The 72,089-nt window shown below is 35.0% G+C and overlaps 3 protein-coding genes and 2 pseudogenes across 4 annotated transcripts; 4 read left to right on the top strand and 1 right to left on the bottom strand.

Moving 5' to 3' along the window:
* The first annotated feature begins 21,506 nt into the window (after nt 1-21,506).
* LOC143573025 (uncharacterized) lies at nt 21,507-25,054 on the top strand (annotated as a pseudogene). The gene is made up of 4 exons (XR_013142355.1): nt 21,507-21,585; nt 22,451-22,589; nt 23,064-23,177; nt 24,783-25,054. The product of XR_013142355.1 is annotated as an uncharacterized LOC143573025 (transcript).
* Nucleotides 25,055-26,381: 1,327 nt separating this feature from the next.
* On the bottom strand, nt 26,382-28,433 carry LOC143573746 (10 kDa chaperonin, mitochondrial-like). The gene is made up of 3 exons (XM_077058546.1): nt 28,329-28,433; nt 28,094-28,233; nt 26,382-26,579 (listed from the first exon to the last, which is right to left on the bottom strand). The coding sequence occupies exons 1-3, from the start codon at nt 28,431-28,433 to the stop codon at nt 26,531-26,533; spliced, it is 294 nt and encodes a 97-aa protein (XP_076914661.1). The 3' UTR covers nt 26,382-26,530.
* Nucleotides 28,434-29,955: 1,522 nt separating this feature from the next.
* Nucleotides 29,956-31,366, top strand: LOC143573740 (uncharacterized). Its single transcript, XM_077058540.1, has 4 exons — nt 29,956-30,128; nt 30,733-30,814; nt 30,899-31,015; nt 31,124-31,366. The coding sequence occupies exons 1-4, from the start codon at nt 30,004-30,006 to the stop codon at nt 31,172-31,174; spliced, it is 375 nt and encodes a 124-aa protein (XP_076914655.1). The 5' UTR covers nt 29,956-30,003; the 3' UTR covers nt 31,175-31,366.
* A 17,073-nt stretch (nt 31,367-48,439) lies between these two features.
* On the top strand, nt 48,440-51,902 carry LOC143574157 (auxin efflux carrier component 4-like). The gene is made up of 5 exons (XM_077058851.1): nt 48,440-50,125; nt 50,869-50,954; nt 51,054-51,211; nt 51,409-51,485; nt 51,572-51,902. Exons 1-5 carry the CDS (start codon nt 48,594-48,596, stop codon nt 51,636-51,638), a joined length of 1,920 nt encoding a protein of 639 aa, XP_076914966.1. The 5' UTR covers nt 48,440-48,593; the 3' UTR covers nt 51,639-51,902.
* Nucleotides 51,903-69,514: 17,612 nt separating this feature from the next.
* Nucleotides 69,515-70,233, top strand: LOC143573014 (ethylene-responsive transcription factor 3-like; annotated as a pseudogene).
* The last annotated feature ends 1,856 nt before the right edge of the window (nt 70,234-72,089 follow it).

The raw sequence follows: 72,089 nt of genomic DNA, 5'->3' as shown, positions 1-72,089 counted from the left end.
GGAGGACGAATAACTGGAAGAGGAACAGTGTCAAATGGGAGGATGACACTAGAGAATGTGAATTTTGTGGAGGAGTTAAAGCACAATCTGCTAAGCGTGTCGCAGATTTGTGATAAAGATTATACTGTCCATTTCACGAAAGATGAAGCGATTGTGTTAAAGCCTGGTTTTCAAATACCCGAAGAATGGATTGTGATGAAAGCTCCACGTGAGACAAACACTTATGTGATGGATATGAGGTCAACTGTAATGTTAACTGGAGAATCATGTTTACTGACAAAAGCTAGCGAATCTGAATCGGAGCTGTGGCACAGGAGGATGGGACATATTCATCTTCGGAAGATGAACTACCTTGTCAGAAATGGGCTTGTGATTGGTGTTCCTTTAAAAAATTTCAACTTTGAAGATAAATGTATTGCATGCAAGAAAGGAAAACAACATAAGAAAAGCCATCTCACCAAGAAGATTAATTCAATAGGTGGTACTCTAGAGTTACTTCATATGGATCTCTTCGGTCCAGTGAATGTACAAAGTCTTGGCGGGTACTTCCTACTGCTTGGTGATAACTGATGATTACTCGCGATACTCGTGGGTATACTTTCTGAAAACTAAAGATGAGACTGCTCAGATGGTAAAGAATCTAATTACAAAAGTTGAGAATATCATGAGCAAATCAGTTAAGTACATCAGAAGTGACAATGGGACGGAGTTCAAAAATTTTGAAATGGAAATCTTCTGTCTTCAGAAGGGCATTGAGCATCAATTCAGCGCTCCGTATACTCCACAACAGAATGGAGTAGCTGAAAGGAAGAACCGAACGTTGATAGAAGGAGCCAGAACTATGCTGGCTGACTCAAAACTTCCTGTGATGTTCTGGGCTGAAGCGGTGGCTACTGCCTGCTATGTTCTGAATCGGGTGTTAACGGTTAAGAAGCTTGGAAAAACGTGTTATGAGCTTATGCAAGGAAGGAAGCCCAACTTGTGCGGTCTTGAGCCATTTGGGTCTCCTTGTTCGATTTTGAAGCCTAACTCGAAATTTGGGGAAGTAGCTGATGAGGGAATCCTCGTTGGTTACGTTGTTGGGACCCCCAACAGACGGATCTTCAATACTTCCACTTGCAAGGTGGAGGTGGTCTGTAACACTGACATTACTAGTTACCAACCGCCAAAACCAAGCAATGGACCGGCGGAGCTCTTTGATTATGTTAAACTTTTTAAGTCGTTTAACGTGCCTGATCTGGAGATTTCTGAAGTGGAAGAAACTACTGCGACGAAGATGATTTTTGATGACGAAGAGAATTTACTGCACCATCAGATGACTGAAACATCTCAACCTTCCACATCAAACCCTTTCAATACCCCTGCGGCCTCAACTGAAGACGAATTCATTAATCCGTTTCACTCTCAGCCTGAAACAACCATAGATGAGCTCTCTTCAAACTTAGAAGACAATCTGCATGTCGGTGCTGTACCGACCACGAGAATTCACAAGAATCACCCACTGGAGAATGTTATAGGTGATGTGTCCTCCGGTGTACAAACCAGAAGTAGTTTGACCGAGAACACCTGTGTCTATACCAGCATAAGAGACACAGGTATACTGAATGAATGTTTGTACTCCTGCTTTATAAGCCAAATTGAACCAAAAAATTATCAAATGGCTTTAAAGGACAGCTCGTGGGTCGATGCCATGCAGGAAGAGTTGGCTCAGTTCAAGAAGATGGAAGTGTGGACTTTGGTTGAAAAACCAAAGCATGTGCATGCTATAGGCACAAAATGGGTGTTCAAATGCAAGAGAGATGATAAGGGAATAGTCGTGCGTAATAAGGCGAGGCTGGTGGTTAAAGGTTTCAATCAACAAGAGGGTATTGATTACAATGAAGTTTTCGCTCCTGTTGCCCGGTTAGAAGCAATTCGACTGTTTTTGGCATTTGCTGCTTTTAAGAAGATGAAGGTTTTTCAGTTGGATGTTAAGAGTGCGTTCCTTAACGGGAAAGTTGATGAGGTTGTGTATGTTGAGCAACCTCCGGGTTTTCCAGACCCGGACTTTCCTGATCACGTATACAGGTTGAGCAAGGCATTATATGGGTTACATCAGGCTCCTCGGGCCTGGTATTCAACTTTATCTGATTACTTGCTGGAAAATGGTTTCGAGAGGGGGTTGATAGACAGCACGCTTTTTGTAAAGAGAGATGGATGTGACTTCCTGCTGGTTCAAGTCTACGTGGATGACATAATTTTTGCAGCCACAAGAGTATCCATGTGTCAGGATTTTGAGGACGTCATGAAGAAACGATTCGAGATGAGTGCAATGGGTGAACTAACTTTCTTTTTAGGTTTGCAGGTGGATCAAAGGAAGGATGGTATGTTCATTCATCAAACGAAATATGTTCATGATGTGCTGGAAAGATTCAAGATGGGGGACAGTTCTCCATTTGACACACCAATCTGCGTCAATCACAAACTGGGAACTGAATCAGACGGTGACGCGGATGTGGACCCTACTCAATATCGGGCGATAATAGGTTCTTTGATGTATTTAACTGCTTCTAGACCTGATATTATGTTTGCTGTTTGTCTTTGCGCTCGTTTCCAGGCAAACCCAAAGGAATCTCACATGAAAGGTGTGAAGAGGATCTTGCGGTACCTCAAAGGCAAGCCGAAACTAGGGTTGTGGTACCCGAAAGGTGGAGACTTTGAACTGATAGCATACTCGGATTCTGACTATGGTGGTTGTAATCAGAGTCGGAAGTCAACAACGGGAGGCTGCCAATTTCTTGGAGGAAGATTAGTTTCATGGCAGTGCAAGAAACAAACATCGGTTGCAATTTCAACATGTGAAGCTGAATACATGGCAGCATCCAACTGCTGCTCCCAGGTTTTATGGATTCAGCAACAATTGCGCGACTACGGTTTGAATTTTCTACTCTCTCCCATTTTAATTGATAACACTGCCGCAATCTCAGTCATTAACAATCCTGTGAAGCATAGTAAAACAAAGCATATTGACATTCGTCATCACTTCATACGGGATTGTGCTGAGAAGAGACTCATTAAGATCGAAAAAGTTGATACTCTTGAAAATCTTGCTGACTTGTTCACAAAAGCTTTTGATAAATCAAGATTTCTTAACCTGATTGAGCTTAACGGGATGGTCAATCCCGAGTAACCTTGTTTACCTTAAAAAAAAAAAAAAAAAAAAAAAAAAAAAAAAAAAAAAAAAAAAAAAAAATGTCTTTATTGCTTAAAATTAGTCGGTTATCTCAGTTTGATGGACATCTCCTCGGATATGTTTTGGTCCTTGTTTTCGATTTAGGAGATGAGGATAGCCATTAACCGGAAGACTGAAAGTAACTGGGGCAGTCTTGACATGTTTTCTTTCAGTTGCTGAAAATTAGTCGGTCATTCTTAGTAAGAAGGACACATACGTGTATGTGGTCGGTCCAGTTGATCCAAGGATCTTCAGGATAGCCGTTTACCTGATGACTTTGACATGATTGGGGCAATTGAAGTCAAAATTTTTTTTGGGAAATGAAATTACTTTTCAAGTCTATTACTTCGTAAGAAGTTCTTTGCTATGTTTAACAGAAAATTGATCCAACCTTGGAAAATGATAGATATACTGATTGTGTGTGCTTAGCTAGTGAAGTTATTAGGCTTAAAAGGCTTTAGAACAGTCATTGTATGTCATGGTGATTTTAATGGTGCGTAAAAGTGTATGTGATACTAACTTAAATTTACTCGAATTTATGTGGAAACTCCTTAAGAGTTTTGCATGGCTTCATACATATCTTTTCGAATGATAGGCAGAAAGGCGACTACCCAGTCATACACGAGCCCGTGAGTGTTCTGAATCCCGTAAAGAAAGCATCTCAAGACACTGCAGTGATCCAGATTCGGGACTTGCAGTAGTTTAGTACTCCGATGTAAATACTGATGTTGATTCAAAAAAAAAAAAAAAAAAAAAAAAAAAAAAAAAAAAATAAATAAATTTTATTCATGTATCATTTTTGTACTTATGAGAAATAGTGACAATCAAGACGAGAACCGAGACTTCTCAAGATTTCTCAAGTTTGGAGTAAGAAGAAAACGGGAAGCAGACAACAAGTATCTACAAGTTAATCAGACACTATGGGTCGAAGTCAATTCGGGGTGACGTGGGTATAGCCAAATACGCTTTGAGAATAGATAGAAGTCATCATTACCTCTGAGTTGTTGCCATCTTAAATTTTTGAGCTTAACCGAACCTTAATCCGTATCACAGAAACAATGATAACCATTTAAGTTATTACATGCTTACAACCTGTCTCTCTATGTCATAATACAGCCAAACACGGATCCAAGTGACAGTCACATAGCTAGTATGATTCCTGTTCGGATCTTTTCAAAAACGTAGTGGTCCCTGACTAGACTGAAATTTGATCCCTTATTTCGTTAAAATTATATAAGTATTTTCTGTTACGTAGTTATTTTATTTTTATTATTTTATTATTATTGGTTACTTGGACATAATCATTTTAGTTATAACTCTTTTTGGAAGTTTTCAAGGTTAAATGACAGATTTTTCAAACTTAAAGGGCTGATTTTGAAGGTACTGGCGAAGTTGTTGAATTTGGCGAAGTTGTTGAATTTGGCGAAGTTGTGCTTAACTTCGCCATGGCGAAGTTAATCGTAACTTCGCCAGACACAACTCTGCCCTATATATGTTCTGAAACACTGTAGCTCTTTCATAAATCTTCCGGCGAACATATAACCTCAAATCCTTCGGCGATCTTTATACTCAATCGTCTTTTCGATCTTGTGTTTCTTGTTACTATTATTCTTGTGGTATGTGTTATCTCTTGCGTCTTACCTCTCTCGTTCGTAATAGTTTACCCGGTTCGAGACCTCGGATCGTCGGTTTTTCAAAACCAAGTTTTTCCGACCCTTTGTTACGTGCTCATGGACGAGCCTTACGTCTCAAATCCTTTGAAATATGTTGTTCTTCACTTATAAATCATCGATTTTGTCCGAAAACCATCGGACAAAATCGATTGAATCTCAACAGTCGCTGGTTCTGGTTCTGGCGAAGTTAAGGTTTTGGCGAAGTTATCATCAACTTCGCCAGTGGCTGAAGTTCGCCAATGGCGAAGTTGTCCCCAACTTCGCCCTCGGCTTAAGTTCGCCAGTGGCGATGTTAACCGTAACTTCGCCAAGAATTTAACTTCGCCTATTTCCAATGCCTTATCAGTTTTCAGACGAACTTAAGGACGAAGCGAAGTTGTCTCCAACTTCGCCTCATCCTTAACATCGCCTGTACTGGTTACCTCACAACTTCGCACTTGGTAAACCGCGAGCTTGTGATTTCGGTTTTAAACGGTTCTAACTTGATTTGTTTTGTGCAGATATGGCTGCTGTTGGAGGAACTGGTGGTAATGACGGTGATGACCAACGACGACAATTCTTTCCATCCCACAACCAATATATCACCTTAGATCCGGATGCACGAGGCTTAGATGATTTCAGGGAGATTATCACATTTCTCCAGCGATCAAGGATATTTCATGCTATAACGACAACATTGCCCATCTCCCTACCAAACATTGAGGACTTCTGGGAGACAGCTTACCTTGATTGCAGGGCTGAGCCTTCGGTGATTAGAGCAACCGTAAATGGCCAAAACATACAATTCTCTTCTGAGGATATACGGTTGGCTCTGCAATTCGGTGCAGAAACCAGAGATGACCCTACGGAATTCACAGCTCCTTTCCGTGATGGAGCATATTTGAGAATGGGCTATTCGGGTCCACTGGGGGACTCACAAAGGAGGAAAGGCTTTCTGCTGGACCAATGGCGGTTCTTGATGCATGTGTTGATTGTTTGCATGTCCGGCAGGAAGGCGGGGACAGACGGAATGGGGGCGACGATGCAATCGGCTATGCTTGCGCTGACTTATAATCGCAGATACTCATTTAGTCAGATGATATTCTATGAGATTGATCGCCAAATACGGGCTGCGGCGCGCGAGCGATTCACTATGTATCCGCGCTTCTTGCAGATGATTATCAATCACATTGCTCCGTCTCTACCGCAAAGGCGCCCGATACGATTCGTTGAGTGTGTCACTAAGCGTATCTTCGCTCAGTGCAGGACGTCAAGCGCTCGGAGCAACCCTGAGCGTCGTCCCAGGCATACTCCTCTTTTCGGGTATCTAATTAACCCAGAGTATGTCCATGCAGGCGGGGATGAGTTCAGGGATCCACAACAACATCAGGCGGCAGCACCTCCTGCTGTATCTGCTGCGCCTGTTGTCACTTCTGCTGCTGTGCCAGCTACTTCATCGCAGGCTGTGTCTACTGCTGAAAACATTGATCTGGATGCTGCTTTCAGTGGACACGGTCTGTTCGATATGGATCTCTCGGGTAATCAGTATTTGGGTACTACCTCAGCGGCTACTTCGGTAGCTGAAACCGAGCTGGATGAAACATTTGCTGAGGCCAGACGGTTGTTGGTGACTCGGGAGAGGACAACGGGTAAGCGGCCGAGGGCTGTGGATGAGGATGAAAATGATGAAGATGAGGAAGAGGCAGTCCAAGTTGTGCTGAGACGCTCACGTCGAGAACGACAAGGTATGGCCACTGGAGCGGGGGAGACTTCAAGGTACGTACGATTTGCTCCGCCTGCCTTGTCAGGTATGTCTCTATTGCCTACTACTGCACAGGTTACTGCGGTCGAGGCGTCGGCACCAGTAGTTGTGTCGCTACCACCCCAACTGGTTGATCCCCCGGTGGTAGTTGCACGCTTCGTCGAATCAACAATTACAACAACTGCAGGGTTACCTAGGGTACCACCTGCGGTCACTTCTGCTACTGAGGTTCCACCAACTCCATCGCCTGCTTCAGACTCTGAACGGATTGCTTCGCTGGAGCGTATTGTTACTGAACAATCGAAGACCATTGAACGCCTAGTGGAAGCCAATCAAATCCAAGCCGCCCTCCTGGTAGAACACGGACGAGTTATCGATGCCTTCAAGGAATTCTTGGCATCTCAGGGGGAGACGACTTGCAGGGGCGATGAGTTGAGAACAAAGAGACGACAAGATCATGACGATGATCCCAATGCACCTTCGGGTGCAGGTGGTGAGCTGCCAAGAACCTCTCAGGCTCTTGGGGCTTCCACAACTGAGGGGGAGTCAACTGATGCAGCGGGTGATGATGTTGTGGATGTTGATGACGATGCTGATGTTGAAGATGTCATCGATGCTTTGAAGGACTTAGATGAGGAGGAGGATGATGACTGTGTGAATGATGATGACGTGTTGCCCGTGGAGGAGATAGAAAGGATTGGAGAAAAGATTGATGTGGTAAATGTGTTGGAAGAAGGAGAGATCGTGGATGATGCAGTGGAACATGAGATTCCAGCTGTTGAAAGAGCAGATTTTGGGGATAAGAATGTGGTAGATGAGATGGTGTGGGAAGAGCAGCCTAGATGGAAGGAAGAATATGCTCATTGGTTTGTCAAGACCAAGAAGCCTGCTATTCCAACCATGTTCAGAAAGAGCTACAACATTAAAGGGTATGCAGAGGCGAAAAAGGGGATTATTTGTTGGATTTATGATGAACAGCTCAAGTTGTTTGTGGTGAAGCGTTATGATGGCGTTCAATATTTCAAGAGAATGTTGAGATCGTTCAACACATTGCCTGAATGCGAAGTAAAGGACTTGGCCAGGTTGGGCCTGATAAACAGAAGCAACGACAATATGGCTAGAATGATTGAGAAGATAATGTGGAAAGAAGGAGTAAAAGAAAAGAAGTTCGAGTTGCTAAAGCCACAAAAGGGAAAATTAGTGAAGGATACAGAAAGAGGTATGAGAGCAGATGGTAAACCGTGGATGGTGATGAAGTACAAACCAGTCCGATGTATCAAGGAGGTACCCATGAAAACTATGCCTCAAAATGTACTGAAAGATCTGAAATGGTGGTATGTGGATTGCGAGACAGCTGAGGCGGTTATGGAAGATGAGGACGAACAAGAAGTACTTCGGGTTTATGACCCGATGCATCTTGTTAATCTATCGCAGGCTGATCTGGAAGTGCTGAACAACAAGAAGATCTTCTACATTCCTGCTTGGAAGGATCAAGCGAGGAAATATCAAGGAGTTGTGTCGGTTTGTGTGAGAGAAGGGGCGCACGCGTGAAAGTGCAAGATTACAAGACTCAGAGATCAAGATATGAAGCTACTGCCAAGGGGGAGTCTGTTGGTACATGTTTGTCAGTAGTTCATAGTCTAGTATTTGTTATCGAGTCTGTAATATAGTTAATGGTTTGTTTATGGTTTGTTTTGTAAACTAGCGAAGTTATCAGCAAGTTCGCTATGGCGAACTTGCTGATCTAGCGAGGTTACTGACAACTTCGCCAGTGGCGAAGTTGTCGTGTTTAAATAGAACGTTTCAGCAGAGAACGTGGGTTAGGGTTTTGGTGTTACGTTTTGTTTCGGTTTGTTCTCTGTAACAGTGACCTACTGTCACGGGTTTGGTTATTCAATATAACGTGTTTACCTTATAGCTCGTGTTCATTGTTCGTGTATTCAATCTCTACAATATCTACACTCGTACCTATATACGCAGGGATTCCGCACCTGCGTTGTTAGAGATTTCCCGTGTACGATCCGCGTTCAGGAACCTTCAGAAAATGTGACACCCGGTAATTTCCCAATCCTATAAACTAAGTAATCAACCTAATAATTAGGTGAATGTGAATATTATGCGCGCTATATTAGAATCAGCGCGGGCATGTGTTATGTGCGCCGTGCGCGAGCGCGCTATATTAGAATCAGCGCGGGCATGTGTTATGTGCGCCGTGCGCGAGCGCGCTATATTAGAATCAGCGCGGGCATGTGTTATGTGCGCCCTGCGCGAGCGCGCTATGTTAGAGTCAGCGCGGGCACGTTATGTGCGCCCTGCGCGAGCGCGCGATGTAAGAACCAGCGTGGGCATATGTTATATGCGCCATGCGCGAATGTTTTGGCTTTATGTTTTCATGTAACTTAACTTTATGTTGTCTAATGGGTTGATCGTCCCGCATGATGCTAAGGCGGGTGCATCCCAAATCGTTTATGCGCGTGCAGAAGGGGAACTAACCTCCCCGCATGGCGGGAACATTGAGAGTTAGTTTGTCTGAAGCTCCAAGATGGAATTGACTTCAACATAACTGATCACTATGTTGAAATACCAAGACCACCTGGAGAATCTACAAATGAAACTCAATGTCCCTGACTGCGAGAAGGTTACGAACCTACCCGCAGCAAAGAAATGTCCTTCACGCAGAAAGCTATGCGCACAAAGTTATACGCGCAGAACACTTAGTCTATTCTCCAGATGTAAGGAGATTATTCCCGCCCAAAAGGAAACAGTAGCGTGTTTAAGAGATTTCCACTTTTTAACTGTACACTGACAAAAGCATCTGAAAAAGCATACTGTAACATGAAAAGTCAACTGTCAGCCACCCTACTCTCACCAACCACAGACCTGCATGTCCTGTCCAAATCAAATCAGAATCCACTCCTCCACTTTTAAATAAATAATAATAATTTCCATACTTTATCATCATTACACCTAGGTATGAAAAGATTTCAATCCCCTAAAGCAAGGGATTGTGTTCCCTAAATCTTGCCTATAAATATGTAACCCAAATTATCACCCAAACACACTTAAGAACTGCAAACTTGCACTAATCATCTCCCAAGCATCCGTTGTTTTCATTTCCAATCCTGTTACTAGGTAAGCCGAGATTATAACCTTGAGATCTACTTTCCAACCCTTATATTCTCCTATTTCTTGATCTTAATATATATACTTCTTGTTATTTAATCGTATTCTAGACCTTCAACTCCGAGGCCAACACCAAGAAAACCCGAATCTCGATTAATCCCTTAACAAAAACCACAGGTGAGTCTCACAGCCCATATTTTCACTATTTTCACTGTTTTTAAACTGTTTTCGGGGCGAGGGACACGTACTTAAATTACGATTTATCATGGTATACTTACAAGTTATGCGAACGATTGTGTTTAAATTATGTTTCATGTTGAGCAATGCAAACGGTTATTTATGGTTTACGATGTATGTGCGCCAGAATTCGAGTAAGTGATCACTTTACCATTGGAACTCTAAGGGTAGGGACTGCTGGTTTGATCCGCCCACTCGTAGGGGTCGCACCTCTTACACAGACGAGTGCCTAGCATGTCACGGGGCAGTACTATGGGATTGAGCCCGCTCGTAGAGGTCGCTCCTCTTACGCAGACGAGCGCCTTGTTTTCCGGCACAACGTCCGCGCGTAACCCGCGGGACGGTATTATTCGCTCGTAGTGGCAGCGCCACTTACACGGACGAGCACGGTTTTTCAGATGTGTCCGCGCGTAACCCGCGGGACGGTATTACCTATTTCGCTCGTAGTGGCAGCGCCACTTACACAGACGAGCACAGTTCCCAGAAATGTTCGCAGCGTAGCCCGCGGAACAATTTTATCAGATTATGTTATCAGAACTATTTTACTAAGCATGTGTTTCAATGATGCTATCAGAATTATGTTATAGAATGATTTTTATCAAGACTATGATGCAATACGATTTATCAAGTTACTAAAACTTGTGAACTCACTCAGTTTATACTGATTCAAATGTTTTACGTGTCTTTCAGGAGATAACTAGGTAGCGCATGAAGTCACACTTAGAGCACCTCACGCTGAACATCTAAAACTAGCTTTTTGGAAGATTTTAGTTCTATCCCTTCGATGCGCGCGGTTGTTCCCGCCGCGCAAGGGGATATGGCGTGGAAATCTTTAACAGTTTTTATACTTGGATGTTTTTATGTAATTTTTAAACAATGTAATGTATTTGTATTAAACATTTCATGCGCAATGAAAATCTTACTTTGAATGTTTGCAATGACCCGTGCTTAATTATCAATCCCCACTCGCGCGCGCCCGGCTGTTTCCGCCGTTCAGGGCCGGGTGTGACAGTGTATTAGGGTTAGATTAAAGTTTACAGCAGGGAATTATGATGTGTTTATATAGGAATAGGAAAAACGAACCATTATGGACATGTCACCCGTTTAAGCAAGTAAATATGGTTTTAAGAAAAGAATCACCGAAAGATTCCTAAAGATCTGATCTTGGGCAGAGAGAAACTAATTAGGAATGATATTTTACTTGTATGATATTTACTTGGTCCTTACTTCTCTCAAACGTGCCTAAAATAAACGATTTTATACCTTAAACGAACTAGGAAACGAAATCAAATAAACGATCTGTGCAGCTCATCCATGGCACCGTGCGATGGGGTGGAGGAGGTTTCCCGCGCGACGCTCTGGCCATCTATTGGGGGGATTTATTATTTTACAACTTTAGTCCTTGTAGTTTCATAAAAAGTCAATTTTTGAATATTTTAGAGTTAGAACAAGGAATTAACAATATGGAAAATATAAAGGGTAAGAAATGAAAATGTTAATCTCTATTACTTATAAATATGTAATATTTTATTAATAAAGACCTGAAATAAGTTCCCGGATCGGTTATATGTAAACAATTACGGGTTTGAAAAATAATAAATGTTACAATACCCATAAACTTGAGGTAAATCAATGAGAGGCCTTCATTTAAAAATTAAGCAATCTGATGACTTCCATAAAAGGGGGGAGCGACCACATCGCGACACGTAGGATTTTAGAGCTTTCGTTTATATATATGTGTGTGTGTGTGTGTGTGTGTGTGTGTGTGTGTGTTAAAGAAAGTGAGAGAGAGAGAAGGATCAACAGAGAACTCGGGTGAATAATGTTTTGTGTGTATGTTATATATATATATATATATATATATATATATAGGGAGAGGATCAAGAGAAAACTCACCTTTAGAGAGAACTTAAAAACTCCTAAAAACTCTTAAAGAATTATTTTTAATTAAAAATAAAAAAAATATTTTAAAATTCTATTTTAGCCATTATTCTTATATTTTTTCTTATATTTCACTCGAAAAAAAATAAAAAAAAACAAAAAAAAACCGATGTGATGCACATACGTATTACTGTGCGATACTGTTGTATTACACATGTGTATTATTATGTATTTTTGAGTTTAATAGTGTTTTATTGCTTATATTCAATATTTGTGTATTGTATATGTGTAGTAGTGTTTTATTATATGGAAAAAAAATAATAATAAAATAAAAATCGATGTGGTGCCATGTGCGTTAATGTTGTATTACACATACGTACTAATATGTATTCGATGTGTGTATTAATCTTATATTGCATATATACAATAGTGTGTATCAAATATGTGCAATAGTGTTGTATTCTATGCAATACAAACACTTTTGCATATATGAATGCACACTATTACACATGCGCACTATACCGACGAGGTTACCGACAAGGTTTCTTTCTTTCTTTCTTTTTTTGAACCAATAACAACATATAAGAATTATGGAAAAAAAAAAAGAAACTTCAAAAAAAAAAAATTTTAAGAAAGTTAAAAATAGTTTTTTAGGAGTTTTTAAGTTTTCTCTTTTAAAGGAGTTTTCACTATATCCCACCCATATATATATATATATATATATATATATATATATATATATATATATATAAATTGAGCACTTTGATAATCATTTTAGACCACTAAAAAAATCTCTATAAAAATATTAAAAAAATTATAAAAAAAAAAATGAAAATTTTAAAATAGTAAAAAAGACTAAAATTCTTATATTTCATTCCGGTTTCATTAAAAAAAACCCGAAAAAAAAGTTTTTTTTTAATTCGTGTTATACCTATACACATATGTATACTTTCATTTAATCTCTAGTTTATGTAATGTACACATATGTATATTATCATTTACTTTAAATTATACATATGTGTACATATTATACCTATATGTATAAAAAAACCAATTTTTTTTTTCAATTCGTGTTATACCTATACACATATGTATACTTTCATTTAATCTCTAGTTTACGTAATGTATACATATGTACATTATCATTTACCTTAAAGTATACATATGTATATAAAAAAACATATGTGTACATATATGTACATATTATACATATATGTATAATTTAGCTAAATCGAGAATTTTATTTTTTCATTTTTTAGAAACCGGGGTGATAAATAAGAGTTTGGTTTTTTTACTTTTTTATTTTTGTGTTTTTTTTCTTTTTGTTTTATTTATGACTTTTTTTTTATTTTTGGGTTTTTTATGGTCCAAAATGGTTCTCATAGTTCTCAATTTTCAAAAAGTTCTCACATGATTCTGATCACACACACACACACACACACACACACATATATATAGGGTTAGGTTAAAAGGGAAAGTGTAGAATGAAAACCCATTTTGTTGTGAAAACCCTATGTAACATCGTTTTTTTTTATTTATTTTTTATTTTTTGCACATGTAATATATGTTGTTACATTTAATACAAAATATCAAAAAATTAAAAAAAAAATTTTGCGATTTTTTAACAATTTTTTTCTATTTTTTATATATGCTTTTAGGAGAGAGAAAATGTTATATTTATGTTTACATTTTTTATTAATGTTAGTTGTGAATCACAAGATTCAAACTTTAATTAAAAACATGTGGTTGAGAGTTTCAATATGTATATACTAGGTTATTGACCCGTGCACGACACGGGTGGACGTATAGAAATCGTCTAACAAACATATGTAATTTTATATTATATTGTAATTTGTATTTTGTTTTTTGGGACAACAACATGACTTTTAGTTGTAAATAATATTGGTACGAAAAGAAATAATTGTCAAACATAAAGATAAACCAAAATAAGATACAAAGTACAATGTTTAAAATACAATTAAAATTTAAAAATTTAAAATTCATAAACTAATAAGTGTGTAGTTAGCATAAAGCAATGGTATGTGTCTACCATGAGTTCGTATTCATATTTAACAAGGAAATCAAAGAGACAGTTAATAAGAAATATTGACTACGGCCCAATATACTACATATTTAACCAGCATGAATTAAAAACTTGTTATAAACATCACACGTTATAGTTGATAAATAATCCATTTACGTTACTCACGGTTTTTGTGAGTATAAATTTTTTTTGTTTATTAAGAAATAGTAGATAACATGTTGAGTACAAATTATTGAGATAATCACTATATTAACTTCAATAAAATGTTTAATATTATTAATGATTCGGAAAATCATATACCATGGGTAAATGATCTAATTTTTAACACATAAAGAAGACAACAAAATGCAAATGTTATAAAAGTATGTTTTGAAAAGTAAGAGAATTAAAACAATTACGTGTAACAAATTCAAAAAACATTTACTTTCCAAACACCAGGTATGCTAAAGACTTTGTAAGGCCCCGAACCCGGGTGCCCTACTTTAGCGTCGGATTTACTTATATACACAGTTTGTTACAACGGAAGTCTATGCAAATCGCAGCGGAAACTTAAACTTTTTATATAACAACCTTATTCTCTCACTATTCTTCAATATGGATAGCCTCGTATACGTCCCAAGCTTGCCACATCATCAATAATACCTGCATGCATACTAAAAGTCAGCTACACGTTGAGTGAGTTCTAACGTTTCTTTCTTTTAATTAAATTTTGAATTATAATTAAATCACATTCTTTATTTATACGCGACGTAACACTCGTCTATAACTTGTCCCGTACGTACTTGCTCATTATTGAGCCTTCTATTCTTACTCGTAATCGAACCATATCAAATCAAAGGGGTTTGCCATCCTAACTTTCCGCGAGTGCATGAGGCCCGAAGGCTCTACGCATGAAAATGCCATCATTCATTCACATCAATATCCATAATATTATTCTACACATGTATTTGATAGGACTTGTCCCCTACCTTCTTTCTGTTCTATCCACTGACTTTTACCTGTACAAATAGTATCCATAGCTGGACCATACATTCACACAACATGTATCTATGCATTTAAAATTATCATGCCATGCAATCGTACTACATGTGCAAATAATATTTAATAGCTACTGTACTTAGTATCCATAATTGGACCACCTATTCGTTGTATCAATAACTGGACCAGCCATACATTGTATCAATAATTGGACCACCTATTCATTGTATCCATAACTGGACCACCTATTCGTTGTATCCATGACTGGACCACCTATTCGTTGTATCCATGACTGGACCACTGTAAGGCCCCGAACCCGGCGACCCTACTTTAGCGTCGGATTTACTCATAAACACAGTTCTTCAAATCAGAGTTTATTAAAACTTTTCGCGGAATATAAAACATCAATCATTTGTTACAAAACATTAAATCTTTTCTTTGATACCATAACACAAAACTTTATATTTAAAACATCTTTACTTCTTTCTTCAGATGACAGCCGTTCAATCCATGCCGTGTGTCATCCTCATGCTAACTCTATAATCAGCTCACCTGCGTGCATACTAAAAGTCAGCTACGCTGAGTGAGTTCTAGTTAATCGAACGCCATACAATACATACACATACATACATATCTGTAGATACATATCCATACTTCACTAGTTACCCTTCTGTTCTACATACATACTTGCTACCATACATACATACATATCTACAATCACTAACCTCAGTCTACCGAGAGTACGTTCATAGTTCACCGTCTATACCTGTACTCAAGGTCGTGAACACGTACAAGGGTCGCAGTCCTTACCTATGTTCACCATTTATGGTGCGTACAAGGATCGCGGTCCTTCCCTATACCATAGTACATCCACAACACGTACAAGGTTCGCAGTCCTTCCCTATGTTGCAACCTAATTCATAGCACGTACGAGGTTCGCAGTCCTCCCCTATGCTACAAAATCAGCACGTATAAGGTTCACAGTCCTTTCCTATGCTGAAATACATCCACAACACGTACAAGGTTCGCAGTCATTCCCTATGTTGCAACCTAATTCATAGCACGTACGAGGTTCGCAGTCCTCCCCTATGCTACAAATACAGCACGTATAAGGTTCACAGTCCTTTCCTATGCTGACGCCTATCTACATTACGTATAAGGTTCGCAGTCCTTATCTACGTTTACATATATCATCTACTTCACGTATAAGGCTCGCAGTCCTTAACTACGCCATTACTAGCCGAGTCTATGTCCGACAGAAGCTAGAGGGATTTGCCATCCTAACTTACTATGTCGAACGTAGAACTCACATGCCATTCGTGTACCTATATACACATACTTACATTATAACATAAGAACACTCTAGGCATTCTTTACCTCATTCATTTAACAACCATACCCATTGTCGTTACGTGCAATATCCGAAGATCGTTCACGCCCCGACAAGTATTCATTTGAAATATTCATACATCTTCGATATATAATATTCGTACCTTTATTTTTAACCTGACAGTACGCGCAATATCCGAAGATCGTTCGCGTACCGACAAACAATCATTCATATCTATCACACATATCACATATGACATACACTTATCACTTAGGATAAATGTATTAACAACACATCGAGTATGCACACAGCCCCGAAAACATAACAAGGAATGGGGCTAGAAACTCACCTGAACACGGTTACGTTCACCGTTAATCGTAATCCCTTTCTTCAGTTGTGCACGGCTGACTGTATAACAAGTATACGTATCAAACAACTATCACTACTCATATCATCTTTCCAGTCTTAACTACTACCCACAACGAACGGGGGTCCGAAAGCAGCGCCCCTGGCAGCGGGGTCTAGGGGCGGCAGCCCCTAGCAGGGTCCAAGGGGCAGAGCCCCTGGCTGGGGTCGAGCTGCCAGGTCAGCTTGGAAAAATTTTATTTCCATTAACTGTTTTAACACATTTTTCATTAGATTTTTAATTTATTTTTCTAATCGAACTTGACTTTAGGCGAAGTTAACCCTCGGGCGAACTTAGCTCTAGGCGAAGTTAACCTTAGGCGAACTTAGCTTTAGGCGAAGTTACCAGCTAGGCGAACTTAGCTTTACAGCGAAGTTGCCATCAGGCGAACTTGGCTTCAGGCGAAGTTGTCATCAGGCGAACTTAGCCTCAGGCGAAGTTACCAGTTAGGCGAACTTAACTTTACAGCGAAGTTGCCATCAGGCGAACTTAGCTTGCAGGCGAAGTTCATCAGGCGAACTTAGCTTGCAGGCGAAGTTCATCGCTTTGAAGGCGAAGTTGCCCAGTTGCAGGCGAAGTTGTCCAGATCAGCCGCTGTTCGGTTTCTGTCCAGCATTTTGAGCGATTTTAACACCCTTGCTATGGTTCAATATCACCCACTACGCTTCCCGACCATTTTCGGTCGCTTATACACTAAAAAGCTTGGATCTTTAAACTTCAAAGATCAAGAATCATACCTTTTTGAGCTTGTTTGGATCTCGTTTAACTTGTTAACACACTAATCGCTCTCTCTCTCTCTCTCTCTCTCGGATCTGCCCGTTCCTCTCCTCGGCCCGGCGGCGGTGTAGATGGTGTGTGTGTTTTTGGAGTGTGTGTGTAGAAAGTAAGAAAATGAAGATATTTTTGGGTTTAGGGGATATTTATATCCCTGAAATCCCATGGACCTAAGGCCCATTCTCATTTAACCCGTCTCCATTAATCCAACACTAGCCCGACTCATACCAACTCCTACTCTATTATTTATTTCCTGACAACCTGAGTAAACTTTCCCTCTATTAGTAAGTAATATACTTAATATCACTTTGAAATTTCGGGATGTTACAAGTACCTATTCGTTGTATCCTTAACTGGACCACCTATTCATTATATCCATGATTGGACCACCTCACCCTAGTATCCATAACTGGACCATATTATTCGTATTATTCTAATCAATCAATTCGTTGTATCTATAATTAGACCATTTTGCTATCACAACATGTGCCCGAGCACCGTATAGGCTTTTAGTCCTTTATTGTGTTCGTGCATGTGCTTTTCCGTCCATACATCTTACACAGGTATTAGTAGGACTTGCTTCCTAACTCTTTATATTCTATAACTACCATTCAAGCATTTAAATACATATTAATGAATTAATACGTAATCACTTCCTTATAAGATATATATAATTAATTACAATTACATATATCTATTCTTTCACATACGAGTATGCATACAGCCCCAAAAACGGTTTAAAGGAAAAAGAGGGCTAGAACTCACCTGTAGTCGATTCCTTTCCGAATTAATAGTAATTCCTTTCTTCAACTGAGCTCGACTAGCTGTTAATAACTTACACGTATTAATCCTCTATAATTCCTTATTATTCATTTTTAAGTTAATAACTTACGATTTCTGAAACCGGCCATAAGCATTCGTTTGTTTGCTGCCGCAGCCACTGTCTTATTCCTAGGAATTTTTATCGCTCATCCGTCGAGGTATCGAACACGTTCTCTATTTCTATTTCGTATATGTTTTTAATCATAGCCTATTTGTGATCGTTGATCTATTTCCCGCGACGTAAAACCTTGTTTATTTAGAAGAATTTTGTTAAAACCAAAAGTTAATATATACAGAGGTGCTCATGCATGTGTATATATATCATGCATGTTGTATATACAACTTGTTCGTGTGTGTGGGTGTATATATATATATATATAATTGATTTTTAGAGTTAAACGTAATAGCCAAAATAGCCATAATGCAACTAATATAAATTTAATATATTTGGTATGTATAACCAGTAACCAAACTTATGAATTTAAATTAAGAATGATTTAAGTGTATAAAGAGTTTTGTTGGTTTTGATAAGAAGTTGAGTAAAGTTAGTTTTGTTCCTATATAATGAGCTAGTAAAGGTTAGTGATTCATGATATATTTAAAGCTTAAACGTTTTTGGATAATTACTAAAATGATCTTATGACAATGAGTTTTCAACAATAAATTGTGAATTTTAGAAGGCATATGTCGTGGTCGGAAATCAACGAATCAACCCATGTAAATTAAATTCGTGTATCTAAATAATAAAATTGTAAATAAACCGTAGGTTCTCATAATTGTTGAAGACAAGCCAATTTGTTTACTTTTGCTTAATCATTAAGGTACGGATTCTATTTTTGTTTCCTTTTAGTATTAACTATATTCCGTTACTTCGTAGTACGGATTTTAATTTCGCTTACTCACTCTATTCATTCCGTTACTTTGTAGTACGGATTTTCGTTATGCGTCGGTTACATTTTGAGTTTAGTTATTTTATATAATATATTTTGTAGCTTGCAATAGATCATATATTTTGTACTCTTTGTTGCATGTTCCCGTTTGAATATATTTAATTATATGCTTTTAGCTTTAGTACTCTGTTACCCGAGCAATTTCTGACTTGTCGTTGGGGCGTCAACGACATGGCACTTGTCGTGACAGTGCGTAATTAAAGTTCACGGCGTCTCTAACTAGTACTTGTGTATTAGGGCCACTTAGGGGCGTATGGATCGATCCTAGTTCTGTTCTAATTTCTAACTTCTGGTGGGGGATGGAACAATGCGTGTACGTCACACGTACCATCTCATAGGTGCATGGACTAGCTAGCTGTGTACCCCTCTGTTTCTGGCTCTGGGTGCTCCTGTGTGACACGACCTATTTATTATTATTACATCGCGGTCGTGTAGTTTAGTATCTGTATATGCTTCTGTTTCTAATATGTTTTATATATATATATGCATCTGATTACATTATGACCGAGCGTTGGATTATGGTTTTGATTATCTAAAGTATTTGTTTCTGTTTCGGTGTGGATTTCGAGTTTGTGTTCGTATTAGTTTTGGTCTCAATTTAGTCCTTTCTTCAGTTCAGTATATGTGGTGTTTTATGTATGTCCGTCTTTACATTTACTATTGTTCTTTCGTCACTGGGAAATTTTTGGCTCAGCCGTATTTTCTTTGTTGTGTTTTGCTTATTTGTTGACAGGTGATATGGGAAATCAGGGGAGTTAGTGGTGTGAGAGAGTAACAAAGTTCAAGATTTTAGAAGACTGTAAATGTTTTTGGTTATTTGATGGAATTAAATTTGACTTAGGCTTTTATGAGTTATGTTTTGATATCTGTAAAGGTGACACGTCAGCCCGTTCCGGGTTGGGGTGTTACGGGTGGGTTCGCGTGGGGTTTTTTCGCACGAGGATGCGAACCCAACAGTTTCGCATGGGGCTTCTGATCGTTCGGGTGTCCATCGGTGGTAGGCTTGGGTTCGTTTTCATAGGGGTTTGGGCATGAGACTTATCCCCTTTCGTTTATAGTTTAGATCTGGGCTCGAGTTCGAAACTTAGCCAAGCAGCTCGGGTTCTGGTTTTGGTGGGTTTAGATCTGGGTAAGGAGGTTGCACCTCGGGTTTTAGGCGTGTTTTCTGGTCACCAGAGATCTGCCCTTGCCGGAAACTTAGATCCGTTTCGAGTTGGGTTTTCCTCTTCAGTTTATATTTTGACCATGTGTATATGTTTGCTCACATTTGTATGTATTTATGTATATATGTTTTCATGTCATGTTTGTTTAACCAAGATCCCTTTCTTAGTCGGTTCGATCGTTGTTCGTTGATGTCGGTTTGACTCGGTTCATTAATCTTAACAAGAATGAAATGAAAGTGAATATAAATTGTTTACCTTTTTTTTTGGTGTGTTTGGACTAGATCTTGGATGTATGTAAAGACGGATTATGTGTACAGGAGATTATTGTGTGTGTTTGTGTGTGGTGAAGATGATGAGGATAAAGATGAAAATTAGGGTGTAGGGTTTAAATAGGCAAAGCCCAAAGACTTTTAGGCCCAAATCACTCTCAAGTCCATTAATCCTTTTTAACCTTATCCATTCTCTACATATTGTTTAATTAATTTAATGACGTCTCTCGACTCGACAACTATATTAAACCGATATACTTTATTTTTTTATTTATAGAAACGAGGACGTTACAGACTTAGATATTGACATATTACCTTAGAATATAAAATTCCAAATTATAAAACAAACCATAAATTCATACGATACATAAAAATCCAACACAAATCAAACCAAATTGGAAACATGAAGAAATTGTGTTAAAAAACAAAACACACTCAAACTGAAAGGCAAAAAAAAGGGGGAGGTCTTCAAACGTTGCATTTATTTTGAGCCACCAACGTCCATCACATAGCAACCTTTGAGGTGCCAAACATCACTCTTTCATCAACGTTCACCGGATTTGTTATTAGCCTTTAAACGCAATAACTTCAATATATGAACCTTGAGAAAACAATCATTCTTAATCATATCCAACTCACTAAACATGGTTTTTTTTACGCTCCATTGTGTTGTTTGTAATAAAATAATAAGAATACAACAAAGTATTAAATTAATAATAATTAAAATATATGAAAAATATCAATAATATGAACGAATGAAATAATTTGAGTAATATAACCTTATAAAGAAAAGCGAAACTGCAGAAATTCATGGTTGTATGCACGGTATTAACAGTTTGTACAACGATGCATAGACTATAGCGTTTAACGTTTATTTTTTAAAAAATTTTAAAAAATGTGGTAGGTGATAGACATCTTGGTGAGAGAATTGCAAATGTACTTACTTCCATTCCTTTTATTGCGGTTGGTATCCAAGCTCCAAGGTATGTTGAATATGGATAAAGTAGAAAACGGACGGGTCGGCCCGTTTGGGTGACGGGTCAAATGGGTCATGGTCAGACAGTTATTTTGTATGGGTCTTTTATGAACTTTTATGAGGTTTTATTTATCAGAAGTACACTTGGTTGACTTTTGACCCGTTTGACCTCCTTTAGATTTTACTCATTTACCTAAACTCATGAATTATTAGGCCTGTAAACGAATTGAGCGCATGCGAACGATGCATGTTCGTGTTCATTCATTTAAATTTAACCTAACAAAAGAGCGAACACGAACATTTAAGCAAACAGACTGTTCTTGTTCATGATTGTTCGTAAGAAAATGAATGTATTTGTGTTCATTTATGTACGTTCGTTAATAGTACAAACGAATGGTTCACAAACGAGCATGACTAAACATGGATGAGCGAACATAAACGAATATAACTGAGCGAACACCAACAAAAGTAGACATGAACATCACTCCGTTGGGCCCACAAAAATAATGAAACTAGAATAAGTTCTAAAGGATTATTCATATTTTAATGAATATATAAGTTATTATAAACAAAGAAACTTAAATAAGCATAAACTTACGAATGCTCACGAACATAAATGAACTAACGAGGTGTGTGTTCATGTTCGTTCATTTAACTAAATGAACTAAAGTTGTTGTCCTTGTTTGTGGTCCTCTGTTTATTAAATAAACGAACTTCCCACCAAACATATCACAAAGAGTTCACTGAACGTTTGGTTCGTTTACAGACCTATATATGAGTTATGCAAATATAAGAATCATAGCAATAGCCCGAGATGCAAGCAAATTGTTGAATCGCACAAATACTAAACTTTTATTATTTTGAATTCGCAGAAAGAATTTAAATTCTAAGCTTTATGCAAATTCGTTAATCGGAGTTGGTATCACTTCAAGTTTGTACCATTCTTCTAAAGGGAGGTGGAGAAAGAATTTAAGATGGGCCGATTACACGATGATAGCTGCCGCGACAGTGGTTAGTTAGAACACATTTATGTTACTACTAGACCGATATATATTTACTAAAACTTCATTTACTTTGAAATTTATTTGTATTACATAAACATTTATATATCCGGTACCAAGTTTGGAATGAAACTAACTAACCATTTACCATGGTGTCATGAATCACATCGATGGCACTAGAGAGCCGGCTAAAACCGATCCTGCATACGCGTCATGGTTCGAAATTGATGCAGTCGTCCTTTAATGGATTTACGGAACGTTGATAGATAACTTACTGGTACGTGTTTTAGATACAAATTCCACTGCTCTTGATACCAGTAAGTCATCTGTCAACGTTCCGTAGATTCATTAAAGGATGACTGCGTCATTTTGGACCATGACGTGTATGCAGGATCGGTTTTAGCCGGCTCTCTAGTGCCATCGATGTGATTCATGACACCATGCAAGAATAATTGAAAATAATAGTTGTTTTATTTATTTGAAGTGCTTATCAAGGGCTCTTAGTGACGAAAGCCTGAAACTATTAATGGCTGCATCCGCTTTGTGTCTTCCTATTCAACCGCTCGTTGTTTCAGCTGTTCAAACCGGGATGATGGAGGTAGGCTTGTTAACGAACCAAACAGACATTAATGGAGGATGTTCATGCTCTTTCATTTAATTTTGATCAAACAAACAGACAACACAAACATGGTTTTCTTGTTTGTATTGGTCTATTATGTCTGTTCTTTTATGAACAATTCACGAACAAACATAACTGAATATAGATGGACAGGCATAATTACGCTAAAACTAGTTAAAAGTAATGTGAGGAACAACATGGTGGGCCTAAAATGTTATTAAAACCATTCTAAGTTGTAATGCGCCAAAAGATATAAATGAATATATTCACAAGAACATAAACGAATAACTTAAAGGGGATTACTCTATATAATATTAACCAAGTTTTGGAATTGTTCAAATCAAATCACTCATAAAATATTTTGTTCCAATCTGGTCAATAAAGTTTCAATTTTGTTCCAATCCTAGATATTTTACCTGTATAACAAGTAATCTAGGTTTTTTTTAAAAAAATAGTTTTGACATTGCACAGTATAATTTTCAAAATTGAAAAATTAGTAAAAATTGAGAAAATTAACTTTTTAAAATGAAAAAAAAAAACTGAAAAGTTGCGCAAAAATTACAACATAATTAACATGTTCCTTTTTTTGTATCGAAGCAATTCATAATTCTACTATTAAATATTTTAATATCAATTAACTATCTTTTTGACCATTTTTCGCAATTTAAAAATTATTTTTCTCAATTTTTACTAATTTTTTCAAATTTTAAAAAAATATTTTGCAACGTCAACTATTTAAACATTAAAAAAAAACCTAAATAACCTGCTATCCAGATAAAGTATATAGGATTGGAACAAAAAAAACTTTAATGACCTGATTGGAACAAAATATTTTATAAGTATCTAATTGGAACAATTTCAAAACTTGGGTACTATTCTATAGAGTAATCCTTAACTTAAACAAATGTAAACTAACAACTGAGCATAAACGAGCGTTCACGAACATAAATGAACAAATGAGCATAAAAATTTGTATTCATGTTAGTTCGTTTTTTAAATTAGCAAACATAAACGAACTTCCTGCCGAACAGTTCCGTAACACATTTTGGGCAATTTTTTAACTTTTTGTTGAAAACCAAATACTCTAGTTTTCATGTGATTAAAAGATTGTTTTTTTTTTAATAAAGTTTTTATTTGATTTCAGGTTAAGATTACAATTCCTATAACATTGTTGGCAATCAGTCAAGTGTTGAGTGATTGCCATTTGACTTATGGGTCAAAAAAGTCAAGTCAACACAGGAACAACTCTAGAACATGTTCATGGAGTTCATATTATTCAACATTCACCATTTGAGTTACAAGAAGTCTCTCAAAATATGAACTTTGACCGGTCAACGCACGGACGGTTGACCATAGGCGTTACTCAGCTCTTAAGAGTGCATACTGTGCAGTTAGTAAGCTATAAACTTAATATTTTTTCACTAATATTATTAATGATTTTAAAATATTATTAACATTTTTCTTGTTTTGTTAGGAAAGTATGGGAGCAGAGACCATCGTGTTTGAGACCGATTCATGGTTGTATGCAAGGTATTAACACTTTATAGTTTATACAACAATGCATTATTGTATCTGTTTATTCAGTTTTCTATGACATATTTTTTTTATCTGGTTGCGTTTGCCAGAAGAGCGGTTAAGAACCCTTAACTTAAGCTCATGCATAACGTTCACAAAATGTCGGCGCTTTTAGGTGGTGCGTTTTTTGTTGCAGATGATGTGTTTCCTGAAATACCATATCTTAATGCTGGTTGGCATCTAGCTGCTGCTATAGGTGTTGGTGCTTGTAACAAGCTTCTTGAGTAGCAGCATAAATGCATAATATCCTAATTTGTCGAAATGGCCCGTCTTCTTTTATTTTTTTTGCTATGGTTTATCAGTGTGATAATGTTACCTAAATTTAGGTTTAGAAGTGTAATTATGTTGTTTAATGCCAGTTTAATACAGTTGGATCATTTTTGTGCTACACTGCCATGTCAGCATAGTTGCTTTTGAATACTTGAATGCTATTATATGAGGTTTGTTATTCATAGGAAACTGTTATTCATTATATAGTCTTTTACAGTTTACATATTATTGCAATTTATTTTTGTACAAATGGTAACTTAAGAGTAAAGAGGTTCAATTAAGGGCTATCCAAACCGCTCTCCGCTCGAACTTGCTCGTCGCTCGCTCGGAAAATGCTCGCCCGTTTTTTTTGCTCGATTGTAGACGAGCCACTCTGCTCGGTTCGGTTTGTAAACGAGCCAAGCAACGAGCAAAGGTCTGCTCGGTTCGGTCCGACTCGAATATTTTTAATTTATTTTATATATAAGTATTATTATATATGAACAAATATATAAATATACAGACAACACATATAAAATATAAGTATACAATTTATTAAGCCCTTTTAAAACTATTCCGTCAATTTTATAGCTTTATTAGTTTGATTCAAGTTTTCAGAATACTAAAAGTTTGTTTATATGTTCATTATATCTCATTTCAAACTTCTTTCTTCTAAAAATTTACAACTTTTTATACGTTTGTCTAAAAACTACTAATTTGTAAAATTTTATAGTTTTATTAGTTTGATTCAAGTTTTCAGAATACTAAAAGTTTGTTTACATGTTCATTATATCTTACTTCAAACTTCTTTCTTCTAAAAATTTACAACCTTTTATACGTTTATTTAAAAACTACTAATTTGTTTATAAACTATGATATTTACAGCCTTCAAACTTATTTCTTATTGATAATTTTAAAGTGAGTAAGAAATAAATAATGCTCAAAATCGCTCGATTCAATTTTAGCTCATTTCGTTTTTCGCTCGGTTCGAATTTTAGCCGTTCGGTTCGGTTCTAAATGAGCCAAGCAACGAGCAAGCCTTCGCTTGATTCAGCTCGGCTCGTGAACAGCCCTAGGTTCAATGCAGCATGAATATGACAACATTGTATACAACTCCCAGAAAAAAAAATCTCTCTTGAAATTATGTACTTTCTTTCTGTAACCATGAGAACCCGTTACCAGAAGAAGAAGAAAAAAAAACTGGACCTTACCAACACCCTTTTTATAATATCAAAATTTTATAAAATCGAATTATTAGCAAAGCAGTAAGAAAAAATTTAATTTTTTTAGAAATTACAAACAGCATAATATATAAGCAGATGTATGTCAGAAGATGCAAGTAAAAATTAAATGGCACAAAAAACAAGCATGAACTCATGTAAATGTTATTGCATTGCAATTATGAACTTGGAATATAACACCATCTGCCATAAAATCTAGTCTGGTATCTTAAACATAACATCAAAACATCCAGACATCAAGCAAAGGTTTCTGTTTGTGAATAACAATTAGTCATGCAAAGTTCCCAAAATGTCCTCATCCCTAAACAGATGATACCTGCACCAAACATTAAATCTTGTCAAAGTTGATAACAAACACAAAGTAAAGTCAAAGTCAACAACTTTGGTCAAACGATGAATGAAAATGTAATAAAATGTAATGGCGTATGGAGGCGGGAATGTGAAGAAGGGTATGAATCGAAGGTTGAAAAAAAGCGGAACTAAAAGTTCAAACTTTTCTACAAACCGAGATTCAGAAAGCAAACCCGTACTATGAAGCCATTATTTATGTTCAAAATAAACAAGAAAATTGATGTTAAGGGCGGTGAATGATAGGGCACCTTACAGAAAACCTGTAAGTATTTCGGAACCATTGATGCAAAGATTCTCCCCTGTTATAACATTCATGCCCATTGCTCTATTCACGAGTCGAGCCAGGGTGGTTTCGAGCTCGAGCTCGAATATTAATGAGGCAGCTCAGCTAGGCTCGAGCTTGATTTTAAAGTTAATGAGCCTAAGATCGAGCCAACGAGCCAAGCTTGGGTCGATTTTGGCTCGGCTACAAAAATGATACGATCAACAAAACAACAAAATTGTAAAAAGCTAAACGTGCATATTGACTATTCTCAGCTTCATTAAGAACACCGGAGTCCCTATTTAACAACGATGCTTTATTGAATTTCTTTAATTCATGTTTTTCAAATCATATAGTCAAACAAACATAACCAGTAAAATTCCACTAGTAGCAACAAGCTACCGGTTACGTTTAGAGAATCCGGTTTTCTACAATAATCAAGTGAAGCAATTGAACAATACCTATTGACCAAACAAAGAACACGTTGAACGAGTAATCACCCTTATTTTTTCAGGTTTTAACGCGACGAAAACAAGAACACGCGCATAAATTTCTCTCTTTGTTCTTGTGGAATTGTCACAAGGAACGCCTCAAATTACTAATTTGACCACAATTGTATACAGAATACACAAACTAGATTACTTACCTCTTGCTTGCAACTACAAATGGGTTTCTTTATTCACTTTATTTACTATGCAATCGATATCACTGATATATCGATTATCGACTTATCGGTCCCTTGGAAAAATATCAGTCAAAATATCAGTACCAATAATATCGGCATTATTGACCAATATACAGTGGCGAAGCTTGGACGAGTTAGTCGGGGGGGGGACTCAAAATATATTAACAAAATCATAAACGCAGGGGCCGGGGTTCAAATTTTAGGACGAAAACGGGTAAATTTACATTACATACAAAAATTTTCAGGCGAAAACCGGTAAATTTACACCACCGAGCAAAAAAAACAGGAGGCCCGGGCCATAACTACACTTCGGCCCTGCCGATAAATCAATGATATTCCCATTTTAAGTTGTAATTATCAATGTTTAATGTTAACGTTTTAAGTCTTAATCTGTTCCTACTTGCTAGGATTATTAGTATAATTTTGCTATATATATGAATTTTATATACCTCATCACGCTGACCCGTTATTTTTCAGCATTAACTGCTTAGCTTATTTCTAGCAAAGTAAAGAATAATATAAAAGCACATACTCTTTTTCACCGAGCTTAACTTGAGTACCACCATACTCCGGCAACAACACCGTATCTCCTTCCTTAACTCCCACCGGTACCGTGTTACCTTTTATATCCCGACTTCCGGGACCCACCGCAATCACTTTAGCTGAGTTCAACTACACACCACAATAATCAAATCACTCAAAACCCAGATCCAAAACCACACAACAAGACTAATAATAATTAATATTAGCATATTAATTATAATTACCTTTGATGATGTTTCTGGGAGAAGAATACCGGCGGTGGTTTTAGACGGAGCAACGAGCTTCTCCACCAGTACTCTGTTGAGGGTTGGGATTAGACGCTTAGCCATTGTGGTGGGTTTTGGAATATTAATATTAAGACGGTGGTGTGTGCCGGAGATTTAAATATGGTGGTGGTGGTGGAAGGTTTTAGGCCTCTTTTGAGGGTTTAGGGTTTTTCCATGGCTCGGCCCATTCTTGATTTTCTGTACCACTAGGCCCATAATTGTTAAGCCTGAGTAAAAAACATCTTGTCGGATGCATCAACCGGGTATTTTCATGAACCAAAACCGGGTAAGAACAGCTTTTGGATATTGTCAACGGTCAAAAACGGGTTTTAAAGTTTTAAATCTAGACCCGAAACCCAAGCCGTATCTCTCATGGTTTATTTGGGTTTGGGTAATTCGGGTTTGGTTTTTTCGTTTAATCGGTTTCGAGTATTTTAGGGAAAAAACCTACATTGCTAAATTTAAATGTAACATATTTTTCGTTACTCGTAATGTAAATAAATCAATGACAAAACTAAAATAAACTACAAAGAGTAAAATTTAACAAAGTTCAACCATAATCAACAAGACCGCTATAATCGTCTTCAGTAAGCCGTGATTATGGTATTGGATTATAGTTGCTTTTACTCATAAACTGAAACATTAATAAACGATCAATTCATAATAGGTGGAATGAGAACAGGTGATTTGGACTAAATTATGATAACATCAGCGGCTATGGCTTAGCCTATAATACCTAAAAATATATACGGTTTAAAAACTAAAGTTTATTCGAGTTAACCTGAAACCTAGAATTCGGACCCAAGAATCAACCCGAATTACTTCGGTTCGGGTTAGCCTTTTCTCGGGTCTGTTAGTTTGGGTTTGGGTATTGTTTTCTCGGATTGGGTTTCGGATATATTAGAATGTTTTGACCGGGTTTCGGGTCAGGTTTGACTGGGTAAAGGTGGAACCGGAACTGGGCTAACCAATTCGAACTGAAGGTGGGTAAATCGGGTTTTTTCAGGAACCGGAACAGGGCAGAAACCGGTTTCAGGTATGATCGGGTTTTGATTGAGTAGAGGTAGAATCGGTTTCAACGGGTCTAGATCGGTTCGAGGAGAAATTGAAACCTGATCATATCACGGGTCGGGTAGAACCAAGTCCGGGTCAGGTTGGGTTGGGTTGGGTTGGGTTGGAGATCCAATAATTTGATTAAACATAAAACCGGAAATAACATTTTGCACACTCCAATCTCCGTTTATTCTACACTTCCTTATTTTGTTTTCCGGTAAGTGATAAGATTGTTAAATTCATGTAACTGGTCAATTGCTTATCAACTTATAATCCAACTTTAGGGCATATATACACTTGAAATTTGAAATCAATGAATTTATGATTTCAGTTTTCACTGTTCAATTGCAAATTAAGAACTTTTCCGATTTCAGTTCTTCAATTTGAAGATGATTCAACTTATTAATGTGATATGAATCTGAACATGTGACAAATCTTGCAAATGGGTTTTTTTTTACATTCAGTAAGCTGCAGGTATCCACCTGATATTGGTGTGCACACCAAGTGTTCGATGAAATGCCTCACTCGGATTCGTTATCATTCACAGGAAATTTTGTAACTGTTTTATGATCAGTCGTCGATGATGAGTAGGCTGTATGAAGGGTGGAATGAAATTTTAAAGATTCAGAAGTTTCGTAGAGCGGTCGGAAAAACAATATTTTTTTCGTTTTCGGCTCTCATTAGCTATGCGTACAACTCGAACACGTATGTATACTGTTATCTGTATTATATTTATTATTAGGGGCGTGCATGAAACCGAAAAACCAAACCGGAACAAGAACCAATGGCTTGGTTTTATGATTTTGTAGAAACGAACTTACGTTTCGGTTCAGTTTTGGTTTTGCATGTAATAAAAACCCAAAAAACCGAACCGAAACACGAACCAATGATCTGGTTTTCTGATCTTGTACAATTCAAACTCACGGTTCGGTTTTGGTTTCGTGTGTATTAAAAATTGAAAAAGATGAACTGAACCGAATTTATAGATTTTCATTTTTTTTTGGTTTAAGTAATTTATAAGATATAAAGCAATATGTAACTCAAATAATTTAGCCCAGATGTACAATAATCAGTTAGTTATTATTTATTAATTAACAAAATGATTTCGGCCCAAATTCAATATTTTGGGCCAATTTTTTTATTCGGCCCATAATTTTCAAGCTCAAATGTTAAAACCGAAACTGAACGGTTTTCAAAAATTCAAAAATCGAAGTTTCAGTTTTTGGTTCAGTTTTAGCCAAAAACTGACCAAACCGAACCGTGTGCACCCCTATTTATTTTTATGTGTTTAATAAATTTGTTATTGCAGGACCCGAGCCGGGTACTCTAGAGGTGATCAGTTTTATGCATCATATCCTGCAGGGACTGAGCTTTTGACTGATACAACTAAGGTGAGATTATGCAAAAGGGCTAAATGTTAATTGTTTGTTAATTGGAGTTATGAATAAAGGACTGAGCTTCCGGTTTGCTTTTAGTTGTATAAACATGCACTTGGAAACTGCTTTGAAATAGAGGAATGGGGCCCGATCGAATGGTCGATAATGGCTAAGCATTTTGAGCGTCAAGGGAAATCACCATACGCGTATCATGCTGTAAGTTGAACTAACTGGACAAGTAATAATAATAATAATAATAATAATAATAATAATAATAATAATAATAATAATAATAATGTTGATGATTATATTGTGTATTTGCAGCAATATCAGGCTCACCTTGCCTCTAATGGAAATCTTGATGGAAGTGGCTGATATTTGGATGAATATAATATGTTTTGCAGGTGAGTTAATTCATCATAGGTGTTATGTGATGATGTAGGTGAATGGATTGATATTATATGGACAAAATAAATACTTTATTTTCTATAGAATGTAATTTAATGTTGAATGTTATGAGTTTAATTGCCCGATGTGGTGAATTAGGGGCGTAAATTGTGTTGGGTTGCTAGGTTGAAATGTTCCATAGGAAGATGAACCTTATTTTTATTCGTGTAAAAAGTATCAACTCTAACTCTTGCATACTTAAAAATCGTGTAACCTAAACACGACTGTTTATCCTGTTATCGAAATGTGTCAAACGGATTGACGTGTAATAATCAAGTTGTGAACATGCTATTTATGTTGATGAGTTGTGAAGCTCGATTAGACGGGTTGGTTTTTTTAATTGACCAAGCTAAAACGGTCAAAACTGAATAAAGTTAGATATGACAACTTGAAGCCTGATTAAACGGGTTATAACGTGACATATTCCACTTGCGTTCAATCTTTAGAAATATTAAGCATGAAAATTTTATGTGGACAAAATAAATTAATATGCCAAATGTTACAAAGAAGGGCAATGCAAAGTTAAGGCGTGAATCGTGTTGCGAGTTGGCTGGTTGGAATGTTTAATCTGGACACAACCCATATTTTATTCATGTAAAAAGTATTAACTCTAACTCACACATACTTAAAGCCGTATAACCTGAACACAGCCTGTTTAATCTATTGATCTAAACATGTCAAACGGATTGATGTGTAACGGTCAAGTGGCAAACATGTTAATTGTGTTGGAGAGTTGTAAAAGCTGGATTAAGTGGATTAAAAAGGTCAACTGAATATGGTTTATATGACCATCTTAAACCAAATTAAACGGGTTAAAGTAACATATTCAACTTGCTTTTGATCTTTACAAATTAGAAATGTTCAATTATTTATCATAAATATTGGATGTTTAATTCTGAAGATTGAAAGAAAGTGGAATATGGGCCGTCCAAACCGCTCGACGTTCGAACTCGCTCGCCGCTTGCTCATAATTTGCTCGGAAAATGCTCGCTCGTTTTTTCGCTCGATTGTAAACGAGCCGCTCTGCTCGGTTCGTTTCGGCTCGAATATTTTTAATTTACTTTATATATAATTATATATGAACAAATATATAAATATATAGACAAAACGCATAAAATATAAGTATACAATTTTTTAAATCCTTTTAAATTTTTCTTATTCCGTCAATTTTATAGTTTTATTAGTTTGATTCAAGTTTTCAGAATACTAAAATTTGTTTACATGTTCATTATACTCATTTCAAACTTTTTTCTTCTAAAATTTTACAACCTATTATACGTTTGTCTAAAAACTACTAATTTGTCTACAAAATATATTATTTACAGCCTTCAAACTTATTTCTTATTGAAAATTTTAAAGCGAAAAATAAATAAAAAATGCTCGAAATCGCTCGATGTTCGATCGAAAAATGCTCGGTTCGATTTTAGCTCGTTTCGTTTTTCGCTCGGTTCGAATTTCAGCCGTTCGGTTCAGTTCAATTGTAAACGAGCCAAGCAACGAGCAAGCCTTCGCTCGGTTCGGCTCGGCTCTTGTGTAACATTTCGGGTTTTTACCATATTCGTTTGTTTTCATTTTGTCATTGTACGAACATCTTTCGGATCCTAATCTTTAATAAAATTTTGCAATTATAAGTATTCACTTTCAGCCCTCCATGATTTATTTAATGTTTATTCTTTATTTATACTACAAAATTGCATGTATAACCTAGTAAAATCCATATATTTTTAAAAGCTAACAAAATTAAATCGTATTTGTATGACATAATTATAGATATATTAAAACACAATACACTTGTTTCCTTTTTCCTTAATCTGTCGAGATATGCACACTCATATAAGTCATACATTTTTTTATCCAATTCTTGAGATAACTTCCAACTCTCCTAAAAATATAACCTCTTGGATTCTCTACTAAATAACATATGCAATTCCAAGTATCTAGTCATAACATTTTAAAGTTACAAAACCATTTCCTTCCTACATTTCTTTTTTCTTTATCTATTTACCTTCTAGATGATAGTTGACTTAGCAAAGATATTTCAAATCTTGCAAAGATATCTAGAAGTCAACTTCTTGGACTCTTCAATATCTTGGACAACCTTAAACTCCACTCCAACACCTACAAAATCTACCAAATCTTTCACTATCTCTATCCTAGATTCTACCAGCAGCTGAAATATACTTTGAAGACCCATATCTCACTCCAAATTCAACTAAATGACTCCATTCTTCTTCTATATTAACCTTCGATCTCCTCCTGAAAGATTGACACTGGCCTCCCTCATTTTATCAAGTTTTCAACCTTCAAATGCACTTAACATCAATACTGCGCAAGAACCGATACTGCAGTGATACTTTTACTTTGTCATCCTGTTTAAGGTATCAAACGAACTCCGATTTCGTTGATTCTTTTTCCCACTTCCAAGGATTTCATTAGTGTTTAGTTTGGTTGAATTTCCAGGTGCATTTGATTCCCAGAAACGACCAGACATTCGCCCAAAAGAGTCACAAGTTCTAGAGGCATCATAGGTGAATTTGCACTCTTGTTGTTTTGTGAGTTCAAAAGCCTTTATGCTCACGAAACTTTTCTTAACTCTTGCAAGGATCAAAACCCTCCATTGACAAACAAAACATACCCTTGAACCCTTACGATTGGCTGGAATCAATCAAGAGAGAAGACTCGTTATTCTTTTTCTTAATTATTATTAACTCGCTTATTACTAAGGTGAGTTTGTCATTCCCCCGTTTTCACACATTTTCAAACGTTTTGGGGGCGTATACGTACTTATAGTATTCCATATTATACATATCTTAATCATTAGCAAACGTTATATTGTGTGTGAATCGCTAGACATAAATGCTATTTGATTACTTGTTTAATTTGCGCATTCGGAGAGGTCCACCATATTCTCATTATAGTATGATCATACGACCGTCTAGTTTTAACCGGCGCTCGATTCGCTTGGCAATGGTTCGCTTGACACTTTATTTGCTCATTGGTTTGGTTTATTTACCGCTTTATGTTCGTTTTGCTGTCTTTTCATCTTATATATTATTGCAAAAATTAATGACTTGCTCACTCAACATTATTGTTGACAAACCTATTGTATTTTCTACGTATATGCAGGTTATCGTTTGAATTAAAGAATTGAAGTCATGGATTGCTAGTTGAGACCATAGGCTTATTCAAGAACAAATTAATTTAAGTTATTTGAATTATTACCTTTATTGTCATGGATTATTGTTTTGGAATTATTTGCTATATTTGGATATTTTGTTTTAAATGAAATAAATTAATTATTAGATATTGTCGTCATTATTGCATGATAGTTACCTCGAGCTATGAGCAATCATGCTCACGCCCCGGTATTTCCGCCTTAGGTTGGGGTGTGACATCGTGAACAGCCCTAAATATTGCATGATAGTTGCCTCGAGTTATGAGCAATCATGCTCACGCCCCGGCAATTCCGCCTTACGTTGGGGTGTGACATCGTGAACAGCCCTAAATATGCCAATGTACTGGCCCAGGCCCCAGCATCAACTTAAGCCCATTATACATTTAAAATGGGATTAATAGTTTACAGTGTTTACTGTTAACCATTAACAGGCCCATCAATTATAGCTTATTTTCTCACTTGAAGCCCACATAAATAAACACTGATGGGGAAAATCGAACTGAACTCATTAAAAAAACTAATATATTTAATTAAAGAATTCGGATATATTTGTTTTTATATATTTTATACATTAAAATAATACATCAAAATATACATAAAAATAAATATCTTGCACTATAAGTAACTTATATTTTATACAAGAAAATACCATGGAGTAAATATTTTTTGAAGATCGAATTTATATTAATTATTTTTGTCTATGGAAGTTGAACTCAAAACCTCTTAACTCAAGGTGTTTAAAGGCTTTGGACTTTTGACTTTGCTAATGGACCACCAACCCATTAGTTTATATTTACTTATATACAGGGATGAACATTTGGTACTTGGTACCGGTACCGTACCGAAATCGGTACCGATTTGGTACCGTCGGTACCGAATCGGTACCAAAGTTTTGAGTTTCGGGATCGGTACGGTACAGGTACGGTACCGGTATTTCCCGAATTTTTACTTTCAATATCGGTACCGAACCGAATATTTCGGTACCGGTACGAAGATTTGACGATTTTCGGGATCGGTATTTACGGTAACGGTACCGGTCGATGCCGGTACGATACCGAATTCATCCCTACTTATATAGACGAAAATAAAGGAAAATCCGTAAACTAAAAAGATAACTTTTTGTTTAAACATCTCAAAGGAATGTTCATGTTTATCACATGGACTCCTCCTTGAAACTCACATTCCCACATACTTCAATAACCTGTTTATAAATTATTAGTTTTTGTTGTATTTTATATTTAACTAAAATCTATGTAAAATAATAAAAACATTAAATAATATATACGTGAGTTTAAAATCTTTTTAGTGCAAGTATATACAAGTTTATACATTTTACTCACCGACACGTACACATTACGTAAACAGTGAAGACATTATACACTCACTATGTATATACAAGTATATTAATATTTTTAACCTGCACGTATTAAGTAATCTTAAACTCAATTTTAACAATTAATATTTTTTAAGACTTGCTCTTATTTTCATCACGGCACTTGTGTGAATATGTAGAATATATTTGTTTTCCTTCAAAAAATATGGCACGGTTTTAACTTTTCATAACAAATTGAAACTATAAATAAATATTATATTTTAATGGTAACAGTGTAGGTTTTGTCTTTTTGCATGAGGAAATACATAATAAACTTATGAAGATATCATATTTTAATTATATGGTGCTCTCTCTTTTTTGTTACTTCGATATTTTCTAGTTTTGCAGAATGAATCTCATCAACTTTGAGGTGACTTAATTGATAACTTTAGGTAGGGAGATGGTGGTTGAAGGCGGCACCCCGTAATTTTTTTAACGGTAAAGTCTGCCTATTTGAAATAACCTAACAGTAAGAAACAATTTTATAATTTTGTACGTCCATGGTATGTCTAGACAGCGTTGGGTAGCCCAAGTATATCATCTTCTGGTGTTGGCAGTGTTGCAAAAATCCCGACTAGGCGTCGATTAATCTCTGATTAATCGCTAATCTCCACTTTACTGATTAATTTTGGGCTAATCGGCCAATTAATCGGTCAATGGTCAAACCCGGCCAATATCAGGATTAGTCGACCTTTTCTAATGAGGTTTTGGCCAAAATCGTCGGTTTCCGGCGAGATTCCGGCCAAAATCAACGGTTTCCGGCGAGATTCCAATAAATAACAGCGTTTTCCAGCAATATTCCAACCAATTTTCGGCCAAAATGTGTTTGCGTATGTATAAAACTGAAAATTACATATAAAAATGTGTGCACGTATATATAAAACTAAAAATTATACATTATATTCCGATCTGATTAATCGCTAGTCCTCACTCCACCGCTCAACTAGCGACTAGCGATTTTTACAACAATGGTTATAAGAAAACTCATCATACAATTTCGAGTGTGTGCAATTAGTATCACCTTTGAGCAAAAGACTGAGTTTATTAGAATGAGCATTCTTTTTAACAAACATAATGCACAGTTAACGCTAAATAATTATTAAAAAGAGGAAAGATCTTGTTCATAAAAAGTAATTATTTTGCATAATTTGTGGTCCTAATTACACAAAGTTTGTGTCTTGGACCACACTTGAAGAAAGGGTTTGTGTAATCAAGAATGGCAAAATATATTAAATTATTAATTGGTATGGAGAGATGGATCTTGATTGAAGCAATTGGAGTCCATGAACAAAAGTTTAAGATTAGGTAGTGATAAAGTGTTAAGGGTGTGTGTCTACATGTGGAAGTGCATGGGCTTGATGATTATGACACATGAACAAGAACAAGTAGATGAATTTATGAATCATAATATGATTGAAGTTCTATACCATATGATTTGTTTTTCCTTTGTTATATTCAATTATTTTTAATAAAAATATGAACATTAGGTTTTTTTTAATAACCTTTCAATGATTTTATTAAGAGGCTACTTCTGAATTAGACAACTTAAAAGAGCTATCTGGTAGACTATTGATAATTCTATTAAGAGGTTACCTCTAAACCAGACACTTTTTAATATGTTGAATAATTCAGAGGCTACCAACCTTTTAATCAGTCAGACACTCAGACCGCATAAGATTGCCTAACAGCCCCTAATTGTTTGGTTCATCAAAATGATGCGTCTGAATCGATAAGCAAACACTTTACCTATTAAGCTTCAAACTGATGCGAAATGAAAATTTTACCCATTGTCCCTTCATATGTGTTATAACCCTCAAGCCATTCACACACCACCCCCTCGAACCGCCACCACATCAATAGGGATGAGTGTTTTCGGTACCGGTATCGATTTGGTACTTTCGATATCAACTTTTGAGTTTTCAGTATCGGTATCGGTATGGTACTGGTATTTCCCCAATTTCGCCCGAAATTAATACTGGTACTGTATTAGTACCGATACCGGTACCAAATATTTTCAAATTTTTGGATCAGTACCGGTCGGTACCGATACCATCCCAACCTCATTCCTACATATCAGCATATTCAACACTTATTTACTCGAACTTTTTTAATAATTCAGACATATTGTTGATTCATCATTTGTGCAAAGGTTGACAAACAATCGATGATTTTGAACAAGATGTATAAAGCATGATAAATGTTTTCATTAGGTATCATAATAACCATGCTTAAAGACTTAAAGCGATTGCATCAATTCAAAATCCAAACTTGTTAAAACAAAAACACCAAAAATGCCACATCATGTGACAAGGACACCATTCCATACCCATATATGATATCGGTGTTGCCGATTTACCCTTCGACATATCCATCTCAACCCTAAAACCTTTAAACAATACTAAACATTCTGATTTGGGGGATATCTATTGAAATCTTGAAAATGCAAGTAAACACGTAATGTTCAATGAACTATATACATCCATCATAGACAAACATGACGCAGGGGTCAAAACCCGAGCCCGTAGACATGCCATCGGCTTGGAAATGCAAAACATCATTGAGTGATGCGGTGAAGGTGGTCATGGTTTTGGTTATGGTGGTGCTAGGTTGACAAGAGGATGGTCAATAAGGCGACAAGGTTCACCTCTTTTGGCCCACATGCATCCTCACACTTGACCCCAAGGCTCATGTCAAACCATTGAACTTGAACCATTTTCACATCTCCTCGTTAAACACCCCTTTTGACCCTCCAATCACATTCATCAAATGCAACTTTTTTTTATTATAAACTAAATTTAATTTATGCCTTTTTTATTGGATTTCATAATTTTCATCATTCGAAATATAATCGACCAAACCAAGAAAAGCATGCACGTGACTTCGCTCAAACATGCATGTTCAAGTTTCAACACTCCAGCACTCATATTTTGTGAATATTTTTTTATTTGTTTTCAAAGAGTGTTGTATAAAACCATATGGTCCATATTTAATAAAAATGGTGTAGTTTATTTATTTTCTTTACTATTTAATACTTCCTTTTTTGTTTTTCATTCAAACAATATATTATGGCTCTCTTTTTCTTTTTCTTTTTCTTTTCTTAAGTCAACATATATAATTCTTATATCGTTTACGGATGCTTATATTTGATAATTAAATCCTAATATTTTAAAAACATATACTTGATGATTTAACTAATAGTTTTAACATTTTAGTTGGATATCTATTTGTTTTGAAGTTATCTTTTAAAAAAAAGTATAAGTAGTTGCTTAAAGAAAAAAATAGAGAAAAATAAGTGTTGATAGAATGAAAAGATAAAAAAAGTATTAAAAATAAACTATGTTGTATTCTTAAATAATTTTTCCTAATAACATTCTTTTAAGTTTTAAAGAAACAATAATAATAATAATAATAATAATAATAATAATAAACTCTCATCTCTTTGCCACATTTCACTAAAATATGTTCATATGTAAGTAAACATTTGTTGGGGAAATTCTGAATTGAGTACATGGATGGTTGAAATTATTTGGTGCTTCTTTAAATAATTAATTGGATAAAACTCAGACGAGACTATAAATCGTATGGTGATTTGAGAGAGAACTATGAATAAAATTGAGTGACCAAAATTATATTCAAGTGTATAAACGATATAATTAGGGTCTGGAAACGGTCAATTACGATTATCTGTTGAATTTCGATTTTTAATTAAAAATCCGCACATTTAGACTTAGGATTTATGTGTAAAGGCTCGACTCCTACCAGGGCATTTCTTCCTTGGAACCCCATGACCCCGTTTGTTAGGGGCTTCTCCCCTAAAATTGTAATAATCTCAACCAAGCATTCACCTGCACTTCTTGACTTGTTTAATGTATATTATGATTTACATTGGCCGACAAAGTCTGTTCAATTACACTAAGGTATCTAACATATATTTCTGAAATGTTCTCAAATAATCCTAAATTTAAAGGTGTAACAAAAAATAAATACAAAGAATTGTGACTACTGTCTATTGCACGAATGCACCAAGACCCACTCGAACATGAAATAAAGATACAAAAAAACAACTAAAATCCATAAAACTTAACATGTGCAATACTTCCAAAATTTCTTACAAGTTATTTGTTTTAACACCGTTGGGTCCTTTTTCTTTATAATTTTCAAACACATATCACCGGGGCCATTCTAACCTCACTTGCTTGTAGTATGAGTTTCATGATCTAAAGATTCATTTCGTAAATTGAATAAATAGATTTTGGTTTTGGTGAGAGTTTATATATATAATTACTTGCAAATCAGGAGACTAAGGGTTAACAGAAGAAACCTGACGTAAGAGGGTTTTTCCAGAGTAGTGGGTTTTCTCCTTGATGGTGTTCTTGGGTGAGTCAGGTCTGGAGCGTCAAAATCAGTATGGACAGTTGACATCTCGTCTTAATTAAGACTTACTCAAGTATTGGAGAGAGTTCCAAATGTTGTCAAAATATTAAAAAAAAAACAGATAAAAAAACCGTCTCCTAATAAAACATCTTAAAACAAACAACCATGTATAATTACTGATGGAGTGTTTGGAGACTACTTTAAGATTGTTTTCCGACTAGACAAAAATCAAGTAAGTGGGGTTTTAAACTCAACTAAGTTACATATGAATCTTCGGATCATGTTTTTGGCGAATTTATTCTTGCCAATGGGATATGGAGTTGTATTGGTAGATGGTTAGATATTTCATTTCCGGATGCCAAATCTTCTCATTCGATAATCTTGAGGTTGGATTCGCTTATTATTATCAACAAGAAGAGAAAGGTTATTGAGGCGATTATTTGTACAACTCGGTGGAGTATTTGGAGGTTTCGAAATGGAGAGGTTGTTTGTCATCATGAAGCCGAAAACGAGAATTTTTTTATTCCATTCCTTCATTGTCGTTTTTGTGGTGCTCTAGTCATAGTAAGAAATTTTTTGTTGGCTGGACATAATGGATTAAAAATCCTTTTCTTTGCATGTAAAGGCTATTGCTTTGTCGTTGGTTAGCTATTGGCTAGTCAGGTTTGTTATCACAATATAGTAAAGTTTCTCTCAAAAAGAAAACTACCAACGGAACACAACATGTCATTTTCATCCATAACTATTATATTTTATTAATTGAGAGTTTTATCTATATTGAGAGTCTTATCAATTGAGCATAGGCATGTTTAACCATGTCTTGAAGATTTATGAAACACTTGTATTAGTTTGGGTTTTTCGAACAAAAATCTTGGATTGTATCTTTAGATTTAAGTCAACGGACTAAAAGTGTTAATGCACGAAATTAGCTTATTAGTTATAGAAATTGGGGGCCAAAGTGTGTTTATGTAAAAGTTGTTGGTCACAGAGGGTTATTCTCAAGGTGTAAACAAGTCAGGTCCAAGTTTGATTAGGCTTAAACTCGGCTTGTTAGAACTTATGAGAGCTCAATCTACGGTCAATCTACAAAACATCCTAATTCCATACAAATCCCTGTTTGACTAGTTTTAATTGTTTGATTAACTTGTAGCCAAGTATATAGCTCATGATACTATGGGAATATGGGATGATAATGTTGGCCTCCAAACACGTAGTTAAAGATATGTTAGCATCAAACGCGTAGTCGAAGATATGTTAGCTTTTTTGTTTATTTTTTTAATATTATATTTTTATAACTAGTTTAACTTATATTTGTTTTTCTTTTATAACTTTTAATATTATAAAAGTTTTATATTATTTCGAATATACCGACGAGACATGCTTACTTTTACCTACTGACCGACATAAACTAACTCAAACTCGAGCCGTGCCAAATCAATGTCGAAATATTCAATAAAATTTGACCCCGCTCGGTTTTAAATAAAATTTATGTCGGTCCATAGATAAAAGTAAACATTTCTCATCGGTATATTCGAAATAATATAAAATTTTATATATTAAAAGTTATAAAAGAAAAACAAATATAAGTAAAACTAGTTATAAAAATATAATATTTAAAAAACAAACAAAAAAGCTAACATATCTTCGCCTACGCGTTTGATGCTAACATATCTTTGACTACGTGTTTGGAGGTCTAACTCATCTTTAACCATGTGTTAGGAAATCTAACGCGTTTTCGACGACGTGTTAGCGTCTTTAACCATGTGTAAGGAAATCCAACGCGTCTTTGACGACGTGCTATGCTAACATGTCGCAAAGACGCGCTAGATTTCCTAATACATGGTCAAAGATGAGTTAGAGAGGGTCATTTTTGGAAATATTAAGTTTAGAGAACAAAGTTGGAATCTCATTTTGTAAATGAGCTATTTTGAGGGTTTTCCCTTTATTATTTCAATCAATCAGAGATAACTTAAATAACAATTTATGATAACTAATTAAATTAGTAGATAAATGTGAGTTTTATTAATTATTTAGTATTTTAATTAGGATTTCGAGTCTGTCTTTAATTGTACCGAGTCATGGCCTATATAAGCAATCAAGGCTGTGATTATGGTTATGACTTTATAATCAGTTTTAGAGTTATATATTTATAATTAATAAAATTGAGAGTTATTTCATCCAAATTCATCATTTATGTTTTGGTGAGTTATATCAATTTGTTATCAAAATTATTAAATGACTACAAACTACAAAGTAGAGGCATCAACTATCTTTTACCTCACTTTCATTTCCATCTATCTAAACAAATATAATGTTTAAAAAAACATTGTTTTTTATTTAATCTTTATTTTACTTTGTAACGGGGATATACATGAAGGACAAGTAGAAGAACCTTAACGAATGAAACCAAACAATGGCCCCTCTTAGCACATGTTATGGTACACTAGTACAAGCTACAATGAAGGTAGACTTAACTAGTTAACTTCCCATTTGCCTTTTAATTTGGCAACTCCATTATCATCAATTTTTTTTCTTTATTTTTTTAATGTTATATTTCTCCTTAAGGCATGAGAACACATATCCTACTAGACTCCATATTTAGGAACACTATAATCTTTTACATCATGGTCCATGCCGTCCCGCCTCGTGAAGTTGCGTGACAACTTTAAGCGTACACAAGAACAAACCCACGGTGTCTTTTTACCTCAATCCATCTATAGCCGATATATATATCAGTATAACACATCCATATCTTTTTAGAATAATTGAAACAAAATGGTGTCGAAATGTTGTTCGTTTGGAATAATTAATATAGAGTTTGGTGGTTTTGTTAGGACTTGTGAGTATTCATCAAAGGCATCTCCTATATTTAAACGTGGTTGATGATTATGTATTTATGTTAGTTATGATAATGTGAGTCAAGCATACATATGTCCAAAAGACAGTGATATTTTAGGTTCTTGGATGTGATATGTCTTTGTAACTCCAATTTATTTTGTTTTGATTAATTGATGGTATCATTGTTTTATGTGTTATGTCACCATAACAAGAAGTTGTATAGAAGTCAATATTCAATATATAAACCATAAAACACTCCCACGTAAAAGATACCCGCGGGTCAATCATGAATGGAAATATCCATATTACTTTTAGAGATGGTTAAGAAAAAAATTATTAGAGAAAATCATTAAAATAGCGTTTATACGCTAAAGTGTGTCATATTAAATCATACCTTCGTAGTCATGAGATATATAAAATGTATTTAAATTTTCTTCTTGTATCATCATTAGCGTCTTATAATGATTAAACATGCTCAACTGTTTGACCAAAAAAAAAAAGAAAAAGTAAGTGTATACGTAAGAAGTAGATGAACAAAAACACATTCAAATCAACTGGACGAATTGAAAGCATACTTGACTGGTTGGTTGAGACGTTGAGTACTTTTGAACTATGTTCATCTAAAATGGTCGATCATACTGCTAACTTATCGTTAATTCGAATATAGTTTTTAAACTTATATCTTTTACGGTTTTATTTATAGATTTTATTTATTGACACATTTACTATTCTAAAATTTACTCTTTGTTTATTTCTAACAACATTTTTTAATATTTAAATTATTATTGGCCAATTATACATGGTTTTATTTATAAATTTTATTTATTGATACACTTACATTTTTAAACTTTACTCTTTGTTTATTTCAAACACCAATTTTTTAATATTTAAATTATTATTGGCCAAACAATTTGGAACTACATTTCAGTTTTAACCTCAGATTTTATTGGGCTACTGGTCAAAGCCTCCACTCTGGCTTTGGCTTGTGAGTGAATCTCCTTATTATAACTTTTGGGGATTAAATTGGATTGAAAAATATATTAAAAAAAGTCAATTTTTAATCACATTATAAATAATTTAATATGAACATATTTGGAAATACTCTGTTGGATAGCAACTTTTAACAACGATATTCGTTTAATGCTAACTGTTCTAGTTTTAAATTCTAATTTGATTAATAGTTTAATTATTAATATGATATTAATTTAATTATAATGAAAAGCTCAGTCCTTTGTGGGGGTATTTCCAACCGGCATGAAATCACGAGACATGAGATTCCAATTAACAGAATATTATTAATTTTATTTTCTGAAAAAATAATGTTTTTGTAGTTTGAAAAATGCTATAGTTGAACCCTATGTTCATACTTACCACTATAATTTTACAAGTAACATATGTCTAAATGTTTTTTAAGTGAAAAGTTAACCCACTCAAAACTAAAATATTAATTTGGTATACTAGACTACTAGCTAGTCCTAGTTTAGTTGATTTTGATTGAGATACTTACCAACAAATATTATAATATTAAAATTGATTTATGGTTTTACTTCATTCATTACAGGGAAGAGGCACTCGTGGGTATTACTTATACACCGGTCAATTCCGTACTGCCATCTCATTTCTACCCTCATATACCCACAAACCACAAATTCACCGGCAGCACCTACCCACAAGTACGCTATAACTTTTTGTGTTTTTGTTTTTTATAATGATAATTTATTACTCATTTATTTTTTCCAATTGTCATATATTCTTCATGACAAAGGTTTGCCATGAATTACAATTTGACAATCTACCCATATAGGTAGGGGTGGGTTTGCTTTGTGGCTTGGAACCCATAAAATTTACCCATACATATGCCCATTTCCCTCTTAACAATACCATGTTTGGTTTATTTAGGTATCATATGAATCTAAAAAAGACAAGTTAGACCAAATTTTTTCGTTTATATGTACTCAAGCCCTAATATTAACCGATATAATACGATCTAAAGCTTTAAAAGTCAGTTAAACTGTCAAACAAAACCGTCAACCAATCAAATTCCTGAAATCAATCGATTTGATGGACTCACCAAACTCTACTAGTTTGATTCGTCGTTTTCTCAAAACCCTGTTTGACTGTTTGGCCCAAAGTGTACATCAGATTAGCTGAACCGGTAAATAGTAAACACTCCTACTTAATATAACTATACCTACTAATTAGTGAAGATAGCATGCGAATATAAGAACACATGCGTTCAAATAGACAAAGAAGTAGGTTGGCGGAAGTGTTGCTATGGGCGAAGTTGGCCAAGTGACATCTAGAACGAAGTACATAGAATGGAAAAGAACATCGCTAGAATCTTGATTTCGATACAACTGAAAGTAACAACTAACGTAAGAAATCACACGGCCGGTTTAATAAGCTTGACACTAACGTAAGAGCTTTAGGCCCCTATTTTCTAGGGGCTTATTAAGTACATAAAAGGCTTTTATTAATTTATTTTGTAAATGATCATATGTTTTTGAATTATAACTTATGAGTTCGTTAAAGAGACCGATCCATGTGAAACCTACATAGTACTAAAAGTAAGCGCTAATAGAAAGGGAAACATAAGTACTTTAATCTCTGGAGTTCCTAAGCAAATTAGGTCACAAGTCTGGTAGAAGTGGAAGAGGCGGAAGTAGAAACTAAAGTATTATGTATCGTCGAGCAATGAAAAGTAGCAATCCTCGAGACGTTGGAGCATAATTACCGAGATATGGGAATTGGATATGTCCTAGTCGAGTCTCTTATAAATTATTGAAAAGCCTAGAATAGATTTATGAAATTCCAAATCTCATCACTTAATTCAATTATGAAATCAAAATTGCACTAATCCAAAATTCATCGAATCATCAGTTATGGAAACAACGAAACTCCAAACTTCATTGGTTTTGAAATCCATAATTCGTTAAATCATTGTTATGAACAAAATTATCACTTGATTATGTTAATTACCACTATGCATGTAAATGTTAATATTAAATTCTACTAAGCTTGTTGATTGCTATTATGTAATGGCATATAGCCTGATTTGCTGACCACTTGATTAAATTGTAAAATTTTTCGTTCCTAAATTGTTAATCACTTAATTATTCTGTTAATTTGCACAAATTATTTCGTAAACCTGCTAAGCTTGTTAATAGCTTATCATATCAAAACGATATAATTGAAAGTATGAATCCGATCATTCTAAAAGGTGAAAAAAAAACGAACTATAAACTTTAATTAAATCACAAAAGGGCATAACAATTAAATTTGTAAAAATCCTCATACTTTGATCTTGCTTAAGCCCTAAAATTCGTTGAGCCGCTGATAAGAGACAATGATTGGGACGGGTTGTTAAAAAACCCACTCCTCGATGTAATTTGCTTGTTTTGTTTTTGCTTCCTTGCCGTATCATTTTATTATAAAATAAAAGATAATGAAAAAATATGATTTATATGGATATCCTTATGTCTTCACACGTCACATAGAATCACGAAAATAAAAGAAATAATCGGGTGTTATAGTTATTTAATTTGTTTTTCAATAAAAAAATGTCAATTTTTAGTGTTCTGTATAAAATACGTCATGCGATTAAATCAGTGTTTGTAAGAAGATTCATAATTTAGATCATGCGTAGTTGGTTGGCGTCTGTGTCACGTCACCCACATTTCATCCATCAAACCATTTCATATGGATGACAAAAAAGAAAGGAGTCCCTATGAGCACTAACCTGATAACAGGCTCAAGGGCTTTGAGGTGTTGAGCCACATTATTTTCCAACCTATTAAATTCATCAACTCATAATTTTCTGTGAGAAATAAAGTTTAAATAATAATTGTGTTGCTTGTTAAACCATTACACGTTTTCGTATTGATGGACATATCTAGAAATGTCGGTATATTTATTATTTACACTTTTAGCTAGACAAAAAAAAACTTAGGTTAAAAATTTATAGATTTTATATTTCCATCACAAAACGTTTAAAATGGTATTTCCACACATCCAGCTTGTTGTGTCACTACTGTGGGTCTTTAATATTTGTCAGTAGCATTTTACTCTTTCGGGTAAAGAGTGAACTCTAATAATTATTTTGATATTTTTTAACCTTTTACAGAAGTGTGACCACTGACTACAATATTTCTGTATTAATTATTGAAAAAATATTTTATCAAACTTATTAAGTTACAGTCTTACAGACCAAGAAGAGTCCACATCTGTAATTTGATATGCTTTCATGACACTAGGACCCGGATGGTTCAATTAGAGAATTGGTTTTTTTAATATGACGAATCACTTCTTTGCCACTCGGGTTTGGCAATCTGTTAGCAACTGGTGTCAAATCTCTCCCATTTATGCATTTTCGGTTCAAGATTTACTTAAGATCCTGAAACAAGCGATCTTGGTCATCAGAAAAGCAAGGCGTTATATTGAATCATTTTCATGGGGTATTGGTACATTCAGAAAATCAATTATTGAAGACATATTTTCAAACAAACCGACTTCAAAAACTATGGAAGACGTTAAATCTTCGGGTTACCTTTGTTTCATAAAACGCCCGCAATAAAAAATATTTTATGGTTCGATTGGTGTAACTGTGTAAGTTCTCCATGAAAAACGGTTGTTGGTTGTTTGGTCCTAAAGCCCCGCTAGGTGTAAAATGAAATTTGTCGTTCCAAAAAATAATTTTAAAAAAATTATATAAACTTAAATCAATCTCTCTTGTAAAACTTTTAAAATTTGACATAAAATACATTTTCAAAGTAAACATTAAATAAATAGCTTAGACAGGTAAACCCGTAACTTAATTAGATTCACATCAACACGACCCTTTTATCTAAACATGTCCGCAACTCAACCCGACACTACTCTCAACTTATTCACATCAATCTCAAACTTATAATTTCGTATATTCTCCTATCAAACAAACCAGCTAGTGTTTCAAAACCAATGGAAGAAGTTAAATCTTCGGGTTACCTTTGGTTCAAAAAACGCTTGCAAGTAAAAATATTTTATGGTTTGATTGGTGTAAGTTCTTGAATAACGGTTGTTGGTTTGGTTCTAAAGCCTTGCTAGGTGTTAAATGAAATTTACCGTTCCAAAAAATATTTTTTAAATAATTTATATTAACATCTCTCTTGCGAAACTTTTAAAACTTGGCATAAAATACATTTTTTTCAAAGTAAATAATAAATAAATAGCTTAAATAGGTAAACCCGTAAACTAATCAGATTCACTTCAACACGACCCTTTTATCTAAACATGTCCGCAACTCAACCCGACACTGCTCTCAACATGTTCACATCAATCTCAAACTTATAAATTTCGTGTTATATTCTCCTATCATATCAAAAATTCATACCCAAATAGATTTTGATACGAAAAAAATTAGTAACGAACAAAAAGAACAAATAATAAATAGAATTTTCTTAATTAATATATATTTTAATAAAATTGATTACTCACACTCACTACCTTCCTTCCCTTTATATACCATTTCACACCCCCTTCTCACTTTCCAATTCCTCTCTCACCAAAACATCAATCCATCGTCACATATTCGTTACAAACTCGTCGCAAAAATGATCACAGCCCATGACTTCTACACAGTCATGTCCGCGATGGTCCCGTTATACGTCGCCATGATCCTCGCTTACGGCAGCGTCCGTTGGTGGAAAATATTCACCCCCGACCAATGTTCGGGCATCAACCGTTTCGTTGCTATTTTCGCCGTACCGCTTCTCTCGTTCCATTTTATCTCAATGAATGATCCGTACGCGATGAACTTCAGGTTCATCGCGGCGGACACGTTACAAAAAATAATAATGCTAGTTGTCCTAGGCCTATGGGCCAACTTTACCAAAAATGGTAGCCTAGAGTGGATGATAACAATATTTTCGTTATCCACTTTACCTAATACACTTGTCATGGGGATCCCGTTATTAATCGCCATGTATGGCGAGTATTCGGGATCCCTCATGGTACAAGTGGTGGTCTTGCAGTGTATCATTTGGTACACTTTACTTTTATTTTTATTTGAGTATCGAGGCGCCAAGACTTTGATAATGGAACAGTTTCCCGAAACCGCGGCTTCAATTGTTTCGTTTAAGGTCGAGTCCGACGTCGTGTCACTCGACGGGCATGATTTTCTCGAAACCGACGCCGAGATTGGGGATGATGGGAAGTTACATGTCACGGTGCGGAAATCGAACGTGTCGAGACGGTCGTTAGGGATTGGGTCGGTTTCCGGAATGACTCCGCGCCCGTCGAATTTGACGGGAGCGGAGATTTATAGCATGAGTTCGACCCCGAGAGGGTCGAATTTTAATCACTCTGATTTTTATTCCATGATGGGGTTCCCGGGCGGTCGGTTGTCGAATTTCGGCCCCGCGGACGCGTATTCGGTTCAGTCATCGAGAGGTCCGACTCCGAGACCGTCGAATTTCGAAGAGAGTACCGCGCCGGGCCCGCTTAATATGAATTCTCCACGGTTCGGGTTTTATCCTGCCGCACAAACCGTGCCCGCTTCGTATCCCGGGCCAAACCCTGACATAGCGTCAGCTGGCACGAAAACCACTAAAAGTCAACAACCGTCACTTCAACAGCAACAACAAAATGCGCCTCAAAATAAAGGCACTCATGACAACAAGGAGCTCCACATGTTTTTCTGGAGCTCCAGTGCCTCGCCAGTTTCAGAAACAGGTGGGCTCCACGTCTTTGGCGGGAATGATTTCGGGTCGACAACAGAACAACCCAGTCGACCCGAAACCCAACCCCAACCAGCCAAGGAGATCAGGATGATGGTTCCGTCCGATCTCCACCGAAACGGTGAAACGAAAGACAACGAGTTTAGTTTCGGTGGAGACCGGGACGGAACTGGAACCGAAGACAAGAACAACGAGGTTCAAATTGGTTTGAATAAAATGGGTTCGAGTTCTACGGCGGAGCTCCACCCAAAAGGTGTCACCGGAGATGAAAATGTGGCCGGAAAACATATGCCGCCGGCGAGTGTGATGACGAGATTAATATTAATAATGGTTTGGAGGAAACTGATTAGAAACCCAAACACATATTCAAGTCTCATTGGTTTAATCTGGTCACTCGTGTCGTTCAGGTAATTAATTATTATCCAACATGCCAGTCAAAACCAAATCAAAATATATCTATTATTATATTTATTAAAAAATATTTAAAATATTTTAAAGAATAAGAACAGGATTAGGCTTTCAGAAATATAAAATAAATAAATAAATAGTTAATTTTTTTTGTCTAACTGTGTGTTACGCCAAAGAGTTCTTCTCTTTTAGTGGCACAACGGCTGTCGACGGTAGAGATGGGCAAATAAACCGGTCAATTGAACCGATCTGAAAACTAAACCAAAGACGAACCGTTTTGAAACCGATTATGTAGAAATCGGTTTGGAGCCGATTGAAACCGTAGGTTCGGAACCGGTTTGTAATTTCTCCACCAAAGCCGGTTCCAAACCGGTTAACCGAGCCGAAACCGGCCAAAACCGGGCAAAACCCGAACCGAAACCGATCGTACCATAGTAAGAAACCAGTTTTAACCCGAACCGAAACCGATCATAAACCAGTTTTGACTTTTGTTAACCAGAAGGGGTTTTAACGCAAATTGGTTTTGAGTTTTAAACCGGTTTGTGCCCCTCAAGTCGGCGGTATGGTTTTATGAATGAATGTTCAAGCCAAACTCTGAAGCTAGCGTGAATCGCTTAAGACAACATAGTCTAGGTAGAGTGGGGCCTCGGGTTTTCTAAATTGGAAAATGCGGTGGTCTTAATAAAAAATGAAGTCGACGTCTTAAAAAAATTAATTTTTTTTATTTATTTTGTGATTATAGGTGGCATTTGGCAATGCCAACAATAATTGAAAAATCTATCTCAATACTTTCGGATGCTGGTCTTGGAATGGCTATGTTTAGCTTAGGTAAGTTTTAACTTTTAATATTAAAAAAGATATGTATTTCTTTTAAATAAGTTGTACTTTATGAATTTATAGAACTAATATTTGTGAAATTTGGTTAAGGTTTGTTTATGGCACTTCAACCCAAGATGATCGCATGTGGTAACCAAGTAGCTTCATTCGCAATGGCGGTAAGGTTTCTCACTGGACCAGCGGTGATGGCAGCGGCTTCTATTGCGGTTGGGTTACGTGGTACCCTACTCCATGTCGCGATCGTACAGGTAATGTTGTAGACTTGTAGTTATGTTACATGATTATAGTCACCAACTCTTCACCTACATTTCGTTATCATTTGTTATGAAGTAGTATTTTAATTTAAAGATACTAACTTTCATGTGTCATGACATAATCTTTTTATTTTATTATTATGTATTATTTTAGTAAGTTTGTGATTTTATTTAATTGTTTAATTTGACAGGCTGCACTGCCCCAAGGGATTGTTCCTTTTGTTTTTGCAAAAGAATACAACGTACATCCTGCAATTCTTAGTACTGCGTAAGTATTTGTACATAATGAATACTGATAAAAGTATGTAGAGTTTTGTATTAACTTATTTTTTATGATTTTTTATTAAAATACAGGGTTATCTTCGGGATGTTGATAGCGCTACCCATAACTCTAGTCTACTACATCATTCTTGGATTGTGAAGAAGAAAGAAATGTGTTTTTTTAAGGTTTATGAAGTGTCCAAGACAATTGGAATAAGGAATTTTTGAGTTGATGTAAGGACCATGCTTCCTCTATCTCCAAATGTTGTATCTTTTAATATGCATATTTTTAAGAATTGAGGAAAGCAAGGAGATGGTTTAAAGAAGGGAGACAAAGATGAGCATAAAAGGGGGAATTTAATCTTTTTATTTTTGGGGGAAAGAAATATATTAGTGAAATATTAGGAAAAAGTGTAGGATTGATGGGAAGGAAAGTTTTTTTTTTTCTTTTTTTAATGAATTTGGGTTCTTGTTTGCTTGTGGCATGTGCAACATCTCTTTTGATGTAATTATTTAACGTTTTAATTAAATATAATGTAAAGTTTTTATGGTTTATTCACTACATGGTGTGAATATAACTACCCAAATGCTCCATATGCTTATGAGTTGTGATAGTAATTCTCTTGATATACAAATCTTATAAATATTAAAAAAAAATGTTCTTTTGGAAAGTAAGCGTAAAGACAAAGGTTAACTAGCTGGTCGGAAGATCAACGAACCCTGATTTCTCTGGCATCGCCAACCGTTACTAGGGTGTAAGTATGAACAAAAGGTAGTTACTTTGTGATGGGATTCAAAGATTTGGTCTCATCTTTATGTGAAACAGGGTAGCATTCCACCACTTCAACTCAAATGAATTATTATAACCTCTAGGAAAGAAAGAAAGGAAGGCATCTTTGCATAATAAAGTGATAAAAGCACAAAATCAACCAAAAGATGTTTTAGGCATGCAGGAATTGAATCATGTGTTAGCCACATCATTCAACAAAGGAATCTTTTTTAGAGATTACAAATTATATTCATCACAAGCAAAAACAAATCTTTGAATAAAATTAATTAATATTAACAATCATATAATAATTATCAAACAAACACTTAGAGATATTTATTTGGGAGTTTGAACAAGCTTGATAGATCTTTATGTTTCTTGGCTTTATAAGCATTCATCTTGTTTATAAGCCTTGATCTTTTGTTATTTTTCGGTGGTTTATACAATTTATCACCTATGGTAGTTATGAGATTGATCGTTTTGTATGTTGTTATTTATATATGTACCCCCAGAGTTCCATTTAACACCCGTCGACTATGTTCAAAGATAAATACTGTCCAAAACAATGTCGACTTGAATTCTCTGCTTATAAACATAGCGAAGCAATTGCATCTTTCGGATTTCCTTTTTATCATTAAATCACAATTAAATATTTATTTCATTCATTCTCAAACTCTTTTACTAGTTATACATTCATCCAAATGTTATATTTTAAATTGTGGCTAAATGGAACAGTTTCCCCTATTGCCTCTTGGCTTATTTTTCTTACTTTTATTACATTCAGGATTAATATCATTTGATTTAAATGAAACTTTTAAAAAGTAATTAGAATTTTAATCTGAATCGTGTACCAAACAACCATTCAAAACCTACCTTTATGCTCATTAAATGTGAGACATAGAAGTCTTACTCCCACTAGTGATGTTTCAAAGAAGGAAAAAGGAATGGGTTGTAAACAAAAAGGATATTAAAGTTGGGACAATTCCATCTCAATCCAGAAGGGGTTAGGTCTAAATTTCAACACACTTGTCGTTTTTATTATAATAATGATACTATTATTATTATTATTATTATTATTATTTAATAACAATAAGAAAAATAATAATTACAATAGGATGACGGTAATGGTATCGATAATAAAAATAACAACAAAAACGTAAAAAATGTCATGTGAAAAGATAAAGTAATAAAAGCATTAAGTAGGTACAAAATACAAAATGTAAAAGATGTCACTTCACATGGAAAATCACATCTAAGGTGTCAACATTGACACTATAAAGACTCAACAAGTTACCTGATGAGCATGATATAATGCTTTTTCCCTTTTTCATATTATTTATGTGCACAAAAAGAGGTTTACTTTATGAAAATTAATAGTTGGGTTTGAAAAAGAAGGTACTGGGTTCAAGTTTGACGGACAACAAGAATTAAAAGAAATTCATTGTTCCAAAAGAAAAGTTACCTTATAACATTTTCTAACATGAAGTGACTATACAAGGGTAAGGGTTCACTGACATACCATGGAGCCCAACTAGGCATGTTCAAAACGGTTTGGGACTAGGAACCGGAACCGTTCCTAACCGGTTCCTATATTTAAAACCCCCTTTTAAACCGGTTCCAGGCTTGAACCGGTTAGGGAACCGAACCGGTTCTCTCACCCTCGGACCCCTAACCTATCTAACCGGTTCTTACCGGTTCCTAACCCGGTTCCTGTACCGTAACCGGTTCCAACCGGTTACAGTGTAAAATTTTTTTTTTTTCGTTTTTCGTTTGCGATTTGGATTCTAAACTACGATTCGTATTTGTATAACATGAAAAATAAAAAAAAACAATTAGCTTCTTGAATCACAAACTTCGCCATACGATCTTGAACTCGATCAATTTGGTATGTAAATATTCCGCCTTCACTATCCATTTGCGTTTGTTGCGAATCGACGTTCTTTTTCAACGCCTTGCAATACGGTTTTTCGATGTGTTTCTTCAAATTTGAATTCGAAAGTGGGTTTAAATAAATCCCACAAAACTTGCACCGAGCCTTCAATGAATGGTCATCACTCAATTCAACCAAATCCCAATTGCACCAAATCTCTTGATTACGATTATGAGGTACAATACGAACGAAACTTGGTTCAGCGTTGGAACCTTGACCAACCGATGATTGTGAGGCAGCCATAACAACAAATATGAATATAGAAGAAGAGAAAACAAGATATTAGAGAACTCAAAACGTTGTAATAACGTTTTTTTGTATTTTTTTGCGTTCGGGTTTGCGTTTTGAGTGTTGTGATGAACCCATAACACCAAATACCTATTTATACTAATAGTGGGGTGCTTGGGGGAGCCAAAAAACGGCTATTTTTGACCCTAACGGTCAAAAAACGGCCAAAAAAACGATTTCCAACGGCTATATTCGATCCAACGGCTAGAACCGGTTAGGAACTGGTTCCGGATGGTTCGGTTCCAGAACCGGTTCCGGTTCGGTTCCGGTTCCTACCCGCCCCCACTCAGAAATGCAAGAACCGGTCACGGATCATCAGGTTAAATCAGATAGGGTCCGATTCCTACAAAAAACGGGTAGGAACCGGTTCGGGTCCACCGATTCGGTTCCAGGAACCGGTTTCGTTGAACATCTCTAAGCCCAACTTCTTAACTAGCTGTTGGGCTTAGGCTTTTATCAGTCCCATTATCATCAATATGAACTTATGAAGTATTATGAACCTTATTTGAAATATTCAGAACTACAAGTACAAATGTACAAGAAGAATAAAATGACAAATTTTCAATAAATATAAAATACTATTACAAAAATTAAATGATAAAAGTAACACAATGGAAATAAAAGCAAACAAAAAATTAGATTCAAGATTTTATTGTTTTTCACTTTTCTTTTACCCTTCAATTAGATATTTGAGACAAATGGAATCAAACAAAGGAATAACAAACAAAAACCCATGTTAAGTTTCTTTTAGTAAATAACAAACAAGAACCCATGTTGAGTTTATTTTATTGTTTTTAATTTTATGTCTATATCATATGTTTTCTTTCTTTTGAGAATTCATGAAAAAAGTTTATACTATCATTTAGGGATTTGATGCAAATCTTACTTGAGATTTGAGTGTTTTGGATTTGTTATGTTGTTGTGTGCCCTAAAGCTACAACTATACATATGATCCACCTTGCCATTATGGTCTTTACCAGACAAAGGAATTTGACCTCTAGCATTTGTAATGTTACATGCGTTATATTATATGATATAATAACGAATCTAGTTATAAAACGACTAATTTTATTAGTTGTAAGTCACCTAAATAATTAGTAAAATGCTTTTGATAGCCAAAATAATAGACTACCGTCAACGTTAAATACACTTGTATTATAGTAAAAAAGAATATATATATATATATATATATATATATATATATATATAAAGTTTTCTCATTTGAAACTTATATAATTTAACAAAAAATTGACTGATTGAGTAATTTTTTATATAAATTCTAGAACAAACTTTCAATTACTATTTTGTTTATTTGAATAAAAGTAGTAATTATAATTAAAAATTTGCTTTTAGAGGTATAAGTTTACAAAACAAAAATTGTAAAAGAGGTTAATGTTAGAGGTATAAGTTTACAAAACAAAAATTGTAAAAGAGGTTAACATTAACCCTATCACACTCTCATTTATTGAGTTAAGAGGGACCATGCTCCACACCACCCATGCTATGGCCATGTGGTTGCATTATTGTGTTTGAGAAAGAGAGAGGCTCCAACTAAATTTGGGAAGAATGACTTAGCTTGTTGCCTTGTTCAATTCATCCATCATTTCATTTGCTAAAAAGGAAAAGAAGCCTAACTGAACTCAATGTATGAAATTAGAGGATAAACATGTGTCAAATTGTTAATGAGTCGATTTTAAGTAGCTTTACTTGATTATGCCCTAGTATATACACATGATCAAACTAGAACTCAATTAAACACTATGAGAATAAACATTATGGAGTTAGCTAGGCCGCTACATAAGTTGTGTTTCTTAGTATAAATAAGCGATCGTTCGTGTTATAGCTAATTGAGAAATTTTAAAACAAAACATTTTCACTAGATTTTTTTTCTTCATGATTAGTTTTCTTATATTAGATTAGTTGACGAGCTCCACGTACAACAGTAGACCTCAGAGACGCTATCACGTAGACAACCGTTTAAACTCATAAACTATCAACTTACAACTTTAAAACCAGTCAAAAACATTTTCTTTTCTGTTTCTTCCCTTCATTCGCATATACCTGTTTCAGTGTGCTCTTTCACAAAACAGACCCTCTCTGCTCTCTTCTTCATATCATATCCTTTCTTTTCAAACACAAATCAACTATTGGATATGAACCAATTCAATTTTCTTAAAAACATATATTTTGTTTTCCAAGACATAAAATAACAAGAGATTTGTGTTCAAACTAATTTTCATAAAAAGTAAAATGAAAAGATAAACAATCAAGTTTATTAAATAATAAATATTTGATATTTATTTTGTTTATTCTTGGTTCTAGTTTCACACACATTTTGATATGTTTTTTGTGTGGATGACAGAAGCCATGCAGCTAGTAAGCCCCCACAATGGTCGCTACTTGACGTGGCAAATTATGTATTTTTAGAAGTTATGTTCTCAAATTGTCCAAATTCAGACACCAAAATAGACATATTGCATGTTGCATTTATTCAACTTTTCGCCTATTCTTCGTACATTTTTAATGTACGACTATTCACATTATTAATGTAATAATAATCTAACAATTTCCAATATGTTGTAATAATTGGGTCAAATTTACAATAAATGGTTGCGTGTATTTTCAAAGCCTAGATTAATCTTACTTACCTAGTTGTCTTCTTAATAGTAATTGTTGTCTACTTCTTTAGTAGTATAAATACCACATTAATGTAATGAAAAAGATGCACCATCATATATACTCTTTTAAAGATATATAATCTTTCTCTACTTCTCTTATAATTCTTCTAAAAGCTAATAAGAAATAACATTAATCATGTGTTAGTCATTGTTATATTATAACACGTTATCAGCACGAATCGCTTGTGGCTTAATCAAGAAGATCAACCAAGTAAGAAGACGTCAATCATAAACAAGTAATAAAATGACGAATATTGCAAAGCTTGAATTTTTGGCTCTCAAAAGTTCTGGAGATAATTATATGCCATGGACAGCAAATATCAAAAGACACCTCAAATCAATAGGTGTGTTAGAAGCAATTAATGAAAACAACCCATTGGATGACCACAATAGAGCAAAAGCTGATGTCTTTATTCATAAGCACATTGATGAAATACTTCAGTTGGAGTATTTTAATCATGATAATCCAAGTGTTTTATGTAAAGAATTAAAAAGCAGATTTGATCATCAAAGGGATTCATTACTCCCTGCTGCTAGAGTTGAATGGAACAGTCAAGCTTTCAAGATTTTAAAAAAGTGAATGATTACACATCTGCTCTATTAAATATATGTTCAAGGCTTGAATATTGTGGACAAATTATGTCCGAGACAAATAAGTTAGAAAAAACTTACTCTTCTTTTCATTCATCAAATATAATTTTGCAACAACAATTACGGTTACATAATTTTCAAACATACTCTGATCTGAATACAAATCTCATCATAGCAGAGCAAAATAATGAGCTATTAATGAAAAACCATCAAGCTCATCCCACGGGATCATTAGCCATACCAGAAGCAAATATTGCTTATAATAATGATCATAAAAATTCTGGACGTAAATGGGAACAAGCCGTGGGCGTGGCCGAAACTATTTCGATAAAACCCACTTTAGTGGTCGCAACCACTCGTTTAAATGGAATAATAATCATGGCCGTGGACACAGTCGCGGTCGTGGTCATAGCCAAAGAGCTAATAATTACCACACTAACCAGCAAAAAAAGTTTAAAAATGATGCTGGTACGTCCCAGAATGATGGAGGCTCATGTTTCAGATGTGGAAGTACTAATCATTGGGCAAAGACTTGTCGAACACCTTCACATCTATGTGAATTATATCAAACATCTCTAAGAGGAAAGGAAAAGGAAGTGAATCATATCGACAAAATTGATGACGCCGATATTGAATTGAATGTCTCAGATTTTATCAATGAATTTGAAGCCTGAAAGTGATATTGTAAAATCACAATGATAATTATGTATTTCCTTTCATGTTTATGTCTTACCTATGTTTAATTACTTTTCCTTTCATGCAAAAATAAAAGTCTCTTGTAATAAATTTAGGAATGTATAATATATGCACTTATTGTTTTTCCTTTATATTTGAAGATTAAAATGAATTTCATTGGAGCAAAAGATTAATCAATTGATGCTGATTTATGCATAGCGGATAGTGCTGCTACACATACTATCTTAAAATCCCAGAAATATTTTCATGAATTAAAACCAATAAAAGGAAATATTAACACAATATCAGGTCCTTCTGACATAATAGGAGTGGGAAAAGCTAATTTAGAATTACCGAATGGTACAAAGCTTTTAGTAGAAAATGCTCTATTTTCTCCAAAATCAACCAGAAATTTGTTGAGTTTCAAGAATATATATCATAATGGATATGATACCTATTTGAGGACTGTTGATAATGAAAAATATTTACATATTGTAAAGAGAAGTCAGATATTGGAAAGGCTACCGATGCTTCATTTTTGTTTGCATTATACATATATAAATGTGCCTCAAGCACATATGGCAGTCAAAGAAAACTGTTGTGATTCTGGTATTATAAACTTATGGCATGACAAACTAGGTCATCCAGGATCCACAATGATGAAAAGGATCATTGAAAATACACATGAGCATCCATTGAAAGATCAAAAGATCCACAAAATAGATAAAATGCCTCAATGCACATCTTGTTCTCTTAGGAAAATAATTACAAGGCATTCGCCATTAAATGTTGATAAAAAGTCACCAACGTTTCTTGAAAGAATTCAAGGTGACATATGTGGGCCAATTCATCCGCCATGTGGACCATTAAGATACTTCATGGTCTTAATAGACGCATCCAGCAGATGGTCTTATATCTCTTTATTATCGACTCGTAATGTCGCTTTTGCAAAATTTCTTGCTCAAAATATCAAATTACATGCACATTTTTCTGATTATACCATTAAAAGAGTAAGGCTCGATAATGCGGGAGAATTTACATCGCATGCTTTCAATGATTATTGCATGTCTGTGGGGATTGTTGTTGAACACCCCGTTGCTCACGTGCACACTCAAAATGGTTTAGCTGAGTCGTTGATCAAACGCCTAGAACTGATAGCTAGACCATTAATAATGAGGACAAAACTCCATATTTCTATTTGGGGTCACGCAGTTCTGCATGCTGGATCATTAATTCGTGTGAGACCAAGTGCAAATCATAAATATCTCCCATACAACTTGTTTCCGGCAACGAGCCAAACATTTCCCACCTTAGAATTTTTGGGTGTGTTGTGTATGTTCCTATTGCACCACCACAACGCATAAAAATGGATCATCAAAGAAGGTTGGGAATATATGTTGGATATGAAACACCTTCCATCATAAGATATCTTGAACCTTTAACAGGTGATGTATTTACAGCACATTTTGCTGATTGCCATTTTAACGAGGCAATATTCTTGGCATTAGGGGGAGAAATGAAAATGCAAGAAAGTGATATATCATGGTGTGTGCCATCATTGTTACACCTAGACCCAAGGTCAAAACAAAGTGAGACAGAAGTTCAAAAGATAATACATCTACAAGAAATTGCAAATCAGTTACCTAATGCATTTACTGATACAAACAGGGTCACTAAATCTCATATACCAGCTGCTAATGCTCCAGCTCGAGTTGAGACTCCAAGAAAGCAAAACCATGATAATACACCTCATGAATCCCAAAAACGTTTAAAACGTGGGAGGCCAATTGGTTCAAAGGATAAAAATCCTCGAAAAAGAAAGATTCTGGAAAAGATAAGGATACTGACCATAAAGAAAGAGAAAATGGCAAAACCTTCCCTCAGGAAGAGGTAAATGATTCCAACAAAGAGTTGTCAATCAACTATGGTCAAACACATGTAATGTGGGATCGAGATGAAATGGAAAATATTGATGATATATTTTCTTATTTCGTAGCAAGTGATATCATAGAAGAAAATGATGATCCTGAACCAAAATCTGTAGATGATTGTCAAAGTCGACAAGATTTGAACAAATGGAAAGATGCCATGCAAGCTAAATTAAATTCATTAAACAATCGAAAGGTTTTTGGACCTATTGTCATAACACCAAATTCAATAAAGCCTATAGGATATAAATGGGTTTTTGTGAGAAAACGTAATGAGAAAAATGAAGTTACAAGATATAAAGCTAGACTTGTAGCTCAAGGTTTTTCTCAAAGGCCAGGAATTGACTATGAAGAAACGTATTCCCCTGTTATGGATGATTACGTTTAGATATTTAATCAGCTTCGCAGTTTCTAAAAAATTAGAAATGTGTCTTATGAATGTTGTTACAACTTACTTATATGGATCACTCGATAGTGACATCTATATGAAAATTCCAAAAGGATTTGAAATACCTAGAGCATTAAGCTCAAACCCCAAAGAAATGTGTTCAATCAAATTGCAAAGATCTTTATATGGGTTGAAACAATCTGGAAGAATGTGATACAATCGTCTGAGTGATTATCTTATAAGCAAAGGCTATACAAATAATCTTATTTGTCCATGTGTTTTTATTAAGAAGACAACATCAAGATTTGTGATCATAGCCGTATATGTTGATGATCTAAATATAATTGGGACGCATAACGAAATCCATGAAACGATCATTCATTTAAAGAAAGAATTTGAAATGAAAGACCTTAGAAAAACCAAATATTGTCTTGGTTTGCAGATTGAGCATATGAATAATGGAATACTTGTCCACCAGTCGAATTATACTGAAAAACTCTTAAAACGTTTCAATATGGACGAGACAAATCCTTTAAGTACCCCAATGGTTGTTAGATCACTCAATGTCAACAATGATCCATTTCGTCCTTGTGAAGAAAATGAGGAGGTTCTTGGTCCAGAAGTACCATACCTCAGTGCAATTGGAGCGCTTATGTATCTTACTAACTGTACGAGACTTGACATTTCTTGTAACACCCCGGCTTAAGCGGAAATGCCCGAGTGTGACGTACAGATTGCTCAAACACACGTGGCACTATTAAGTGACCATAATAACATTAATTCATTAAATAAGCCAAGTAACACAAGTTCAAATAATACTACAAATTGAAATCAAATCATAATAAAACAAATGTCTCGTTTATTAAATAACCTAGGTATTCTAAGCGTCTTCTAGTCTTTCATCCGCTAATCACGGTACCTGTAACATATGTATAAAATACGGTCAGCTATAAATAGCCGGTGAGTTTCCACAGTTTTAAATACATACATAAAAACCGTACAACTCATGGACAAATGATAAACGATCAAGTAAGTCCTTTCCAGTTGGTACAACCAATGTACTTGGATAATCGCGCAAGTAAGGTCCTTTCCAATTGGTAACAACCAACGTACTTGGATAGTGAGACCCTTTCCACTCGATACAAATGGACCAAATTGCAAAGGGGGCGTATGATCATACTTAATAAGACTTCCCAACGTACAAGTAATATTCGTGCAAGTAATACATGTAACACACAAGTCCATATACGAATTGTAGTTTTGTAATAGAAGAAACAATACTTGAATTTTTATAAGGATACATATGCTACCCCAAAACACTAAAAACATTAAAAAGGGGTGGTGACAAACTCACCTCGAAATCGAAGATAAATATTGCAATATAACCCGAAGGCACGATGACGAAACCGAAGCAACCGAAAATGCGTTAAAGGATCCAAAACGATTGAACTTCTCGAACTATAAATGAGAATAAATACAAAAATTTTAAGACTAACTAACGAGATTAAATTAACTTTAGTTTTGAATATGTTGCTCTATTTTAATATGTATAATTTTACTATAACGTTTATTAGCATCTTATGGTATTTTATATTATAACATTATATTTAAACTTTAATGAAACTTTTAACGAAATATATAATATTTTAACTAATTTTCGGTTAATGATTTAACACAATTATAAGGAGTATCATGTTTGCGAATTATGGATTTTAATGATAATTTTAACTCGAAAAATGATTATGTTAACGAATTATAACGGTTGACGAAATCAAATTATAAAGTTATCTTTAATGGTTTAAAGTTAACAAAACTAAAATTAAAGTTAACAAACTATATTAATTGAATATTCTTTAATTAATATTTTATTATTAATAAGAGAACTTATGAACTTTATCGGTCAAATTTATTTCTAACACGTTTACATTAGTGCATTATAAAGATTAACGAAATATATTAATAATAATATTATATTATCTTAACGGTTTCTTACGAAGCATTGCAAATATGAAAAGTTGGGTTTTTGGTTGAACCTTGATAAAATTAATTTGTATTAATTTTTAATGATTTTATTTGGTTAAATATAATAAAAGAAAATTGATTTTTTAAAATATAAGAAAACAAACGGTCTGACCCGGGTTCCAAACCCGAGTCCTCATGTTCACACATCCATGTTTAACCAGTTGAACTAGCTAATAAGTTGTTACTGAGTCATAAACATAACTATTTATGTTATTCCTCTTGTTCATCCCTAACTTTCTAACCCTAGGATTTCAACTTGATTAAACGGTTCCATGTTTGTTTAATTAAGGTTAGGGCTTGTGTTTGTCACTAAAAAGCATTTAAGAAACATACAGAACATACCCGGAAATATTAGGATTTGACTACGAACGGAGACCGCCGGAAAAAAACAACTTTGATGGACTGATTTATGATTACTGAGAGTGTATTAGTATAAATTGATGTTGAGGCCAAGTTTAGATGAAGGTTTATATCCTATTTATAGTCCTAATTGGAGCGTATTGGTTTAATTCGTGTTAATGCAATTATCATAATTTCCGGCGGTTTTAACGGATCAAAACGTGCAACTCGGTTGTTATTATACGTTGTTGTCGATGAATACGGGTTAGATGAGTTAGAATTAAGCCGTTACGCCTTTTAATTGAGTCAAAACGCGGGGATTAGGGGTGTTTGAGGGCTGCCGGAAGTCCGTCGGACGGTGGCCGGAGATATGTAACGGAAAAACGGGGAAAATGGGGCTGGTGGGTTGGTTTTGATATAATAATATTAATTTAAATGAATTTTCACTCCTCACCCCTAAAGTTTCATATTAGTTTCAAAATAGAATTTAAATATAATTACGAATTGAACCCCGTATTTTGAGATATTATATATATGTAAAAGAAACTTGGAAAAATTGTTCGTATGACACCCGTATAGTTTGCAGGGTCATTTAACTAGAAACTTTAAATCCCGGAATTTCATAAATCCAACAAATGAAAAAGAAAGAGAACGATAAACGTAGATCATTATGAATATTAAATCAACGATGCACGTTAAACATGGATATAATGAAACGACTAAACGACTCGTTTAAACAAATACAAATACGAATTCGAAAGACATAAATACACAAAACGAACTTGAGGAAAATGTATTTATACATATATATAAATATATATTTATATATAAAAAAATCTAAAAATTTAAAATGGGTCGGGTTTTCAGGTTTGAAAATTAACGAATGTTACATTTCTTTTGCATCAAATTTGTTGGCAAGATTCAATTCATCCCTTACTAAAAGACATTTGAATGACATTAAACATATTTTTCGGTATCTTAAAGGAACTTCGATTTAGGTTTATTTTATTCTAATGACTCAAAAAAAGGGTTAGTTGGTTATGCAGATGCAGGTTATTTATCAGATCCCCATAAGGTAAAATCTCAAACTGGATACGTGTTTAAGAATGGAGGAACTGCAATTTCATGGCGCTCTCAGAAACAAACACTTGTTGCTACGTCCTCAAATCATGCTGAAGTCATTGCACTACATGAAGCTTCTAGAAAGTGTGTTTGGTTAAGATCTATGACACAACTCATAGTAACCTCTTGTGAACTAGAGAAATATGCAAGTCCAACACCATTCTATGAAGACAATTCAGGCTGTGTCTCACAAATGAAAGAAGAGTATATCAAAACTGACATAACAAAACATATACCTCCAAGATTTTTCTCATATACTCAAGAACTTTTCAAAGATAAACAAGTTGAAATAAGATATGTCCAATCTAGCAACAATTCAGCAGGTCTGTTCACAAAGGCACTCCCTACAGCGACTTTCAGGAAACATATTCATGATATTGGCATGCGACATGTACGGACAATGTAACGAGCTACAACTTGAGGGGGAGCTATATACTGCACTCTTTTTCCCTTAGCTAAACTTTTTTCCCACTGGGTTTTCTTTGACAAGGTTTTTAATGAGGCAGTACTTCAAGATTAGACTCCAAGTTTGAAAACGCATCATCCAAGGGGGAGTGTTGTAATAATTGGGTCAAATTTACAATAAATGGATGCATGCATTTTCAAAGCCTAGATTAATCTTACTTACCTAGTTGTCTCCTTAATAGTAATTTTTGTCTACTCCTTTTGTAATATAAATACCACACTAATGTAATGGAAAAGATGCACCATCATATATACTCTTTTAAAGATATATAATCTTTCTCTACTTCTCTTATAATTCTTCTAAAAGCTCTTAAAAATAACATTAATCATTTGTTAGTCATTGTTATATTATAACACAAAATTTAATCTATGAGCATTTGACTTCTTGTATGTAATGATGGTCTAGAATGGTAGATCACATCTTGTTATATTGCAAGTGTTATTTTGGCAATTTATAAGCATTTGTGTAACATACCCCTGATTTTTACATTCTGGACTCGGGTTTATAGTATTAATTGCATGTTAATCTTAGTGCGAGAGTTTGGGTGGTATGAAGAAAAAACGGTCCAAGTGGAATTCAGACGAGATGATGGTGTTTATGAAAATCTAGGAAAGAAGCTGATTTAAAGGGGAAACTGGCGTCTATTAAAAGGATTACAAGTTAAAAATAGGCCGAAGTTTCCAAGCTTAAAGTGGGATACTTGGTGTACGTAATATTAATCTCTAAACTGTTTGTTTGTTTGTTACGTACACCAAACAAACAAGTATCCCACTCTAAGCCTGTAATATTAATCTGTTATACTGTTAAACCTTCAGCCTGTAATATTAATCTCTAAACCATACCACTCTAAGGTTCCAGACTTAGAGTGGGATACTTCATGAAACTATAAACTACATGTTTTTTTTTCTATAGTTTGGTTCCTTGCTAGTCTGGAATTTTCTTGAATAAAAGTTGGTTGTTAAGCGATCTATATCACAAACCCTAAGACATGTAGTTTATGGTGTCAAACGTGTGCATGAGTCATGACCAGGGTTAAGTGATAAACGAACCAGGGCCAACCTCAGATGGAGTTGGGAGGAAAGTGAGAAACGGGTCGTTCACTACAAAAAAGAGCGGTATCTGGGACTGAAAAATCAGTCACTGATACTAACGAATCAGTCCCAAATGGTTATCAAGGACTGATTTTTCCAGTCCCAAGTCAGTCCCCTATTCCTAGTCCTAGATAGTAGTTTTAATGACTGAAAATCAGTCCCCATTGCTTGGCGTCAACAGGGACTAATATTCAGTGTCCAATACACATAAATTCAGTCCTTAAACTGATCAATGGTACAACGTCATTTCAGTCTCCAATACATATCTTCTGTGAGTAAAAATCAGTCTCTAGTATTATCATATTTCAGTCCCAAATGCATTTCTTTAAGGACTAAAAATCAGTCTTCTAAGTCATGTCTATTTGTCTCCAATGTGTTTTATTATATTCGTAGCTCTGTACCAGTTCAGTCCCTAAAAAGGTGTATTAGAGACCAGTTTTTAGTCTCTAATATCACAAATTTCATTCTCTAATAAAGGGTTTTAGTAACTAAAAATTGTTCTCTAATAGCATGTCATTTCAATCCGTAATATGTTTTTTTAATGACTGAAAATTAATCTCAAATGCATTATCATTTTAGTCTCGAATATCTTTTTATATAGACTAAAAATCAGTCTCTAATAACAAAATTTACCAGTCTCCAATACGTTTAATGAGATTCTGAAAATCAATCTCTAATACGCTCCTTCAGTAACTATAAATCAGTCTTTGATATTATCTTTAAATCTAATTCGGTTATTTTAGAGACTAGAAAATAATTTCCAATAAAATCTTATTCAGTCCTTAATATGTATTTGCATTGTCTTAATTTATTTACTTTTAGGACTAAAAATAGTCTCCATATATCTTCATTTAACTGTCAATATCCAACATTGTAATACTAAACCAACAATATCATAACTTTGAAATGCTATACATAAAAAAGAAACAAAACCTGGTTTAATATTTCCAAACATTAAAATGCTAGTAAATAAAACAAGTAACAAACCATAAATAATAAGTCTTAACTAACACTCTACAAAATGGTTTGATACGAACAAAACAATTAACATGCAACAAAGCATAACAGATTTGGCAACTTACAGCAACAGACAAAAAGCGTGTGCCTTTGGCAGGACTTAAGACGTTACGAAGACGAATATCAAACCATTTTGTAAAAAGTCTGCAAATACCATGTAAAATCCAAAAGACCCCATCATATAATATAAAAAAAGGGCCATATGGGTACTATCTAGAATAGGGATGAGCATTTTCGGTACGGTTACCGACTGGTACAGGTACCGGTACCGAATTCGGTACCGATTTGGTACCGTTGGTACCGAATCGGTACCAAGTTTTGAGTTTTCGGTATCGATACGGTACCGGTCGGTTCGGTACGGTACCGTTATTTCCCGAATTTTTCACGAAATACGGTACCGAACCGATACCGGTACTAAACCGAACATTTCGGAACTGGTACCGGTACCAACTATTTCCAAATTTCGGGATCGAGATTTTCCGGATCAGTACCGGTACCATCCCGAGCTCATCCCTAATCTAGAACACAAATAGCATGTAGTCTACATAACTTTAATATATGGATATCCTGTGTTGTTGCAGATGGTTTGTTGTAGTGTTTATTCGGTCAAACTAACTTTGTTATGCTTTTGGGGTTTCATTCAATCATTTGATCAGAACTTGCTTTTCTAAGGCTCTCTAATTATCCAGAGATCTAGCCTCGGCTGTATTTAACACCTTAGTGCATCTGTAAAGCTCATTTTTGCATCAAGTTCTAACGTTTGTTCGAGATGCATATTACAAACGACTACTACTGTAAACTAACAAATTAAAGGATTACCAATGCATATTACGAACGATTATTAACGTAAACTAACAAAAAAAGATTATTATGCCATTTTTTGACAAAAGGTTGATAAAAAATGTTATTTATTTCTACAAGACAAGTTTCCTCAACGATATTTATCCAGTTCACAAACACACATTTTGAATACAAGGGGTGGGGGGGGGGGGAATCCAAAAATAATAATCACAAATATCAATTAATAACAATCTTAAGGAAATCAGAATTGACCGGCTAACAGTATTTACACGAATCAAAAAATTATACTATTATACAAGATCAGATCAGATCTTAACATGTTAGATTTAATTAATTATGACTATGTCTTATCATGAATGACTCATAGCTAGGGATAATGGCTATATAAGATCACGTTAGGTTTTAAAATGTTAAAATTTGATTAATTATGCACCTCTGCCAATTATGTTGACTATCGTATTTGACTTTTGTTGACCAACATAGATCATCGTATTAAGTTATAATATGCCATGATTATTTGTATTAGGTATATTAGGCCTTAAGCATCATAATAGCTCTTGTTGGTGGTAATCGACCACAACTGATTATCAATGTCTTAATCAACCATCATTAACCCTAACTGATTATCCATAATTCTAATTAGTCATCATTAACCCTATTAAACAATACTTGGCCCTAGTTAACCATTAGTAATCCAATTAACTATTCACATTCACAAATAATCATAATTAACTCTAGTTTAAAACCATTAACTCTAATTGACTATCAACGGCCCTCCTAGTTGGCCATCAAGTATTCTACTTGGCCACTGTTAACGAGTTTATATCCAAAATGGTTTTGGAGAAAAAATTATTTACCAAAATGGGTAAATTTTTTTATTTTATTATTAATTTTTTTATAAATTCACAATTTGTTGATCCTAATCTCATTGGTTAAGAATAATCTATCAAGAAATTTATATTCATAAACAAAAAACAAAGATCAAAATTTGAATATATACGAGGGATACCATATTTATTTTACAACTAAAATTGGCCATGAAAAAAAAATAATTAGTTGATTAAAAAAATCGTAATGGATTATTTTCGAAGAAATTTATCAGGATGATAGACAAAAATATAAATGTCATTATTTTTTAATTTATTTTTTTTATTATCTTTCTCAAAGAGAAAATTTTTAATAGAATTGATTTTTACTCAATATAAGATTATAATATGAAAAGACAAATCTAGACAAAATCACCTATTTTGTTAAATAAGTTTCAAATACCTCATTTTGGTAAATACTTTTTCCCCACACCCTATTTTGGTAACAAAAAAAATCTCAAGTAAATTATAAATAGAAATCATGACTTGTATAGAACTCAATCATTAGTAATAAAATCTAGACAGAATTACAAATTTTGTCCCTTAAAAAAAGCCAAATTACGGTTCGTGTCTTTTTTTAAGTTTCCTTGCAGGCGGTATCCTTTAAACATTTTTTTCCTACACGTTATGTCCTTTACGCTAACTGGGTTAGAAAAACTCAGTTAAATACCCTAACGTGAGGCGCATGTGAAGGTATTTTTGTCTTTTCGCGTGTAATTTGTCTAATATATATTAAAATGATTCTCTCTCTCTCTGTTCCCATCTTCTCTCTCTCTCTCTCTCTCTCCACACCAACACCAACACCAACACCACCACTTCTTCTTAAATCCGACACCATCTCCTGGAAACAAGCCGATGAGGCCATTCCGCTCCGGCGAGGAAGACGACAACACCATCTCCGGTCTTCTTCTCCGGCGAGGAAGACGGCAGCTTTCATGAAAATCATGACTAACCTGATTTTGACTTTAAGGTTAATTACATGCCTGCATAATTTTACATGAAACAAAAACCCATTAAAGCAGCCAAACAAAACAAACCCGGATCGAAAGAAAATCATCAAAATGATAGATTTTATTATTATTATTGGTTTCTAATATGAATCAATAATATTCATATTCACCATCTAATAATAATAATAATATAAACATCAGATCTACCGGAAACCAGTCATGCGACGAGCCGGAAGACCCAAGACCGTCGCCGGAGATCCGATCGGATCGCCGCCGGGCGAGCCCCGGTACCGCGGCGTCCGTAAGCGTCCCTGAGGACGGTTCGCGGCGGAGATCCGTGACCCGTGGAAGAAAGCCCGTGTTTAGTTAGGTACGTTTGATTCCGCCGAGGACGCCGCACGCGCCTACGACTACGCCGCACGTGCCCTCCGTGGATCCAAAGCCAAGACTAATTTTCCTCCTTTAACAAACGAAACGATTGATGATATGATGATGACGTCAGATCGGCGTCACGGTCACGCCAAGCCCGTGCCGACGATGAGCGGCATGAGCAGCACCGTGGAGTCCGCCACACGGCCGACTGTGGACCCGGTTCATAGATTGAAATTAAAGCCGGTTCAGGTGGACGACGATTGCCATAGTAATTGCGACTCGTCGGAGTCGGTGGTGGATGATTATTACTGTGACGTGGATCTGACGTCATCTTCGTCACGGAAGCCGTTACCGTTTGATCTGAACCTGCCTCCGCCGCCGGTGTCTGATGAGTATGGACTTTGTTCTAGAGAGAGAGAGAGAGAGAAGATGGGAAGAGAGAGAGAGAGAGAATCATTTTAATATATATTAGACAAATTACAGGCGAAAAGACAAAAATGCCCTCACATGCGCCTCACGTGAGGGTATTTAACTGAGTTTTTCTAACCCAGTTAGCGTAAAGGACATAACGTGTAGGAAAAAAATGTTTAAAGGATACCGCCTGCAAGGAAACTTAAAAAAGGACACGAACCGTAATTTGGCTTTTTTTAAAGGACAAAATTTGTAATTGGGTCTAAAATCTAAATAAAAAATAATTGGTGATAGAAATCGTAACAATATTTTATATTATAACTAGTGATAAAACTAATGTGGTTGAAATAGATCCTATTCTTAGAACTGATTTTTAGTCTTTGATATATTACCTCAAAATAGTAGAATATTATATGTTCAAATCATATTAGAGACTGGAGATCAGTTGCCATACGAATAATTTTTCATCACCGGTTTGGGATTGAAATTCTGTTTCCAATAAGTTTCCTGTATAAACCTAATATTGCCCAATTAATCAGTAACTGATAAATCAGTCCCAAATACCATATATTTGAGACTAAAATAACAGTTCCTACAAGATTAGACGCTAAATGATTGACGTGACGATGATGTTTGGAAAACTGAAGATGAGTCCCTAATATTCGGCGGTTATTAGAGACTATATATTAGTCCCAAATTACTTCATCAAAAAATATATTTAGAGATTGAAAATCAGTCTCGGAAAAGGTACATTACATGATTTCTGAGACTGATTCTTAGCCCCTAATACTTTTCCTTAGATTGTAGAATTTGCTACTAACAAATAGAGACTAAGAGTCAGTCCTTGATCTTTTCTTACACAAAATACGTCAAATACTGAATATCAATTCCTAATTCGATATGTGTTAGAAATCTTAAGAACTGATTTTCAGTCTCTTATATGTTCCTTTCACGTTAGAGACTAAAGATTAGTCACCAAATTTTTATGCCATTTTTCATTATCTATTTGTGACTAAAATTTAGTCTCGAATAATGTAAGCGACTGATTATCAGTCCCTAACATCCGTCGCAAAAAATTCAGTCCCCAATAATAATGGTAACTGATAAATCAGTCTCAGATACTAAGCATTCGAGATTGATATATCAGTCCCTAAAAATGTAGTTTCTAATGGTGCCTTTTTTTGTAGTGGTTTTTGGTGTTGGGCGAACTTTCGGACATGGTGGTATGGGAGGGTGGCCGGGGGTGGAAGGGGACCTTTGTGATGGGGGGTGAGAAAGACAACTCCTTGCAAGAAACCACATTGTGTCATGCTTTTTTTAAAAAACAATTTTTTTTAATATCAATAATAATACCCACATTAGAAAACAGCATATGCATTATAAAAAATAAGGTTTTTCATGAGGAGCCGTTATCACATATATATGGATAAAAACTATAAAAATAGTTTATTAAAAATAGGGGGGGGGGGAAGGTAACTGAAAAAATTTTCATTTTTAACATTTCTATTTATTTTATGACTAACAAATTTAATACATTTTCTAATTTTCAACGTGCGTTATTTAGTTACTAAAAAATTACTAGCGAAACTTTTGCTATATAATATTGTTTTTAATATTTGATCAAGCATGTTAAAATAGATATTCTTTTTAGGAATTGGGTATTTGGGTCATTGGGTGTATTACCTGCTAAAGAATACATATACGGCCCAAGAGGCCCAACGGGCCTAATAAATTCTACATGAAGGACCATAAAATTATAAAATCATTAAAATCATTAGAACAATCAACTTCCCTAAAAAATGTTAATATAAGTCCATTATGTATGCATGATAATGAAATTCGTGAGACTGCTTATTAATATCCTGATCCATATCTTACGATCTTTGTTTAAGAGCGTGTCGATCTTG

The sequence above is a fragment of the Bidens hawaiensis genome, unplaced genomic scaffold, assembly GCF_021521415.1.
Source record: "Bidens hawaiensis isolate Kalapana, Puna unplaced genomic scaffold, B.hawaiensis_p1.1 tig00001382_1, whole genome shotgun sequence".
NCBI lineage: Eukaryota > Viridiplantae > Streptophyta > Magnoliopsida > Asterales > Asteraceae > Bidens > Bidens hawaiensis.
Note: the sequence above shows the minus strand (reverse complement) of the source record. Positions and strands in the feature narration are given on the sequence as shown.

What these genes read in the sequence shown, in the direction of transcription:
- LOC143573746 (XM_077058546.1), bottom strand. Translation starts at nt 28,433, where the DNA reads ATGGCTAAGCGTCTAATCCCAACCCTCAACAGAGTACTGGTGGAGAAG. An exon ending in TCCCAGAAACATCATCAAAG is followed by an intron (nt 28,234 to 28,328) that starts GTAATTATAATT and finishes TGTGGTGTGTAG; the next exon opens with TTGAACTCAGCTAAAGTGAT. An exon ending in GTTAAGCTCGGTGAAAAAGA is followed by an intron (nt 26,580 to 28,093) that starts GTATGTGCTTTT and finishes TGTTTGGTGCAG; the next exon opens with GTATCATCTGTTTAGGGATG.
- LOC143573740 (XM_077058540.1), top strand. Translation starts at nt 30,004, where the DNA reads ATGATGAGTAGGCTGTATGAAGGGTGGAATGAAATTTTAAAGATTCAG. An exon ending in TATGCGTACAACTCGAACAC is followed by an intron (nt 30,129 to 30,732) that starts GTATGTATACTG and finishes TTGTTATTGCAG; the next exon opens with GACCCGAGCCGGGTACTCTA. An exon ending in CACCATACGCGTATCATGCT is followed by an intron (nt 31,016 to 31,123) that starts GTAAGTTGAACT and finishes GTGTATTTGCAG; the next exon opens with CAATATCAGGCTCACCTTGC.
- LOC143574157 (XM_077058851.1), top strand. Translation starts at nt 48,594, where the DNA reads ATGATCACAGCCCATGACTTCTACACAGTCATGTCCGCGATGGTCCCG. An exon ending in TGGTCACTCGTGTCGTTCAG is followed by an intron (nt 50,126 to 50,868) that starts GTAATTAATTAT and finishes TTGTGATTATAG; the next exon opens with GTGGCATTTGGCAATGCCAA. An exon ending in TCCATGTCGCGATCGTACAG is followed by an intron (nt 51,212 to 51,408) that starts GTAATGTTGTAG and finishes TTAATTTGACAG; the next exon opens with GCTGCACTGCCCCAAGGGAT.